Source organism: Castor canadensis, chromosome 12, assembly GCF_047511655.1.
Source record: "Castor canadensis chromosome 12, mCasCan1.hap1v2, whole genome shotgun sequence".
Taxonomy (NCBI): Eukaryota; Metazoa; Chordata; class Mammalia; order Rodentia; family Castoridae; genus Castor; species Castor canadensis.
The window spans coordinates 115,652,357-115,724,445 of NC_133397.1; the positions used below are offsets into that span (position 1 = coordinate 115,652,357).

Consider the following 72,089-nt stretch of genomic DNA (forward strand, 5'->3'; position numbering starts at 1 on the left):
TCCCATTTGAAATACTGCATTGTATTTAGTTGTCCTATTTCCTTAGGTTCCTGTTGGCTGTGACAGGAACCTATGTCTAATCCTATTTTCCCTATGTCTAATCATCTCAACGGTTTCAAGGACTCTAGTGAGGTATTCTGCAGAATGCCCTTCTGCTGGAATTCATGCCATATTATTCTTTCTTATGCTGAACGATTATATGTAATTCTCTCACATTTTCCTGTAATTTCTTGAAGGAAGAGACTATTTCTAAGTCACCTGCTTATCTCTAGCACTAAGCATTCAATGTCTGTTGAATGAATGAATAAATGAGTAAGTGAATAAAGCTGACTCAATAATATCCTTACATTATTTGGCTCTTGTAACATTATTTTTATCTCTGACCCTCTTTTTCCTATTTATATCTTTCTAATCACCTTAAAATAATCTTGTACTTACTATGTTAAACACTCATTTTTACTATGGAAAAATCAGGATTTATTAACTGAACCAGTTTAAATTTAAAAAGCACATTGGAAGTTCTCCTTCATGTCTGACTAAAAGGTGGAATTAAGTAATGCTTTTTTGAGTTACATTTTCTAAATGGTAACTGTGTAAAACAGAGTTCATCCTGCCAACAAAACATTTAGTAGATTTGTTGTTCCAGCGTAGACAAACTAAGGGGGAGAACGTATACTCCCACAACAAGCACTCATGAAACTGGACGCAACATCGGGAACAACTGCTTTCAGGCACTGGTCTGTGATCAGGACAGGGCTGTGACAGTCACACAAGAGGCACGTGTGTGTTGAGCTCTCCATTCACTCTGGTCTCTGCCTGAGGACACTGTCCAAACTGCATCACAGAGAAGCAGAAGCCTAAACAGAGAGCAAGTGGGTGTAATAAAAGAGAGAATGGAGTTCAGGGCTCCTAAGTTACTGGAAGAATATAGAATCTACAAGGAAATTACAGAAATATGATCCATACAAAATATGAGTAATAATACTGAGAGTATATGTAATATACATCATTCATGTATATTATAGGTTATATACATCATAGATATTACATAAAGTGTATGCTATATATATTCCACTTATATAAAATATATTCTGTGCATAATACTCCTGTATATTTCACATATGCATCCCTTTGGATCACTGGCCAAATACTGAGCTACGTATGACTCCATCAGCCTCATAAAAAGAGCTACTGGAGGGCTATGAGTCTAAGGGAAATTCTCTTGCTGAGCAATGTTACAGTTTCAAAAAGGAAGGAAAGAGGGAGGGAAGAGGGAGGGAGGGAGTCATTACCTATAGGAGGAAATGAAAACACTGACTTACTAAACAAATACATACTACCGGATAACTTTAATGTTAATTTTGAAATGTTGAAAGGCGTGTCTGAATTATCTAACTTTCCTAAAACCAGTATTCACAATCAGCAAGAAAATAATGTCATTTTAAAATTCCATTATACTTCCAGTTCATATACTGAAAAAAAAGTGGAAGGCTACTCACTGAAATCAAGAAGTTTCAAATTCCAATGGCACAACCGTCTATAAAAATTTTTTTATTAAAAAGATAACCATATGGGAATACAATACTTATTTCGTTTTTGTAGTATTCCTAGGAATTTAAAAATTACTGCTAGATATCTTGTAGAAATAATTGAAACTTTGATCATAGGAATAATTTAAGAATAGTAAAAGTACCCTTTATTACTCACATTTATTTTCATTAGGCTACCTGCATATGAAACACACATACCATCACCATTTTTGCCCAGACTATTAAATGCCAGTTTCATCTTTTTCTCGTGGTCTTGAGGGTGTTCCACAAATTCTTCAAAGTCCAATGTTGAGTTAGAATTGGCAGCTCCAGCCTTAAGAATTTACTACAAAAGAGAAGAAACTCATCTCAGAGTCATATTATAACAAAAGCCACTAGAGCATGCTAACATTTGCAGACTTCATTCATACGAATTACAATTGCCATAAGTATCCATTAGCTAGTTTTCAGTCATTAGTACAAGATTAAGTGCACTAAGTGCTTTTTAAAATTGTGCAATACTAGAGTCAAAAACTACCATGCCATCCCAACCAATTATGAACCTTATTAGTAAATAAGTATTTAATTGAAGAAAACAATGAATTCCAAGGTATCAAAAGCCTAAAGATACTAAGGCATGCATAGCCTTTGCCAAAAGGGATAGCATCTGTTAACTAAATGGGATAAAGTATGTGAAATTCTAGTATATCCCCAGCTAAATAGTTTGAGACATAGGCTTGTAAACAGAGAGTAATGTTCAAAACTTAGTGGACGGTTAAGGGTTTTTTAAATTAAAAATTAATTGTAATTTTTAAAAATGCATACCATGTATATTTCCTACAGATGCCTATGGCATTGGCCATGTTTTATTATCTTTGTCCATTAATGCTTAGCATTAATTATTCCTCCACAGGCCCTTAATAAATAAATTAGATAATGCATATTTAATAGATATCTATTGAGTTGAAAAATAAATAGTGTGAACTGAGAACTGAACCAAGTGCTAGGAATTAAAAGACAAGATGCAGTCTCTGTCCTGAAGGAAGTTACAGAGTAGGAGTGACAACTCACATAATCAAAGACAATATTTAGGTGACATGATGGGAATGCACTCAAGATACAGTAAGGTTTGGGGAGATTTCAGAAAGTCTTCACAGAAGAAGAGTGCTTGAGCTGACATACACATAGTAAAACAGGTATCAGCTACACAGATAAATGGGAGTCAGTAGTCTAATATTGATCATATTTTCATGTAGACTGAACAGGTATTAATCAGGAAAATATCATCCATCATTATTATAGTGGTAACAGCTAACATTTATTGCGCACTTACTTCTAAGCATTTTTTCTGTATAAGTTCATTTAATCTTCATGACAACACTAAAGACTTCCAATTTGCTAAGGACAGAATGCATGGGAAAAAAGGGAGGAGTTCAGGTGAGGAGAAATCATGAGAGAACTTATATCCCCCAAAAAAGGATTTCAAATTAATAATTCAAGGTAGTGTTTCCCAATATGCAAGGGACATGTGACATACACAGGAAAACAGCACTAAGTGACATTAAATCCCAATGTGAGAAAATTATTCCTCTATCAATTATCTCTCAATCCTTCTGACTAACTCTGGAGAATACCTCTGTTTTGTTGTAATATGCCTCAAAACTTGCCAACATTTTACAGAAAAAATCAGAGACGCCTCAACTTCATCAGATAATATAATACTCGGACACAATTTATAAGTATTAGTTTGGTTTTTATTTATTTTATGCTGAATTTTAATCTACTAGTTTTCCATTTGTGGCAGCGACATAAAGTTTTGTTTTAAAATACATACTGGAAAGTGATGTCAGCAAGATGATGAAAAAAACTCAGCTCCACTCCTCCCTCTCCACCAGCAAGTTCAACTAGGAGCTATCCACAGACCAGAACATCTTTTTGAAATTCCTAATACTCAGAAGCAAACCTGAGACACGTGTCTGGTTAGTGTTAGTGAAACTGATTGAGAAAAGTAAGAGGAACACTCTCATTTCAACTACAACTGCCTCTCCCATCACTCCAGTAGGCACATTGCCAGACAGACAGAATTTCCCGAGGCCCACAGTGTCACCCAGCTTTCCTAGCATTCCAACATGCTTCCAAGAAGCACAATTCAAGTCTCACTTACAGAACACCAGCAGTAACAGCTAGATCACCTATGGTCAGACAGAAACCAGAAAAGGAGGGAAAGTCATGGTGACCACCAATGTGTGAACCTTGATGTCATCTTTGTGTTCCTGCCAGCTCTGGCATCCAGTCAAAGACACCAGCCAACATTGCAGCCCACTTGTCAAACAGAGCTGGGCTCCTTTAGACACACAATGTGAAGATCAACCTGGCTTGAGTCTGCAGAAGGCACCCAGTTTCAGAATCCACTCCAACAATTCCATCCAGGCAGGGAGATCCTTGCCTCCACCCATTTCAAAGAGCAAAGAGGCTGGACCTGCTGAACCCAAGAAGTCAAGTAATGGCTCCACTCAGCCAAAACACCTGCCCAAAAACATGCTTAAGGAGGGAGGCTCCACCTCCATGCCTTTCACAGAAGGACAGAGGCTAGACTTGCCTGACTAAAGAGATCAAACAGACACTAAGAGCTCAAAGGTCCAACCAGAGCTTCACCCTGACAAGGAGTAAATACTCAATTGTGTATTTCTAGGAACCATAGTCTCTGATCTCATTTGTCCCAAGCAGTGAGTCCTCCAAAATTTGAAGCCCAGCCTATAGCTCTGCCCAACTACAGATCTCATATAGTGGAATTTCCCTGCCAGGGAATACATGCTCTGACCGGTCTGACCAGAAGCCACTGCAGTACTCAGTCAGTAGGACCACCCAGCATCAAAAGAAAGGCAGCAGCTCAACCAACTAGAGAACAAACAAAAAGCTCTGCCTGTGTGGGGTAATCACTAGTTGACATTTCCAGAATTACAGTCTGAAGTAAATGTCAAATGCCTATTTCTGACAAAGAATACCTGTATAGGTCAGAAAAGGGGGCTGTCCCTTTAAATGCATGAGGATTATGAAGAATCAAGGAATCATGACATCTCCAAAAGAAACAAGCCTCTAATAGGAGAGAACTATGAAATGACTGTTATAGTCAGCTTTGAATTACTACAGCAAAATACCTAAGACAGCTAACTTATAAAGGGAAGGGTTTATTTAGCTCACAGTTTGAGAAGTTGAAAGTCCAAGATTGGGCATCCCCATTGATCTGTCCTCTGATGATGGTGTTACATGTTGGCAAATCATGGTAGAAATGTAAGAACAAATGGTCCAATCTTGAGCCAGGCCACATTAAAAGTAAAGGAATTTGCACAATTCCTTTTGAGGGCATTCCCACAATGACCTAAGGATCTCCTAAAGAGCCTCAAACCTTAAGTCTATAGCAACTCCCAATTCTACACCTCCCACAGGAATCAAGTCTTTAACTTACGGACTCTTGGGGTGACACTCAAGCCACATTCAATCCCAGCAATAATTGACAAAAACTCAGAATAATCCTCTTAAAGAAGTTCATTAAGAGCTGGAGACATGGCTCAAGGTAGGGCATGTCCTTTTCAAGAAGAAAAGTAGGAGGAAGAGAAGGAAAAGAAGTAGCTTAGTTGTAGTAGTAGTGGTAGTAACAGTTGTTCAGTGAACTACCAGATTATATGGATACAACTTTGAATTAAATTTAGAAGTCAATACACAAAGTAAATAATTTGACAAAGAAATAGAAGCAAGGAGAAAAGAACCATATAGAAAGCCTAAAGATGAAGAATATAATGACAGAAATGAAAAATCCAGTAGAGAATGTAAACATAAAACTCACACAAGAAGGAGAAAGAAACAGTGAGCTGTAAAACAGGATATTTAAAATCACCCAGTAGAACAAAGAGAGGAAAGTCTACAGGAATTATAGGGTACCATCAAGAGATCAAATCTTCAAATAATAGGTGCTGCACAAGAAGGGAGCCAGGTGCAGAAGACATATTTAAAGAAATAATGAATGAATACTTCTCTAAGATGGAGGTAGATTACAATCCATGTCGAGGAAGGTCAAGATCTTCAATCAAATTGAACCCAAACAGGAGTTCACCTAGACACATAATAATCAGACTCAAAAACCACAAGAAAGAAAAAATTCTGAGACCAGCAAAAGATAAGAGACATACTGCATTCTTAATGAGAGCTATTCTGCCTGGGGTGAGGCAGTTTTGATTTGCATTTCCCTCATGGCTAATGATGTTGGACATTTTCCCATGTATTTATTGAACATTTGTATTCATTTGAACAGTGTCTGCTCAGTTGCATTCCTCATTTATTGATGGGGATGTTTGCTTTTCATTTGATCACTTGTTATTTTTTTATATATATTCTGGATATGAATTCCATATCAGACAAATATGAGGCAAAATGTTCTTTCATTCTCTAGGCTGTCTCTTTACTCTGTTGATTAATTCTTTGCTGGTGAGGATGCAGGGGAAAAATTTTTATTCATTGCCATTAGCAATGTAAATATATGCAGCCATTATGAAAATCAGTATGAAGCTTCTTTACAAACTAAAAATAGGACTTCCATATAATCCCCCTATACCATTTGGGCATATACTGAAAAGAATCAACATCAGCTTACTATAGAGATATCTATGTACCCATTATTGTTTCACTAGTATTCACAATAGCACAATTATGGAATCAGTTTAGGGGCCCATCAACAGAAAAACGGATAAAGAAAATGTTCATTGAAGTTTTATTCATTTATTGAGGAAAACAAATTTATTTGTTTGCTAGGAAATGGATGAAATTGGAGATCGTCTGTCAAGGTAAATGAGCCATTTCCACAAGACAAACATCACATTTTCTCTCATCTGTAAAAGCTGGAGGAGGGGGAAGACTAAGATCATGACAGTAAAAAGGGGACAACTGGGGGGGAGGAGGGGAAGGGATGAGGAGGAGAGAGGAGGTGGGATAAGAAAGAGCAGTAAAGGGCTGGAGAATGGCTCAAGGGGTAAGTATGCCTGCCTATCAAATGTGAAGCCCCAAGTTCAAGCCCCAGTGACACAAATGAAAGCAAGCAAGGAAGTAAGCAGGCAAGCAAGAAATCAAGCAAGCCAGGCACCACTGGCTCACACCTGTAATCCTAGCTACTCACGAGGTAGAGATCAAGAGGTCCACAGTTCCAAGTGAATACAGGAAAATAGTTTCTGAGACACTATCTCAAAAAAAACCCAACAAAAACTTCATATAAGAAGGCTTGAGGAATGGCTCAAGGTGTAGGCCCTGAGTTCAAACCCCAGCACTTCAAGAAAACAACAACAAAAAAAACAGTAATAGAAGGAAAGAATATGATCAAAGTATATTATGTGCATGAAAGGAAGTATCATATTCAAGCCCTTTCTTTGTATAATTTAATATACATTAATAAAATGAAACATATCACAGACAAAGGAGGTCCAAAACATCTTTTAGCACAATTTTTAGTAGAAACCCTGCCTGCCCAAAGACAGTGGTGTATTGTTTCCATGTGCAGAAGGGAAAAAAACTACCAACCAAGAATACTTTACCCAGCAAAATTGTCTTTAAGAAATGGGGAAGAAGGCAAGCATGGTGGAAAAATGCCTGTAATTTCAGCACTTGGGAGGCTAAGGGAGAATGATCAGGAGTTCAACACCAGCCTGGGATTCACAGAGACAGGGTCAAGGAAGGAAGCAAGAGAAAGAGAGAGGGAGGGAGGAAGGAAGGAAGAAATGAGGGAGACATTTTAGTAACTGTCCCAATTGAAAGCCATGGTGTTCAATACTAGACCTGCCTCACAATTGCTAAAGGAAGTTCTTTAAGCTGAAAAGCCAAGGCTGCTAACTAATAAAATGAAACATAAGAAAGAACAAATCTCAACAGTATAAATATTCATAATACTCTACAACTATAGATGTATAATGTGTCAAGAAATATTATCCCTAGTACAAGTGCTAAAAGAAAAACAGTTAATAGCTATAGCTAAAGTAAACTTTTAAAGAACACATTATGACATGAATTCTAACACTAAAAACATAAATGTAGAAAGTGAATTGAAAGAACAGTTGTTGTATGCAATACTATACTCTTACTTAGAAAAAACTCAAAGCATACCCATTAAGGTAAGACATAAAACCACAAAGGATGCAGCAAGAGGAAGAAATAAAATATCTACAGAATGACCAGAAAATAATTAACAAAATGGCATTAGTAAACCTTACTTATTACTAATTACCTGGAATATAAATTGATTAACATCTCTAATAAAAAGATGCAGAATGACTAAATGGATTTTTTTAAGTTTCAACTATTTGCTGCTTACAAGACACTTACCTCACTTTTAAGGATACCCATAAGAATAAAAGTGAAATGAAAAAGATAGTCCATGCAAATGGAAACCAAAAAAGAACAAAGCTATCCATACTTATTTCTGATGAAATATTCTTGAAGCAAAAAATGTAAAAAATAGAAAAAAAAGAAGAGAAGGATAGTATGTATGGATAAAGGGTACAATCCATCAAGACAACTTAATGATTATAAATATATATGTACCACCACTGGAGAACCTAAATATATCAAACAAAATTCAAAGAATTGAAGGAAGTGATAGTTTGCAATACACAGGAAATAACACAATGGACAGATTATTGAGGCAGAAAATTAACATGGAAAACACTGGGTTTGAACAACACTTTCAACCAAATGGACCTAACATATATATAGAACATTCCATCCAATAGCAACACAATGCATTTACTTCTCAAGTACACATGGAACACTGTCACATGTTAAGGGACAAAAAAAATCTTAACAAGTTTAATATTCAAACATTGTCAAATGTTTTTTTCAAAAACAATGGTATAAAATTTAAGATCAAGAAGGAATTTCTGGAATTCAGGAACACATGGAAAGTTAAACAAAATCAATAAATCTTTAAGTTGACTAAGAAAAGAAGATGCAAATCAGAAACAAAAAAGACATTACAATTAATACCACAGAAATACAAATGGTCATAAGAAAATACTATGCACAATTATATGCCAATGAGTTGAAAAGAATACAAGAAATTGATAAACTGTTATACAAAAAAATCTACCAAGGCTGAATCATGAAGAAACATGAAGTCCAAACAAACCAAAATGAGTAAGGAGATTTAATAAGTATTACAAAGTCCTCAAAGCAAGAACATGATGGCTTCAGAAGAAGAACTGTTACTGGTTCTCTTCAAAATCTTCTAAAAACTAGTATTTCCAAAATGTTTTCAATATACCAGTATTATGTTGATACCAAAAGCAGAGAAGGCAGTAAAGGCCAATATCCGTGATGAATATAGAACACAAAAGGCTCCACCAAATCATGGTTTTTGTGATGGTACCAAGGCCTACAAGTAAGCTATGTGGTTTTTTTATGGTTTGGGTTATTTTTTGGAGGGGGGGGAACTGGCATTATTTGTTGCTGCTCTATTGCTTGATTCATGGGACACTGCAAGAAATTGATGCAGAATCTGCATATTCCATTTGCCTTCCATTAAGCCAGACATTAAAGAGATTTGCAAAACTTAAAAAGTATACCATTTCTCCATTACTGGAAGTTTTCAAAAATATAGTTATTTTTCATGAGAAATTGTAAACCTGTAATAAATTTGTCTTGAAGTGTTGAGGAGCACTCTACACTACACTTCCAGTCACAGTTTATTTATTTATTTATTTATTTATTTTTAAATTAATATTGTCAGGTATCATAGCAGATTAACAACACTGATTCCCAAAAGATAAATACCAACATGAACCAGGCATAGTGAGTGGTGCATTCCTATAATCCCAGCACTAGGGAGACTGAGGCAGGAGGGGCCAGTTCAAGGGCAGAATGAGCTGTTACACAGCAAGTTCCAAGACACCTTGGGCTACAAGATTCAAGACACTGTCTCAATCAGCCCTCTCTACAAAAAAACCAAAAAGTATATAAAACAATATGTAATGTTTACAAAATTCTCAGAGAACATTCTACTTGTTTTCTATTTTAAGCTTTCTATTAAGGAGTAAGGAAGGACTTGATCAATGAACCTGATTCAAATATGATTTCAAAGATAAGAGCAGATGTTCTGATGCCCTCACCTGTTTTACTTGGAAAACCTAGCTCTAAATTGAAGGCAAATCTACCTTTTTGTGTCTTGCCCCTAAATAAATAGGGGTACAAATGGTTTGAATTTCTAACCACAACAAAACAAAACAAAAAACAAAACCTCACTACGTCACTCAAACATACAGAGCTGAAACGGAACAGAGTAGTATCTGAAGACTGAGTAGCATCGATGGAGAGGAAATAAAATATTTTTTCTCATGAGATCCTGAAATTTGTAACTCATTAGTTTTAAAATACTCAAGACCAGCATAGATAAGAGACACCCCTAATTTAGACAAGATACTAATCTTTAGTGGAAACTCATGGATGAAGCTCCGAGTCCCCATAGACCTCTGGTGTACATCTGTCACAGAGAAAGCAACCCTGGGCCACCCATGTGTGTCCGTCATTTGGGGAACACCCTGAAGGACCTTTCCCTGGGCTGAAAACCTACGAGTCCATCCCTTACTTCTCTATTCACAAAGACCAAGACGTTCCATTGGGTAAGTGTTGGAGGAGTCGCCAGAAACCCAATCACCAGCTCCCCAAAGCCCAGGTGGTCTTTGTCACCGGAAAGGGCCCATTTTGAGAAGGCTGGGAACATGGTTACCACGTTTAGAAGGTCACAGAGGAAATCCCACCCTTCCTCCATGGAGAGGGAGGCAAGTCGGGCCCAAGGTCTCTCCAGGATCCGGTGCCACATTGTCCTGGTCGCTCACTTCTATGAGCTCATGCCAAACGAGGAGCTCCAGTTTCTCAGCTGCTCACTGAGCTCGATGACGTCCACCACACCCGCCACTGTGATCCAGGCCTTCAAAGAGGCTCTGGACGCCAAAGGAGTCCTCTTCCATCTGGCAGGCCGCGTTGGGCAGCGCGAACCTGGATCCAGCACGCCATGGCCCGACAGGTGCGGACAGTGGTGGCGGGCCGACTCTCAGCCTCGCCAGGAAACCGCCCCAGGGCGCCCAGTCTCCTCCAGGACGCCCGCGCCACACAGGACGGTGGGTGGACATCGAGGGAGCGCCTGGGGCAACCGCATAATGGCCTGAGGCCGGGCAGGTGGCCGTCTCACCAGAACCTTTGAGCACCACCCCGTGGGAGCCCGGGCGGAAGTGGCTCCGCAGAGAACTTCCTGCCCGGAAAGCGGAAGTCGAGGCGCCCGGGGTGTGATTACCGGTGCCCAGGACCATCGGGATGGAGTGTCGGTGAAGGAGAGGGAGATGCGGGGAAGGTGGGCGCACCTCCCAAAGGGCGTCCCAAGAGCTGTGTAGATTCTCTAGAGTCTCATGGGCCAAACTCAGTGCTTCAGCGAAATGACGCTTGCCAGCCTCGAGGTGAGAAGTGTGTGACTACCTGAAAGCCAGCGTCCAGGGGTGCCCCGCCCCAGGGAAGACCAGCACTTAGGGAGCCAACCAGGCTGAACAACTTTCCCCATCCCAGGTCTGAAGAGGGCAGGGAGTCTCTACTCTCTGTCCTTGTGCCTGTCCCCTGCAGGTGTCTCCAAAAACTCATTTCCTTGTCCTCATCTCCCACTTCTTTTTTTTAAAAACATTTTTATTGGAACATAATAGCGGTAAAGGGGAGTTCCTTGTGACTTTTCCATGTATGTGTACAATGTAACCCGATTTGGACCATCCCCTTCATTGTCTCCCACTTCTTTGTGAATAAACTGCAGACTCATCTCAGCCATCACTAGTCTGCCTTACTGAACTTCCAAATCACAGAATCCAAAGGACACTTGAAAAGCCTTGATTTATTTAACTAACCCTGGTCTTGTGTAGACACTGTAGACCACAACCTCCACCCTGAAGCACCTCTTCTTTGTCATCTAAGAACTGCACACGCTTCCCACGGCTTCACCCCACTTAGCCCTTTCTGTGGCTCTTTTAGGGACCCAATCTTCTAAAGGTAAGAGGTTGGAAAATGCAGTAGTACATTGATGGTTAATGTATAGAAAACTAGCTTTGTAATTTGTTGCTTTGAAGCACTGTGTCTTGTAGTCACATCCTATAACAACAGGCCCAGATCTGTGTTTTTAATGAATTATTTTTCCTTTGAAAAACTCAAATCTTAGACAAAAACCATTTATTTCTTAAAATAACACTGTTACATATGTTTCATGATGTTACTTATTTCATGTCTATCTCTTTATACCGGATCTTTTGCTAAATTAGGAGATGTGCGTATAACTTTGAGCCTGCTCTTATAGATCACCGTCTAGGGTGTTCTAAGTTTGAAAACAAATGAAATGCAACTCAAGTTCTATAATAGAAATATGACCATAGATGGTGATGTCACTCAACTGGTAGAGTGCCTGCCTAGGAAGCTCAAGGCCCTGAGTTCAAACCCCAATACTGTCAAAAAATGACCAAATATCATAAAATACATATTTCATTGAATAAGTTTAGGAATGACAATAAAACAGAAAGCTATTAATGAAACTTTTAGAAAATGTAATTACTGGGGATTTATAATTATGAGACCTTTTAAAAAATGTAATTGTCAAAAGCAGATCTATATTTTGGAGTCATAACTGGTAGAAGTAAAATATATGAGAATAATAAAAAGAATGGGAAGGGGAACCTGGAAGCATATTGTTAAAAGAGCTTTCGAGTATATGTAAGGTAGTGTACATTTTAAAAACACATCAAAGCTGAGTGTGATGGTAATTGCCTTGTAATCCCAGTACTCTGGAAGGTGAAGCAGGAAGATTGAGAGTTGAAAGCTGTCTGGTGCTACATTGCAAGATCCTGTGTCTAAAAAGAACAGAAAGAACCAGAAAGTAAGAAGTAAGTGAAACTTCACTCACAAGACCAATGAAGTGACATTTGTAGAACACTTCAGGCAGAAATAGCAGAACATTTAGTTTGTTTTTGGTTGCATATGTAAAAATCACTGACACCATATACTGACCCATAAAATAAGTCAATAAATTTTAATGATTTAATTTATCACATTTTTTCCTGTGAGCATAATGAAATTAAATTAGAAATGAATGAGAAAAAGATACTGAGAAATAGCCACATATGGGGAAACTAAGTAACATAAGTTTTGCCTGTGTGGTACTGAGATTGAGCCCAGGGCCTCCTGCCTGCTAGACAACAATCCTGAAAAGTAGAACTGCTGGGATAATAGTGACCAGTATAGCCAAGACACTTCCTTCATTTTCAAATGGAGAAACTGAATTATAGAGAAGTTGGGAAGTTTATCCTGCATCACTCAGTGTATGCCTAAGCCAAGACTGAAACTTGAATTTATTTGTCGTGTCATGTTACCTCATTAAAATTCCATAGTTGTCAACTTATACCATAGTTGTCAACTTATACCATAGTATCAATTGTTTCCATCTCAGTGGTTTTCATTCGCATTAAATGAATTCTTAATCTACACTTACTGGATAGTTGCTATACTCCAGGTATGATTGTAGGCAGTGGTATAAGGTGAAGTCTCTACTGTTAAGGTTGATAACTCCTGTGTAATGTGCATGGTTATATTTAGATACTGGCCAGTGGACACTTTAGTGTTTCACTATAAATTAGCAAAGTAAGTTCTGTGCCCTGAGACTTCTGACTCCAAAATACTTTTGAACTTTCACATAGTATGAAGTTGTTTCTTGCTAGGAAGGAGTCAAATTAGGAGCTTTTGCAAAACTCACTTCTGGCTCTTTGATGGTGTTACTTCACTATCTTGTATTTATACTCAGAGGTAAGTAGTACTGAAGAAAATATTAGATTCTGTCTCTGATGAAAATTGTGGCCAAATCATTTTATGACTGCAATCATTTTATTGTTAATAGTAATTAAGTGAGTAGGGAAAATCTGTTGCTTAGAGCTGTATCATCTAAGCTGTGATTCTGTCACTGTTTTTGGTTTTCACATTTTCCTTCCATTTGACTTTGAAATTGGCTTGCCATGCTTCTTAAGGAACAAACTCTGGTTGAAATTTTGACTCGAATTATACTAAATGAATTTAGGGAAGAAATCTCAATATTGAATCTTTTCACCTAAGAAAGGGCTACATGTTTCTCTCTTTCTCTCTCTCTCCTTTTATATCTTTGAATGAATTTTTGTAACTGTCTCATACAAATGTTGCACATTTTGAAGTTTTATATGCTTGACACTGGGCCAGCAGAATAGGTCAAGTGGTAAAGTGCCTGCCTAGCAAGCATGAGGTCCTGAGTTCATACCCCAGTACCATTAAAAAATTTACTAAAGCATGTACTAGATACTTTGTATGAATTGTTTCTGTTTTATTCTAATGTTTAATGCTGGTTTATATGACAACTCTTGGGTTATCATGTTGAACCACTCTATCACTCTTATTAGTTCTAACAATGTGGAAGTTCTAATGATTCTTCTTAACTATCTTATCAATTATTTTTGTAGTTCTGCAGATAGAAAGCAGGCCTCATGGTTGCTAATCAAGTGCTCTACTGTTTGATCCATGCTTTCAGTCTTTTTCATTTCTTGTTTGCTGTGCTAACTGCTCAGATTGACCACATACCATGATAATCTTACCTCTGCTTCCCAAATAGTGGGAACCACAGGCATGTGCCATCACATCTGGCTTGTTTTTGAGGGCCTCACTCTCTTTTTCCCTAGGATTGTCTTTCACCAAGATCCTCGTGTCTCTGCCTTCCAAATAGCCAGTTATTTGTTGCAGTTGTGCAACACTCTGTTCAGTGAGGTTAGGAATTTTCTGCCCCTGTCTAATTTAGTTAATTTTGGATATTTTCATGAAAATGTACAGTTTGTCCAGCTCTGTTATGTGTTCAGCAAAGAAAAGAAAAGAAACAGAAATTGGTGTCCTAGGGAAACAGCTTTTTTGTTGGGAGACAGAAAAGAAACAACTAAGACAATGTGTTAGTTACAGAGGTTACAGAGAAAATCAAAGCAGGGAAGGAGAGCAGGCAGGACTACGGACTGAAATTTTATAAAGGATGATTGAGGAACTTCTTCCTGAGGAGGTGACATTCGAATAAAGGCTTGAAGGGAGTGAGGAGTGAGACATGGATTTATCTACAGAGAGAACACTTAGAGTGATGGGAGCACGTGCAGCTGGAATGGAGTGAGCCAGAAATGATTACAGGACATAGAGTCAGAGATCAAGCAGAGGGTTTGACAGGGCCATGTCAGATGTAGAAAGGACTTTGAAATGACAAACTGGTGGAGGATTTTAAGCAGAGGAGTGCCATATCTAACAAGCTTTTCTTTTTGACTTCCTTCTTCTTTCCCTTCCTTCCTCCCCCACCTCCTCCTCTCTTCCTTTGTTCCTTTCTTTCTTTTGAGACAGAGTCTCACTATGTAGCTCCAGCTGGCCTGGAAGTCACTCTGTAGCTCAGGTTGACCTTGAAATCACAATCTTCCTGCCTCAGGCTCCCAAGTGTTGGGATTACAGCCATGGGTTAGCACTCCTAGTTTACCCTTTCCTTAAGGTAGCAAGTTTATTGAGTTATAATTTATATACTATAACTCACTATTTTAAAGTGTGTAGTTCAGTAGTTCTTAGTACATTTGTAATGGTAGTTGTGCAACCATTAGTACCATCCAGTTTTGAGAATATATTTTCTTCACTCCAAAAAGAACCACTGTTCATGTCAGCAGTCACTGTCCATTCTCATCTGTCCTCATCCCCTGGCAATCACTATTCTACATTGTCTTTATAAATTTTTCTGCTCAGGATATGTCATAGCAATGAAATCTTTCAATATATGGTTGTCTATGCCTGGCTTCACTCAGCATAATTTCAAGGTTCACCCTTGTCAGTGCCTATGTTAATATTTTAATTCTTAGTGATAGTTTAATATATGTAAGTGCCACATAGACTAGCTATGTGATGTTGTAGTGAATTACTTTTAATTTATGAGATGTGATTATGGTGTTGTGATTGTATAGGCTAATATATTTAGGAGATGTTGGGTTATTTAAGGATGAACAGTCACGGCTCTGTAACTTATCTTTCAGCGACTCAGGCACACACATTTATTTATTTATTTACAGATAGTAGAAAAAAATAACATAGGCAAGGTAAAATGCCAATCCAGCAGAATTGAACAAGCAGAAGACAGAATCTCAGAACTCAAAGATGAAATGGTAATTAAAGGAAAAACCAAAGAACTATTAGTTCAACAGCTGAAGACCTGTGAAAAAAAATGCAAGAACTTTCTGACAACATTGAAAGACAAAATCTGAGAATTGTGGGCATTGAAGAAGGAGAAGTGCCAGAAAAAGGAATGTGTAACATACTCAACAATATAATTACAGAAAATTTCCCAAATCTAGAGAAAACTATGTCCATCCAGCTACAGGAAGAGGGAAATTTCAAAAATGCCTTTTAGATTTTCATTTGTGAGAATTCCAAGATGGCGGCTACAGGTAGGAAGCAGAAAGCGACCCTCCTTTAGTGAAATCTTGGAGAGACACTAGAGACACACTTTGCAGGCGTAATCACCGAGAAAAGGCATAACTTTGACCCCTCCACATCTCCAGCCGGTGCAGAGAATCTCCACTTCACAATAAATGGAGAAACGAGGAGGGCCCCCGGGGCTGCCAGTGGCCGGCGCCCATACGGCTTGGGAAGACGCGGACCAGGTGAGCTTTGTGGTACCGCAGTAGCCCCACAGACAAGCCTGGGCCAGAGCAGCATAGCCCCCTGGACAGACTGACCTCCACCCAGGAAAAAAAAAAGAGAAACTGAGTAATAAGCAATAAGAACAGTTAAGACATGCTGGAAAGAGGGTGGGGCACCCTGAGCGCTGAAGATTGAGGGATGGGAATCCTTCCTGGGACTGTAAATAAACAACCCGGGCAGGCCGGAGAGGCTCTGGCGGGAGCAGGGGCTCGCGCCCAGCAACCAGGAGCGGGGAAGCTTGTGAGAGGAGGGAAGACCCACTTCCAACGTGAACTGTAAACAAACATGGCGGCCGGCAGGAGCAGCAGCACTGCCCAGTAAGCAGGAGCAGGAAAGCTTGTGAAAGTGGCAGTGGGAGGAAAACTTCAGAGGAAAGGGGGAAAGACCCACCTCCCACATGAACTGTAAATAAACATGCAGGCCTGACAACGCAGGGGCAGTGGCACCTTTCCCAGTGCTTGGAAAGGGGAAAGCCTGTAGCACAGGCTCCCGCACAAGAGAACTCTGAGCAAACAAAGCCTGTTACTGTACAGGGACAGTAACATCACCAAGGACAATGACGGGAAGACAGAAAAAACAGGGAAACCAGTTTCCCCACAGCAAAAAATTAGTACAGGAACCAGAGGGGAATGAAGAGAACAGAAACTCAGATCCAGACTCCAACAAAATGAAGATAAACTATGCCAAAGGACCCAATGAAGCCCACAAGAATAATTTAAAAGAAGACATACTACAAGTACTCAATGAGAATTTTATAGAGATGATACTGGATAGGGTCAACCAAAATGTACAGGAGACACTCAAGAAATTCCAAGACAATAAAAATAGAGAATTTGAAAAAGCAAAAGAAGAAATAAAGGAAACCATAGAAGCACTGTATAAACACCAAAGTGAAAGAGAGAACACAATGAATAAACGGATAAATGAACTCAGGACAAAAATAGACAACATTAAAGAAGAAAACTGCCAGGATATGGAAAACCTCAGAAAAAAGAACGAAACAGAACTGCAAAACAAAACGGAAGGCCAATCCAGCAGAATAGAACAAACAGAAGACAGAATCTCAGAACTTGAAGATGAAATGGTAATTAAAGGAAAAACCGAAGAACTATTAATTAAACAACTCAAGACCTGTGAAAAGAAAATGCAAGAACTCACCATCTTCATCAAAAGACCAAACTTGAGAATCATGGGCATCGAAGAAGGAGAAGAGGTGCAAGCGAAGGGAATGCATAATCTATTCAACAAAATAATAACGGAAAATTTCCCAAATCTAGAGAAAGATATTCCCATACAAATGCAAGAGGCCTCCAGGACACCAAACAGACCAGATCAAAATAGAACTACTCCACGACATATCACCATTAAAACAACAAGTTCAGAAACTAAGGAAAGAATATTGAAGGCTGTAAGAGAGAAAAAACAAGTAACATACAAAGGTAAACCCATCAAAATCACAGCAGACTTCTCAACAGAAACATTAAAAGCAAGAAGAGGGTGGGGTGAGATCTTCCGGGCACTGAATGAAAATAACTTCAACCCCGGGATACTCTACCCAGCAAAGCTATCATTCAAAATAGATGGAGCAATAAAAGTCTTCCATGATAAGCAGAAACTAAAACAATATGTGACCACAAAGCCACCATTACAAAAGATTCTGCAAGGGATCCTGCACACAGAAAGTGACACCCAACTTAACCATGAAAAGGCAGGCAGCACCAAACCACAGGATAAGAAAAAGCAAGACAGTAGAGAGTAACATCAAGTTAGGTACACACAATCAAACCTTCAAACAACTAAGACAACTAAATGGCAGGAATCACCACATACCTATCAGTACTAACGCTTAATGTTAATGGATTAATTCACCCATCAAAAGACACCGTTTGACAAAATGGATTAAAAAAGAAGATCCAACAATTTGTTGCTAAAGGAGACTCATCTCACCGACAGAAATAAGCATATGCTTAGGATGAAAGGCTGGAAGAAGATTTACCAAGCCAATGGCCCCCGAAAACAAGCAGGAGTAGCAATACTTATCTCTGACAAAGTAGACTTCAAACCTACATTGATCAAATGAGATAAAGAAGGACATTCCATACTAATAAAAGGGGAAATAGACCAAAAGGAAATAATAATCATCAATCTGTACGCACCCAATGTCAACGCACCCAATTTCATCAAACATACCCTGAAAGACCTAAAAGCATATATAAACGCCAACACAGTGGTTGTGGGAGACTTTAACACTCCATTATCATCAATAGATAGGTCATCCAAACAAAAACTCAATAAAGAAATCCAAGATCTAAAATATGCAATAGATCAAGTGGACCTAGTAGATGTCTACAGAACATTTCATCCAACCTCTACACAATATACATTCTTCTCAGCAGCCCATGGAACCTTCTCCAAAATAGATCATATCCTAGGACACAAAGCAAGCCTCAGCAAATATAAGAAAATAGAAATAATACCGTGCATACTATCTGACCACAATGCAGTAAAAGTAGAACTCAACAACAAAAGTAAAGACAAAAAACATGCATACAGCTGGAAACTAAATAACTCATTACTTAATGAAGAATGGATCATCGACGCAATAAAAGAGGAAATTAAAAAGTTCCTGAAAGTCAATGAAAATGAAAACGCAACCTACCGGAACCTATGGGACACAGCTAAGGCAGTCTTGAGAGGAAAGTTTGTAGCCATGAGTGCATATATTAAAAAGATTGAAAGATCCCAAATCAATGACCTAATGATACATCTCAAACTCCTAGAAAAACAAGAACAAGCAAATCCCAAAACAAATAGGAGAGAAATAATAAAAATAAGAGCTGAAGTCAACGAAATAGAAACCACAAAAACCATACAAAGAATTAATGAAACAAAAAGTTGGTTCTTTGAAAAAATAAACAAGATCGATAGACCCCTGGCAAACCTGACTAAAATGAGGAGAGAAAAAACCCAAATTAGTAGAATTAGGAATGCAAAAGGGAAGATAACAACAAACACCATGGAAGTCCAGGAAATCATCAGAGACTACTTTGAGAACCTATATTCAAATAAATTTGAAAATCTAAAAGAAAGGGACAGATTTCTAGATACATATGATCATCCAAAACTGAACCAAGAGGAAATTAATCACCTGAATAGACCTATAACACAAAATGAAATTGAAGCAGCAATCAAGAGTCTCCCCAAAAAGAAAAGTCCAGGACCTGATGGATTCTCTGCTGAATTCTATCAGACCTTTAAAGAAGAACTAATACCAACCCTCCTTAAACTGTTCCACAAAATAGAAAGGGAAGGAAAACTGCCAAACACATTTTATGAAGCCAGTATTACACTTATCCCAAAACCAGGCAAAGACACCTCCAAAAAGGAGAACTATAGGCCAATCTCCATAATGAACATTGATGCACAAATCCTCAACAAAATAATGGCAAACCGAATTTAGCTACACATCAAAAAGATTATTCACCACGACCAAGTAGGCTTCATCCCAGGGATGCAGGGGTGGTTCAACATACGAAAATCAATCAACATAATAAACCACATTAACAGGAGCAAAGACAAAAACCACTTGATCATCTCAATAGATGCAGAAAAAGCCTTTGATAAGATCCAACATCATTTCATGATCAAAGCTCTAAGAAAACTAGGAATAGAAGGAAAGTTCCTCAACATTATAAAAGCTATATATGACAAACCTACAGCCAGCATTATACTTAACAGAGAAAAACTAAAACCATTCCCTCTAAAATCAGGAACCAGACAAAGATGCCCACTATCTCCACTCCTATTCAACATAGTACTGGAATTCCTAGCCAGAGCAATTAGGCAAGAAGAAGGAATAAAAGGAATACAAATAGGCAAAGAAACTGTCAAAATATCCCTATTTGCAGATGACATGATCCTATACCTTAAAGACCCAAAAAACTCTACTCAGAAGCTTCTAGACATCATCAATAGCTATAGCAAGGTAGCAGGATACAAAATCAACATAGAAAAATCATTAGCATTTCTATACACTAACAATGAGCAAATGGAAAAAGAATGTATGAAAACAATTCCATTTACAATAGCCTCAAACAAAATCAAATACCTAGGTGTAAACCTAACAAAAGATGTGAAAGACCTCTACAAGGAAAACTATACACTTCTGAAGAAAGAGATTGAGGAAGACTATAGAAAGTGGAGAGATCTCCCATGCTCATGGATTGGTAGAATCAACATAGTAAAAATGTCGATACTCCCCAAAGTAATCTACATGTTTAATGCAATTCCCATCAAAATTCCAATGACATTCATTAAAGACATTGAAAAATCTACTGTTAAATTTATATGGAAATACAAGAGGCCACGAATAGCCAGGCAATACTCAGTCAAAAGAACAATGCAGGAGGTATCACAATACCTGACTTCAAACTATATTACAAAGCAATAACAATAAAAACAGCATGGTACTGACACAAAAACAGACATGAAGACCAGTGGAACAGAATAGAGGATCCAGATATGAAGCCACACAACTATAAGCAACTTATCTTTGACAAAGGAGCTAAAAATATACGATGGAGAAATAGCAGCCTCTTCAACAAAAACTGCTGGGAAAACTGGCTAGCAGTCTGCAAAAAACTGAAACTAGATTCATGTATATCACCCTATACCAAGATTAACTCAAAATGGATCAAGGATCTTAATATTAGACCCCAAACTCTTAAGTTGATACAAGAAAGAGTAGGAAATACTCTGGAGTTAGTAGGTATAGGTAAGAACTTTCTCAATGAAACCCCAGCAGCACAGCAACTAAGAGATAGCATAGATAAATGGGACCTCATAAAACTAAAAAGCTTCTGTTCATCAAAAGAAATGGTCTCTAAACTGAAGAGAACACCCACATAGTGGGAGAAAATATTTGCCAACTATACATCAGACAAAGGACTGATAACCAGAATATACAGGGAACTTAAAAAACTAAATTCTCCCAAAACTAATGAACCAATAAAGAAATGGGCATGTGAACTAAACAGAACTTTCTCAAAAGAAGACATTCAAATGGCCAGAAAACACGTGAAAAAATGCTCCCCATCTCTAGCAATAAAGGAAATGCAAATTAAAACCACACTAAGATTCCACCTCACCCCTGTTAGAATAGCCATCATCAGCAACACCACCACCAACAGGTGTTGGCGAGCATGCGGGGAAAAAGGAACCCTCTTACACTGTTGGTGGGAATGTAGACTAGTACAACCACTCTGGAAAAAAATTTGGAGGCTACTTAAAAAGCTGGACATCGATCTACCATTTGATCCAGCAATACCACTCTTGGGGTATACCCAAAAGACTGTTACTCCAGAGGCACCTGCACATCCATGTGTATTGTGGCACTATTCACAATAGCCAAGTTATGGAAACAGCCAAGATGCCCCAGCACTGACGAATGGATTAAGAAAATGTGGTATCTATACACAATGGAATTTTATGCCGCCATGAAGAAGAACGAAATGTTATCATTCGCTGGTAAATGGATGGAATTGGAGAACATCATTCTGAGTGAGGTTAGCCTGGCTCAAAAAACCAAAAATCGTATGTTCTCCTTCATATGTGGACATTAGATCAAGGGCAAGCACAACAATGGGATTGGACTATGAGCACATGATAAAAGCGAGAGCACACAAGGAAGGGGTGAGGATAGGTAAGACACCTAAAAAACTAGCTAGCATTTGTTGCCCTTAACGCAGAGAAACTAAAGCAGATACCTTAAAGCAACTGAGGCCAATAGGAAAAGGGGACCAGGAACTAGAGAAAAGGGTAGATCAAAAAGAATTAACCTAGAAGGTAACACCCACGCACAGGAAATCAATGTGAGTCAATGCCCTGTATAGCCATCCTTATCTCAACCAGCAAAAACCCTTGTTCCTTCCTATTGTTGCTTATACTGTCTGTACAACAAAATTAGAAATAAGGGCAAAATAGTTTCTGCTGGGTATTGAGGGTGGGAGAGGGAGGGGGTGGAGTGGGTGGTAAGGGAGGGGGTGGGGGCAGGGGGGAGAAATGAACTAAGCCTTGTATGCACATATGAATAATAAAAGAAAAATGAAAAAAAAAGGTTTTCATTTGTGAAAACTAGAATGATGGAGCCATTACCTCCATTATTCAATTTTCAATTTTTAAAATTATTTTCACACGTTATCTAGCAGTATCTATAGAAGTATTGTAATTCCCATGCTTTTATTATCTTTTTAATAAAACAATTTTTATAGAGGATTGTGCCATTTGAGATTGAAGCTGCTTCCTTTTAATGAGTAGCCTTCCACTTTTTGCAATATATGAACGGGAAGGACCATGACAAATGACATTGTTTTCTTGCTGATTATGAATATTGGTTTTAGGAAAGTTAGATAATACTGACAAGCCCCTGAGAGAAAGTCAAAATTACTCATATCCCTGCTGTTTAGAGGTCAATTTCAATATTTCAATATGCTTTTTATTTCCTTCTAGACTTGTTTTTCTAGCTAGCTTACTATTTCTGTTTCTCTCCTTCTAAAGGAAACTGCAGTCACCCTGTATACATAATTTTGTGTCTTACATTTTTTGTGGTACTTTGATTTGAACTCGTGGCCTCACATTGCTTGCTAGGCCCTCTACCACTTGAATATCCCTTCAGCCCTTTTTCTTCACTTATTTTTTGGAGAAGGTCTTTGATTTGTGCTCTGAGCCAGCCTCAGATTGCAGTCCTCCCATCTATAACTCTAGTAACTGGGTCACTGGTACATACCACCATGCTTGGGTCACTACCTTATGGTCTGGCTGGCCTCAAACCATGACTTCCCAAATCTCTGCCTCCCAGGTAGCTGAGATTGCAGGTATCATTCACCATGCCTGGCTCCTTTTTGTTTGAATGTTATAGCATATGTATTTTCACTTCATTGAGTATCCTTTGCAAACATCGCTTTTAGGGCTGTGAAATATTCCATTTGTAAGTATGGGTTATCTAATTATTCCCATAATTCTAGACATTCAGAAGGTTTCCAATCTCTTATAAGAAATAGGGCAGTTGGTACCCGTACCAATGTGCAGCTGTTACCTGCTGGGCTATGACTGATAGATCTACTCTCATACTGTTCTACAATTTTATTCTGTTATTGGTACTACCATGATCATCACCTGTGAAGCTGAAAATTCTTTATGAGATAACCAGTGAGATTAGAATACCATTAGACAAATACAATGCTACTATTGTCCCTGGCAAAACTTCATGTCACTGCTTGTAGATCTTGGTTGTAGAGAATACTCTTTATGAAGCAAATAAGATTCACAGCAAAGAGACTATTCAAAGTGTATAGTAACATAACTCTGTACGTGTGGACAAGTCAGGCCTGGAACATCACAGTAGCCCGAGAAGAACTGGAGAGGTAGCATTCCGGAAGCATTACCCTTTCTAGCCCACTGACACCTGAGCTGTGTTAGTAGGTCAGAGTGGAACTGCCACTCTTGCCCCCAGGTCTGATGCCTACTGAACTGCAGAGCTCCAGCTGCAGCAGCCCTGCTGAGGTGACAATCCGATTGAGCTGGCTGCTCTCTGTGTTGCTGTTATTGCTGATGTCTTAGACACCTCCTTTGTGTAGAGTTCACCGTATTTATCTTGGCTAGAATGCTTATTGAGGGTGAGATGGAGAATACATTTGTTACTGACTGAATTGTGTCCTTTCCAAAAGATACATTGCAGTCTTTGCTTCTAGTATATCAGCATCTGACCTAATTCAGAAATAGAGCCTAGTCTATTTTGACTTCTAAAGAGCAAATTTAGACAGAAGACACACAGATGATGGTGATGATGTAAAGGCCACCATGTGGTGATAGAGTCGTGATTGGAATGATGCATCTTCATCTACGTGGCAAGGAACATCTGAGGCTACCAGAAGCTAGGAGAGATACATAAGTTTGTCCCAAGCACCTTTAGAGGGAGCATGGACCCACCTACACCTTAAGTTTTCTGCAGCTGTGAACTAAGCCATCCAGCTTGTGGTACTTTGTTACAGTAGCCTTAAACAACTAATATACCACCCCCTGTGTTTTGTGCTTAATTCTGAAGGCAGGATAGTTGTTGCCCATAAAGTGCAGCTTTTTCAATTCATACATCTATGTGGCCACTTTCCCTCAGTGTATGCAAGTGCTTCCAGCGCGGCTGGGCGAGAGGGTAATTTGTGGTGATCGGAGATCTCTGAGATGTCCTAAATTAAGGCCTAAATTAAGATCAGAGAGATAAGAGATCATTTTATTTTACAGATTCAAGCTAAATCAACAAACAAAAGGAAAAGGTTCCATATTCCTTTCGTATATGCTGAAGATTGCCTATCAGGGCACATCACATCTGCTTTTAGATCCAGCCAACCAACCAACCATCCAACCAATCAACAAAAGCTTCTCTTCATGGACTCACCTACCACAGGACATTGTCTGCTTCATGTTCTCTTGCTCCTCTTATCTATAGCCAATGTAGTGTCAGTGTAAAGGATTTATATTTCTTTCCCCCAAAATTTCATTTTAAAACAGTCTTGTCCCTTAGGTCCAAGTGCTATCTTGCCATGCTGGTAGCCAAGGGAATTTGTGCCATGACTGGTCCTTTCACCTTTTGGCTAGCATCTGTTACAGCTCTTTAAATCCTTCTTCTATTTTACTTGATAGTATTAATGGTATAAACAAAATTTTAAATTTTGTCTTAATTTTCCTTCAGTTTTTCTATGCTCTTGTATCAGTTTTCTGTCACTGTACAAAATACCTGAGAGAATCAACTTTTAAAAGGAAAGATTCTTTTTTAATTCATGGTTTTGGAGGTGTCAGTCCATGCTCACTTGGCCCTATTGCTTTGGGCCTGTAGTGGCACAGTACTTTATGGTAGGAGTACATGGTGGAGCAGACCTGTTCACCTCATGATGTCCAGGAGGCAATAAGAAAGACAGGAGGAAGGGAAAGGCTCCCAGTATCCCCTTCAAGGCCATGAACCCAGTGGCATAACTTCTTTCCACTAGGTTCTACCTCCTAAAGGTTCCACAACCTCCCAGCAGCACCAGAGGCTAGAGATAAAGGTTTCAGTTCATGGGCCTTTGAAGGGTATTCAAGACTCAGATTGTAGTGGCCCCTAGGTTTGAGTAAGAGCTTACATCTAGATTTTATTTTTTATTCAGCTTGACATTCTGTTTTTTGACTGATGACTCTCTCTGTCCTAATGTATGTATTTGTAAATGTTTATGTATAATGTCCATATTGGTATTAGTACTTGTTTCTGTTAATATATTTTTGTTTCCTATTTTTCTTGTTCCTTGGATGCTTCTCTTTTGCCTGTCTTGTTTTTTCATGTTTTTCTCATCTTTTCTCCTAATCCATATTTTTACTAGTTTGAGATTTATATGCTGTTTTTCCTGTAAGCAGTTAGTCTTAAATTTTTCTATAAAAATTTAAAGACAGCCCATGTGTTGTGGCTCACACATGTAATCCTACCCACTTGGGAGGCAGAGAATGGATAGATTTTGGTTTGAGACCAACATAAGCAAAAAGTTCATGTGACTCCCCCATCTCTGATGGGTCATAAAAGAAATGTAAAATTTTAAATTATGTTATAATTATCACATTATCATTCTCCTTCATCCTCTTTCCCCATTCTTAGAATAGTATTTGGAGAAATAAAAATGTTAATATATCAACATTTTCTGGAAAGAAAACTAAATTGGTGTTCAAAGTCATGATTATATATATATAATTTTTTTCATTAACAAAGAAATAATTTCATATCGCCAGCAAAGTAATTGAAAAATAAGTTTGTTCATTTCTAGGTTCATAATTTAAAGAAAAGGAGACCGAAGTTGATTCCTTCATTTGACTAGATGGTGAAAGAAGGGGGAATTCTTTCTGTTTGGTGAGCAAATGGTGTAAATGTTTTTACAATTGCACCAGAGACTCACGGCCTGTGAACAGGTAAAAAGTTACTGGCTGTGGAATTTTAAATGGAGGTCAGATTTTAAATTTAATTTAAAAGTGTTAGAATTTTAACAAACAGAAAATGAGCATACTCAAGCAATCTAACTGTCCATATAAACAATATTAAGTGTTTCTTTCTATTTGATTACTTTTGGGTGTTCATATTGCTATAAGACAGGGTTCCATGGGTTACTTTGTATTATCATAACTGCTGTTTATTGCTGATTGTTTTAATTTCAGTGTCACAATGTCGGAGGCTCTTAAAAAAAGTTGTATAATTGCTTTTTCCTTTGAATATTTTGAATGTTCTATAGAGATTTCAGTGCATTTGTTAATTAAGAGACTGTTGATATCTTAATATAGTGAAGTAACATACAGATGAGAAATGTGCACTAAAGTATGAAATTTGTTAGTCCATGTTAGAATTTTACTTGTGTTTTAAACAATTTACTTTGAGGTGATATATATATCTATTTTCAAAAATAGTAAGTTATTTGTGTCACATAAAAGTCCAAGAATGGGTTGGTAGAGTGGTAGAGAGCATTTCTAGCAAGTACAAAAGCCTTGAACTCTACCCACAGTACTGCCAAAAAACAAAAACGTCCAAAAAATGATCTGTTTGTTAGACGAAATAATAAACAAATAACATATGTGGTCTGTCAGGTGGTGACAGTGGTAATGAGGAAATAGAGGACAGACACTGACAACTCTTTCAAGAAGGGTTACTGTGAGAAGAGAAGGGAAATGAAATGGAATTCTTACAAGTAGAGGGGAAATGGGACCAAGAGTGTTTTCCTAGAAATGGCAGATGGTTCAGGACAGAGGGGACTATTGATAGTACAAGAAGGAGAGGAGAAGGAGAACATTGCTAAGAGATTGTCCTTGAACAGGTGGGTGGAAATGTGGGTGAGAGGAGATAGGGGCTAGTGCTCAGGGAACAGTTTGGCGGTGGCAAGACATTCATCCAGAGTCACAGGAGAAACACCACTAAGTGCACTGTGAACGTTCGGCAAAGCTTTCTTCCTAGTGCTTTGGTTTCTTTGGTGAAGGGGGAAGCAAGGCTGCCTGGAGGTTTGAGAAAAGAGGAGAAGGTTTGAAATAGTCTTCTAAACGAGTCAAAATGCAGTTAAATTGAGAACTGAAATTAGATCGCTGGTAGTAAAGATTGAGTTAATAGTCATGAATATAAAGTTGCATCAGGAAGCATGTTAATGCATAAAATCTTATCTTTAATAGGTTTTGAATTTTGACAGTTTCCTGGATTCAGGTATTTTCCATGTGCCTGTCATGATCTAGGTCTCTGTAGACAGGAGTTATAAAATATGAAAAAGCAACACAGACACTGAATCTCTGCCCTTCTAGGCCTATTTTCTGTCAAAAGTCATTGTTGAAATACAAGAAGTGCTCAGTTTAATGAAAATATGAATTTAGGGGACAAAAGTATAAAAGAAGTAGGGAAGTTTGTGTACTCCTGATTGTTACTGGGAATATATATGTTGTTACTTATGATAAAGAGGGAAAAGAACATGGCCTGGATTCTAAATGATCAATATGTCATCCTTATCCCTCATGGTGACATGCAGCAACAGAGAGGACACTCCAGGTAATGCACTTTGTTACTAACTGGGATTTTGGCTTCGTATTTCTTCCTAATCTGTGGCCTTGTTGAGCAGGAATGGATCCCAAATAAGCAACAAAGGACATCATTTTCCCAATTTAGTAAAAGTCTTGACTAGAGACAAGCTGCAGCCTGTTTCATACAATCTCTCCTTAGGCCCCATCCTGGTTCCTGATATCTATTTCATAGTCACATGGCCTTATAGAGGTCAGAACAAATGAAAGGAATGCTACAGAAGGTGAGAAAACAGAAGTTATTCCTGCATAGCTTTATTTATAATCTCACTTGTTTTCTCACTGTCTAGAAGCTCTGACTTCTTCCCTATTTATCCCTCCTTCTACCCCAGATCTTTCTGAGGACTCATCATTTTCCTTAACTCATAGCAGAGAGCCTTACCAGAGGAGAGAAGTCATGTGGGGCTAGGCAAAATTAGTTGCAATATTAAGGTTTCCCAGAGATTGTATTTATTTATTTTTTTTACCGTATGGAGGTTTGAATTCAGGGCTTCATGCTTACTAGGCAGGTCACTCTGCCAGTCCCCAGAGATTGGATTTAATTTTTGAACTTTATATAAAGTCCTTATCCCAACATTAAATCCTTCCATGTTTTCTCCCTATTGAAGAAGTCTAATACTCTTATAACACACTACTTCAGTTAAGAGAGTCTTCTTATTACACCTCAACAATTTATGCTTTTGTTGACTTTGCTCACATTTTCACCTTTTCTTCATCTCACATATGTAAATGTAAATTCTTTCAAAATCTCAGCCTTTTTTTTTTCTGTCTCTGAGAAGAAACCCAACTTGGTGTGGACTCTTTCTGTCCTAGTATATTGATTACTTGTAGCACTTCTTATTAAACTAGCATTAGATTCAGATGCATGTGGCAGAACTCCAAACAAAGAGAAGTCTTAGGACAGGCAGTTTAGGGCTGGTATGGTTGTCCCTTTAAGGTGAAGAGAATTTCAGTCTGTTTTACCTCACTGCCTACCATTGGTAGTTGTGATCCATGTCTACATGCATCTGAGATGGAGCTCCAGCAATTACGTGTAGTTTTCAGACAACAATCAGGGAGAGAACCAAAGAAGGATACATCCCTTCCATGCAGGACACTCCCCCAAAGTGACGTGTAATACTTATGCTTACATAGCCAAAACTTAGATACATGAGCACATACAGTTGGAAAGGGATTTAAGAATATAGCTTTTAGCTGGGAACCAGCATGAATACTAAAAGTGAACCTATTTCTTAGGACAAAGTGTAGAATGTATATTAGGACATTATTAGCAATTGCTGCTACTTAATCAGGTTTTGTCCTCTTTTTTAAGATCTCTTTTGAAGTATATCTTCCAGAAAAATAATGTACTTCTTTAGGATAGAGACTGTAGCATCATTCCCAGAATAGTGCCAGTGTATTGTTGAATGATACTGAGTGAATAGGCTGGGGCCGTCACTTTACGGATGTAACCTGAGGTAAGGGACGATACGTTACTCACTGAAGTGACATTTATTTGTTGATAGAGTCAGAGTTAGAATCCAAGGATCAATCTTGCAGTTCTTTTATTTTGGAGCAGTGCTTCTGTGCTATGTTAGAAGTTCTCGAAGTGTTATGACATATTAGTGTGGCTTAAAGGGGTTAGCTAAGGTCCATTTCAAGTAACCTACATAAGATTTTTTTGCCATCATGAACCTTGGTAGGGTGTAGCAACCATTTTCACTCAGGCCAGATTGGCAGCACTTCCTCTGGTGTCCCAGTAGAAGGCCTGTGATCGTTGCAAACACAATCCATCATTCATAGGAAGGACTGTGCCATGATTGCTGGAATGCCTTTGCCATATGCCCCTCTTGGCTATCTGAGTTTTCAAGTCAGCCGGGAGACATCCTACAGTGCTGCGCCCTGGTGTTGTCAAATTAGGCCCAGTAAAAGTCTTCTCCTGAATGGTCTTTTCTTCACCTACTGTTGATTTTCATCTTAAGTAGAGCTGGCTGAGCTGGTAACCTCAACAGGAGACAGCAGAGTAGGAACAGCAGCAGCAGTGGCAGCAAGAGAGCACCAGAATGGCTGGTGAAGTGGCTGCAGAAGTAGAGCACCTGCCTAGCAAGCATGAAGCTTTGAGTTCAAAGTCCTAGTCCCAGCCAAAAATAAAAAGTGCCAAAAGAGTTTCAGGTATGCAGTAGGGAGCAAAAGCAGTGGATACAGCCAAGGACTATGGAAGTACAGAGATGGCTGTGGAGAGCCAAAGAGCAGGGACTGCAGGCCCTGATTGCTGGAAGTGTTACAGGGACCTGCCAAGCCTTAAGTGCTGACGCTCCTGACACCCAGGCCCAAAAGGTGGACACTATGGCCAAGGGTTCTAACACCTAAGGTTGGAGAGCTTGACAGTAGCTGCTGTTAGAAGCCATGGGTCCTGACACCTGAGGCTTAGAAGCTACAACACTAGCTGATGTTGACTGCTGCTACTTATAACTGCCTTAAGAGCTGAGGATTATATTGGCTGCCCAGTAGCCAGGCCAGCGGCAATGAAAGCCCAGAGCAATCAGCCTCCAGCCTGGGAACCTAGACCTGTGTCTGGCCTCTTGGGCTTGGGGCCATAAGCCTGTAATTCTGAAGGCTTGGAGTTATAAGCCTCCCTGACTGTCAGCTCAGCCCATTTGAGTAATATTCCATATTTATTGAACATCTGTCTGCTAGCACTCTTTGAAGAACTTCACTTATGTTAACCTGTTTAGTCTTCACAAGACTTTAGAGATACAGTCCTCATTTCACAGATGAAAAAAATGTTGACTAGTGAGACTGTCTTGCCAAAGGTAATAATACGTTGCCCAAATGTTAACCTATTGATATCACTTAGTGCATGTATTTGTTCCTTTTTGTAAAGATAGTATGCTTTTCTATTATTAGACAATCAATCAAATAGTTAAGTCAGTTGGTTGGTCCTTCTTGTCAGGCATATAGTAGCTTGTGCCTGCCCTTACATTTCTCATAGTCCAATATGTGTGTGTGTGCTTATTTGTGTGTGTGTGTGCAAACTGTGAGAAGGCAAATTGCAATGTGGCAAGGGTTGTGATAGGAATATACAGAAGAACAATACAGAAGGTTAATGTCAGGAAGGAGTGCAGAAGTTTATTTAAATATGCTCCTTTTGTCATTATGACTATTCATGTAATGAGTTCTAGTAGCAGATTTTCTGATGTTACTTATTCCTGGAATATACCCTTGCTGGGTGTATGACTCAGTAGTAAAGTATTTTCCTAGTGTGACGAGGCCCTAGGTTTAATCCCTAACATCACAAAAGCAAACAAAAAAAAATCCTGGAATAAAGTTAACTTGGTTTTAAACAGGAACCTGTTGAGAACCATGACAAACAACCATTTTTTATATTAAATGTTTTACCATATTCAGTTCAGACTCTTAAAAATAAAGTATTACATACATTTAACATTCTTTTTTTTTTTTCAGGGGGTGGGTTGGTACTGGGGTTTCAACTTAGGCTGCTACTTGCTAGGCAGGCACCCTACCACTTGAGCCACAGCCTCAGCTCCCTAACATTTTCAGTGTATTCTTCCCTAAACCCATTTCCTTCCCTCCTGCTAGAAGTAACTGCTAGCCTGAACTTATTACCATATTGGAAAATATTTTACTATGTTTGCACTTAACATATACAGTATTTCTTAAGTTGTGAGATTAAGTTGTGATATAATGTATTTTCTCTTATTCCTGTTTTTATTCCTTCCATTTTGGAGATTTATCATGCCGGTGCATATAGCCTGAGTTCGGTTGTTTAACCACTGTATGGGTTCCATTTAAGAAATACAACTCAGTTTACTTAGAAGTACTCCTGAGGTCCTAAGAATGGTCATCTTGGCTTTGAAAGAATTTTATTTTGTTGCCAATACAGAATAATGCTGTAATTAGTATTCTTTCATGCATCTTCTTATATATTACTTATATTGGAGTTGCTTGATTTTAGACATTTAGATTTCATTAAATATTGCTCTGAAAAATAGGTGTTTAGCTTTAGATTAAGCAATTTATGTTCCTACCAGCAGTGTATCTACATTTCAACACTTGATCCTGTAGTCTTTTAATATTTTTCAAAACTCTGTGGGTCAGAAATATTTTCAGATTTTAATTGCAGTACATGTAATTAATTGTGCTTATTACTACTAGACTCGTATTTTTTATTTATCTGATGGTCACCTGGATATTCCTTTTCTGTGAATTACCTGTTGATGCCTTTGTGTGTTTTCCAGCTGGGTTGTTTGTCTTCTTTTTAATGCTTATAGATATTTTTGTAAAGTTTGGGTACCAATCCTGTGTTGGCATGATGCATTGTAAATATATTTTCTCAGCTTCTTGCTTATGTTAAAATTCTTTAGATTATTTTTGTGATGTATACATTTAAAAATTTTAAATATTGCTATAGTCAGATTTGCCCATCTTTTTCTTTCTTTAAGAAATTTTTTGTGGTTCTGGGGTTTCAGTTCAGGGACTCATGCTTACTAGGTAGGCATTCCACCACGTGAGCCACTCATCAGCTTCATGTTTTTCTCTTATTGTGATTTTACATCTTGAAAAATTCTTCCTTACCCTGGGACATAAAGCTATTCATTTATATCTCATCTAATTTTTTTGTATTTTACATTTACTTATTTAATTCACTTGGGATTGATGTTTCTGGATGGTGTGAAAAAAGGATGCAATTTCAAGGTCTGGGATGTGGCTCAGTGGTAGAGCGCTTGCCTAGCACGCATGAGGTCATGAGTTTGATCCCAGCACCAAAAAGAAAAGGCAAAAAAAAAAAAAGATGCAATTTCATTTTTGTCCATATTGTCAGTTGTTCCAGCACCATTTATTGACTGGCCCCATCTTTTCCCCACCTATTTGAAATGCTTACCGGTGCATTAAATTTCCATCAACATACGGGTGTTTCTAGTCTCTATATTCTATTACTTTAGTTATCAATTATGCATTAATATCACATGGCTTATTTACCAACTTTTTCTTTGCAGTACTGGTTTTGAACTCAGAACTTCATGGCACTACTGCTTGAGCCATGGTTATAGCACTATAGTTTTGATCTTGCATGTCCCCCAAAGGCCCATGTGTTGAAGGCTTTTTCCCCACCATGGTGTGATTGGGACGTGGTGGAATCTTTAGGAGGTATTGGCCTAGGAGAAGATAGTTAGCGATTGAGGATGTACCCTTGAAGAGGATATTGGAACCCCATGCCCTTCTCTCCCTCTTTGTCTCCCACTCTTTAGCAACATGTGCTCAAAGGAGGCACATGTTGGAGATATTGTAGAGAGAGGTTGAGAGAGAACTGATTTGGAGGGGGTGGCACCAATGGCTAGAGAATGAGTCCTTCATTAGAGTCACCATTTCATCTTGTTGGTTGGGGCACAGGACCTGAGGTTGAAAGTGGACAGAGATGCATTTATTCATTCCCTCAGCAGATATGTGTTGAGTATCTGATATGTACCTGACCATCCCTACTTCGTGAGGGGTGCAGTCTTGAAGACAATAGGCAAAAATCCTTGCTCCCATGGAACCAACAATGAACAAGAGGAGGATATATAAACTAGATCAATAATTTTAAACCACATAAGATGGTGATATGTGCTTAGGGGAATAATAAAACAAGGGAGGGAAAACTGTGTGTGTGTGTGTGTGTGTGTGTGTGTGTGTGTGTGTGTGTACCACAGTTTAGACAGGTGAGAAGCACAGAGTTGAAAGCAACACTTGAGTAGAGAGCTGAGGTAGGTGAGCTAGGGAGCCATGATGATTTTGTGGGAGATGTGTCTTCCAGCCAAAAAACCAGGAAGAGCCAAAGGCCATAGAGGGCAGTTAGGGTTAGGATATGGAGAGGAGGCCAATGTTTATGGAACACAGTGAACGAAGGACATGATGGTATGAGATTAGATCGAAGAGGTAACAGGACAGATGACATATGGTCCTACAGGAAATCGTATGGACTTTGGTTTTTAAGCTGACATATTGCTTGATGACTTTAAACAGAAATGTGCCATGATCTAACTTAATTTTTTTTTAATCTTTTTTTTTATTTTGCAGACTGGGGTTTGAATGCAGAGCCTCACAGTTGCTAGGCAGGCACTCTACTGGTTGAGCCACCTCAGCAGCCCCTAACTAAGTTTTAAGAAAGTCACTCTGGCTGGAATATTAAGAACAGTTTGTAGGGGCAAAGGTGAAAGTTGGGAGACCAATTAGGATAGTTTTAGAAGAACACAGACAAAATTTGAGGGTGGCTTATACCACCAGGATGAAGAAAGTAGTGTTTGGACTCTAGATGCATTTTGAAAGGCTGAGAGAGCTTATTTCTGGATGAGATGTGGATATTATGAAAGGAAGTAGTCAAAGGTAATGCCAAGGTTTTAGGGCTGAGCATCTGGGAGGCTATGACTGCCATGCATTAAGATGAGTAAGACTCATCTTTGGAGTTTAAGATAGAGTATATACAGTGGCGGTTTAAGATAGAGTACATACAGTGAATATCTGACTAGGGTTTTGTTTTGTCTTGGTGCAACTGGGGTTTGAATTTGGGGTCTTTCCTTTGAAAAGCAAGTGCTGTATCACTTGAGTCACACCTCCAGGTCTTTTTGCTCTGTTTATTTTGAAGATGGAGTCTTGGAAGTATTTGCCTGGGCTAGCCTCAAATCATAGTCTTCTGACCTTAGCCTCCCAAGTAGCAAGGATTACAGAGTGAGTCACTGGCACCTGCCTTTTTTTTTTTTTAATTTCAGATGTTATTTAGACATCTAAGCAGAGATGTCAAGTGGGCAGCTTGAAATAGGAGTGTGGAGCTCAGAGGAATGAAGCTTGAGATTTCAGATTTATACTCTCGTAGATGGTATTTAAAGCCATAAGACTGGAAGAGATGACCAGGAGGAGAGCGCAGAACACTGAGTCTAGTGTTCTCAAATGTGAAGAGGCAAGGGAGAAGCTAAAAGAATGAGAAGGAGCAGCCAGAGAGAAAGGAGGAAACCAGGAGAATACTCTGTTCTGGAAGCCAGATAAAACATTTTAAGAAGAAGACAGTCCTCTCATCAGTGCTTCTGAGTGCTGTGATTACAGAAGTGTACCACCATGTCTGCCTGTAACAATGCTTCTGAGACTAAGATGAGGACAGTGAAAAGACCATTGGATTTAGCTGTATAGAAGCCACTGGTGGAGGGAGGGTGGTGAGAGCCTGATTGGAGTCAATTCAAGAGTGTTGGTGGCTGACACCTGTAATTCTAGCTATTCGGGATGCTGAGATTCAGATAATAGTGGTTCATTTGAAGCCAACCTACGCAGATAACTCATGAGGCTCCATCTCAAAAACTAGCTGGACACATGACGTGCACCTGCCATCCTAAGCTATGTGAGAGGCTGTGATAGGCAGATTGCATTTCCAGTCCAACATTCGCAGAAAAAATTCGCAGAAACCCCATCTCATTGGAAAAAAGCTGGGTGTGCTGGCACACCTCTGTCTACTGAGGGATAGTGAGCAACTTAATATAGGAGGTTTGAAGTCCAGGCCAGCCTGGGCAAAAAGTGAGACCGTATCTCCAAAATAACCAGAGTGAAAAGGGTTGGAGGTATGCCTAAAGTGGCAGAGCACCTGCCTTGTAAGTGCAAAACCCTGAGTTCAAACATCAGTACTGCTCAAAGAAAGGTCTCAGATGGGAATTTAGAAGATTCGTACAATGGCCTGAACACAGTTGTCCCTTAATAGAACTTATATTTCCATGGCTATTTGGGCTTCTTTTGGCATTTTGGATATGGATATTTTATATCCACAAAAATGGAACTGTAACATGAACGAAAGGAGAAATGTTGAAGAATAAATAGTAAAAGCCCAGCTATGGTGGCACACGCCTGTTATCTTAGCTATTTGGGATGCTGAGTGGAAGAATCATGGTCCAGGCTGGCTGGGGCAATAAGCAAGACCCTGTCTCTAAAATACCAGAGCAAATATGGATGGAGGTGTGGCTTAAGTGGAGAGCACCTGCTTAGCAGCCATGAAACCCTGAGTTCAAATCCCAGTACTCTAGAAGATTGGGATGTAGTAATACAGACATGTATTTCTGTAGTTCTTTATAATTTATATGGCCACTGTGCCTATAATCTCATTTAATACTGTAATAGCCCTGTGTTGTAGGAACTCCTACAACATAAATCCTACAATAAACTCTTACAATATAAATCTGAACTCCCACATAAAGTGAAGTTCAGATATGTTAGGTGGACTCTGTATTACAAAAGCAACAATGAACAAAGCTCTACTATTATTCAGGGTTTTAAGAATATGAGATGTCACTTGATGTTTTTGTAAATTTATGTATCATACATTCTACTTAAGCATATTCATTTTTCAATATACAACATGGACATTGATGGGTCAGTGGCAGTAATCTGCAGTGAATGGAGAAGGTATTTTTTATTAAACCTGATAGAAATGTTGGGGATATTGCCTGTTACTGGCACTACTTTCCTGTGAATGGTGTCTTTTTACTATTTGCACATTTTATGCCATAAGTTGTGAGTGTACAAGTATAATGCAGCATGTACAACTACAGTCCAATAACCAATGAAAAATACAAAAACGTAATGACTTACAAACCATTAGAAAATATGGGCCTACAAAATTCATAAGATCTTGCTGATTAGGTGATGCAATATAGAATGTTGTGTTTTCACAGATTTGTATAATGCAAAAGAATTTGCATGTAATCTCTGTTTCAACCACCATGTCAATTTGCAGAAGGCACCATTTGAGAATCACTACATGCTTAAGAGTTGATTAGTGCTATGCAACTCCATCATTCTCTATTATGGTTCCAGGTTCACTTGTTTGAAACTAGGGACTGGAGGTTGCTGACTAGTGTGTCATGCAGTACTTTCCCAATTAGCATTTGGAGGATGAATGGATAAACCATACTGGAGTTCTCTTGAAAGGGTGGCAAGGTTCATGTTCATGTATGTATCATAGTCTTCATCATTTGTGTCTCCAATACACTTAGAGATCTATGCCTCATATTTCTTAAAATTCAGAAAAGCTCCTTAAGTGTCATAATTTTTTTCTTCCATGTTTTAATCCACACCGTTCTTCTATGTCCCAGGATATCTCCTATCTCTGTCTCTCTGTCTCTTTCTCTCCCTGTCTCTCTCTCTCTCTCTCTCTGTCTCTCTCTCATCTCTTTCTATCTTGACAACACTTTAAGGTAGACATTATTATTCCTATTTTGTGGATGAGGAAAGAAAGTCAGAGGTTAAATAGTAATTGGTCTGCTTAAAGATAAGGAGCCCAATGTAACATGTAAGATTGTGAACTCTATACTTATATTTCTAGAATGTGCTTCATAGGGCCACTACATATTAGTCTTGTGACCTTGAGGACATCATTTAATCCTTCTGATCCTAAATTTTACAGCTATAATGTAGAGATGATGATAATAATATTATCTACTGTCTCAGGTTGATGTGAGGGTTCATGTGAATCCCCATAAAACACTGAACTTGTTCTCTGATTTACCCACTCTAGAAACTGTACACATCACTTTGAAGGAATACATAGTTATTTTTAAGAGTCCCAGGGGAACCCTGCAGAGTGACTTCCATCATACAACTGTAGAACCCAGTCTTCTAGGAAAGAAAAAGAGGCCCAGGCTGACAAAGGTGGGAAGTTGGAACTGGCTATCATCAGCACCATCTGTCCTCATGGTCAGAACATGGTCAAGAGTGTCACACTGGGCTTCTGTTACAAGATGAGGTCTGTATGTGCTCACTTTCCCATCAGTGTTGTTCAGGAGAAAGTGTCTGTTGTTGAAGTCTGAAATTTCTTGGGTGAAAAATTTATCCACAAGGGTTAGATGAGGCCAGATGTTGCTTGTTCAGTATCTCAAGCCTAAAACTGAGTTGATTCTTGAATAAAACAATATTAAACATGTTTCAGATCAGCTCCTTTATTCCATCAGTCCACACAGGTCAAAACAAGGATATGAGAAAAGTTTTGGATGGTTCTGTGTCTCTGAAAAAAAGACAGCAGTCAGGCTGATGACTACGATCTAAGAGTTGCCTAGCTACAGAAATAAGATCTCAGATCATCAAGCCAATTTGTGCTGTTTTCATGATTCCATAAAGGCCTTTGTTGATTGGGAAACACTAAAGATAAAACAAAATACTGAGCCCAATCCCCGGCAAATAGGAAGTCACTATGAATGTTGGTAGGGGAAAAACAAGGACTCTGGAGTTAGTCTGCTTAGTTCAAACCTTTGTGTAACCCTTGCATTCTATGTGACCTGTCTCTGTTTCCTAGTATTTGTGAACTGAGACTAAGAATGGGCGCTACTCCTTAGGTCGTGGTGAGGTTTGAAACAGGTGATATAGGTAAAGCCCTTAGACCAGCAGTTGACCATGTTAAGCACTTACGTTTTAGCTGTTACTGTTTGTAGGAAATAAAGGACTTTGAACTTAAACTTGTATTTCCAAGATTGTGATGTCTGTTTCTTCATAAAATCTGTTTCTTTCATTTTTTAAAGTTTAGTTTTTCTTTTTTTTGTATCTACAAAATAAGTGTTTAATATAAACTGACTTTTACAATTATTCTTTTTCCCCAAAAAACATGTGCCAAGGTTTTTAGATTTTTTAAAAAGTAAACATTTTAGGAAAATTAAAAAGAAAAGAATGGTTGAAGAATTATAGAAAGTAAGAAAAATAAGGAAATATTTATAGTTTGGTTGTTTAACATTCCTAGATTCCACTGAAGTTTTGCAATAGTGAATCTTAAGTTTAACATGCTGTCTAGGTATAAAATTTCCATAATTATGCACATGAAAAGGTGACTTACAAGTATCTAGTACATCTAGTACATATTAATGTTTAGCAGCTATCCCTTTTTTCTAGACACTATTTTCAGGTGCTTCAGAAATACTGTCTCATTTAATCTTCAATTCTCAAGACAAATTAGTACAAAAAAAAGCAAATAAATCCAGCTTCACATTCCTAACAAATATGATTACATGCAATTTATATCTGAAAATGCATATACATAAGCCGTGGATTCACCATCATTCATTCAAGCATGAAAACACAGTAGTAATCTACTTATGATAGAGCAGTGACAACAATCTTTTCAAATATGCAGAGATTATATCACCTTTTTTGTTCTTTGCAAGCCCTCCTGTGACTTCTCCTACAACTCAAATCCTGTACCCGAATAGACCTTGCAAGGCCCTTATATGATGTGGCATCCTGTCAAATCCCTGATCTCACACCACTTTGCTTTCATTCACAGTTCCACCCATACAAGTTTTCCTATACTTTGAATGCTACAAGGATATGCACCAAACTTGGAGGCAGATCTTTGAAGTGTTTGAAAAATTTTAATTTAATTTAAAGGATGAGTGAACTAAATGGAAATTAATGAAAAGAAATAGAGAAGTTATTAGAATAAGTTAAATTATTCTTCGCAGTACTTAAAAGTGTTCCTTCATTACTTTTCTGCAGTTCCCACTGACAGAAATGGGAATTATGTTACTTCTGCTTCTCCATGCTTGCAGCTTTCTTCAACATCTTAAGGAGGCTATCAGAAAGCATACCATGATGGACCCAGAGTCACAGGTGAGAGAATTTCTCCTCAAAGATAAATTTCTAACAGTCAGCCCCAGATATTCATAAAAAACTCAGACTGTGGCTTTTTCTCCTGGTCGCTGGTCCAGTGACAAAAGTTATCATTCAGGGCAATTCTGGCCAGCCCCTAGAGTGCTAGTTTACCCAGCCTCTGGCCTGCTCTTTGGGAGACCTCCTTTTCTGTCACCCTTTCCTCATAGTACCTAAAACTCCAGTGTCCCTTAGTTTTTCATTTATGTTATTTTTTATATACCAAAGGAAATTTTAATGGAATTTAAAGGCTTCACTACCAAAAGTTAACTGAACACAAACCAAGACATGATACAGAATTAAGGGACAACAAATAGCAACATGGCAGAAGTAATTTCTTTTTTTTCCCTATATCTATCAGCATTTTTAATATTTTTCTATTTTATTAGGATATATTTGTTGTACAGAGGAATTCATCATAACAATTCTGAATAGCCTTACATCATTTGTGGGTTAGGTCACGCATCATCCCTTCTCAGTCCTCCCCACCCGACCCCACTTAAAGCAATTGCAAGAAGTTTCATTGTTGTATTTTGTATATGTATATGAAGCCCATCCACCCTTTCCTTTTCCTTTAACACTCAGACTTTCTTTTCCCAGTCTATGTGTTCAGGAAGAAGTTGCAGAAAATAGTATCCTGCCCCATCCTCTTTCCCCAAACTCTCCACGTCCCCAGACGCCACAATCAGACTGAAGTGCTTCTGACTGCCTCGTAAGGAAGTTCAACCAAGTGAATAGACTTTTGTACTCTAGCCTTTGCCTCAATAGTGTGTTGTCTCTTACCAAGATGCTTACAGCACTGTTCAGTTCCCAACATGCATTCAGCAAGAAAAAGTCACCAAGAGAAGATTTGATAGTTTTGATAGTTTTTACTCTGTACTCTTCCTTTTCAAGGTGATTAAAGGAAATTCAAGCCAGTTAAAAAGATTTTATTGCATGCCTACTATAGGATAGGACGTTTCTTTTTATGATGAACATAAAAGCATGGAGAACAGCGGTTTTGAAGATTAAATGACACAGTGTCTATGCTAACCTAATGTAGTAATATAAATTGAACTCAAGAAGCTGCCTTTGTGGGGCACTGCTAACAATAAATACTTCAGTTGTTCCAGGGGCATGCTCACTGCTTGGCTTAGAGTAATTTCAGAAGAAATGAGTATTTTTGGTGGTATATTCATGCAGCACGGAGATGGAAAACAGCCAGTTTTGCAGGGTGCAAGAGGCAGGGTGGATTCAGGGTGCTTTGGTTTAAATCTCAGCTCTGCCACACACTATCTGCGTGAGCTGGAATGAGCTATTTAATCTCTGAGCTTAGATTTCTTAACTGTAAAATGAGATAACAGTACTTATTTCTTTTAGGGGTATTATAAAAATTAAAAGTGACACTTATAACTAATACCGTGCTTGCTAGCTCTGAAGGTGTTAGTTTTTTGTTTATTTAGCAGAATGAGCTATTTCCTACTCCCATTGCTAATGAGTGTGGGCATTGTATGCACTTGGGTTTCCAAAGTACACCACACACTCTGTGTTTTACAAGTAATAATATCAGTAACGAACATTCAGTACATGTTTTTTAGTGGAAAGAACCACAGTAGCTTTCTATACTTTTGTTTCATTTATCTTAACAGCCCTTCAAAGTAGGGCTTAGTATTGTCTCCAGTTTGCATTTCAGGAAAGGAGAACCAGAGAGGTCAGTCAGTTAGGCATTAGAGAGGTCAAAATTTGAATTTCACCTGGCCAACCTACTGGACCGTTAAAAATTCCCAGATATGCTGGGTGCCAGTGGGTTATGCCTGTAATCCTATCTACTAAGGAGGCAGAGCTCAGGAGGATCACAGTAGAGAGCCACCCAGGTGAATAGTTCCCTGAGACCCTATCTCAAAAAACTCATCACAAAAACAGGCTGGCAGAGTGGCTTCAGGTATAAGCCCTGGGTTCAAACGCCAGTACCTCAAGAAAAGAAATTCGTACATATATGCACATGAGAATTTATTATCTGCTTTGAGCACTATTACTTCCACTGTAGGTAAAGATGTAAATGGAAGCTGCATTTAAATGTGTGCTATGTATTTCATACTTGTCCTGTTCAACTTAGAGTTTGACTGAAGATAACATATTATCCACTAGATCTTGCACAACCAAAGACAATTTTTCATTATTGCCACTGTATAGCTACTATCTCACTTATAGTAGTATAGCCTGTGTATCACTGTAGCTAAAAATAGTTATTAGAATTTGGAAGATTGTCCTTTTTTGTATTGAATTTTAAATCATTTTCAATTAAATATGTGACAAGTTTAATGAGCAATGGAAATGTTATCCTACACATGATACAAATGATAAAATAATTATTATTAGGTTACAGTTGACAGTATTTCAAGTTGATTTATGAGTCATTTAAAACTGTTAGCAGTTAGTAAAACACAATATTTGAGAATAGTCAGTTCTTTCCTGTGAAGCTGAGATACATAAGACATTGCTTACAACTCAGAAGGAGGTAAAACTTTCATTTCAGATTATCTGATTATTATTTCTTTTGTTTTGATGGGGAATCGATATGGGAGGTAGATGGAATTTCCATTACCTCATTGATGAGGACCGAAATCCGGCCTGTTGTGGAAATACCTGTTGGCTAGTACTTGTGCTTGAACATGCAGCACACCATTGAATCATCTACAAATCCTACTGCTGATGTGTTGCATGGTTTGTGTGTCTCATTTTGAATGTGCAAAATATTTGATATTTCCAAAGGGAGGATTTCAATTGTGTCAATACTTTATGTCACATATGTTAGTATTTTTTGATATTCTCATGTGCAAACTGCTTCATTGCTAGTGATTTCCTAGCAAGCTGCTGGGCCCTGAACTCATCTTGAGAGTACAAATACCAAATGATACAGCACTTTCATCTACATACATTTTGTAGTTGAGTGATGGAGACAGAGATGCTCCAAACATTAAATACAGCTTAATCATCTAGCACTATAGTGTCCCTGGAAAGGCCACATTAGGGAAGTCTCCTTTTTTTCCTGGTAAGTACATTTACAATCATTACATTTTCTTGACAGATTGTTCCCTTTATCAACATGAAGTGACCTTCTTTGTATCTTTTGACTAATTTGGACATCTTCTTTGTCATATATGAGTATAGGTATTCCTACTTGCTTTGGGCTTCATTTGCTTGGAAAATCTTATTCCCTCCTGTCACTGTAACTTGTGTTTGTCTTTGCCGTTGAGGTTCATTTCTTGTAGGCAGCTAATGACTGGGACTTGTTTTTGAATGCAGTGCTCCAGTCCATGTCTTTTGATTGGACAATTGAACACTACCTTTTACAGTTAATAAAATGTGTGTAGTATCCTGCCATTTTTGTTGTTTTTGTAGTGTTTGATTTTTTTCCTAGTTCTTAGTTGCTTATATCTAGTTGTGTAGTGACTGACATTTCTTCTTCCCCATATTTTATGGTTGCATTTCTCTTCCTCTTCTGTGTGTGTATCATCTGAAGTGCTGTGCTAGTGGTTGTGAATTCCTTTATGTTTAGCATGGAAGGTTTTCTTTCAGCTTCACTTGTGAAAGATCGTTTTGCTGGATATAGTAATGTAGGTTGGCAGCCATTTATGTCGGGCTTGAAATAAATCATTCCATGATCTCCTTGCCTTTTTAGAAATCTGTGTTACTCTGATGAATTTGATGTTATAGGTGACTTGGTGTCTCTCTCTTGTGGCTTTCAATGTTCTTTCTTTGTTTCATATACCAAAAGTTTTAGCTAAAATATCCCTTGGAAAGGATCTTTTCTGGTCTTTCTATTTGGATTCTTAAATCCTCCTGTACCTGGATGACCATCTCTTTCTCAAGGTTTGGGAAGTTTTTGTGTATGACTTTATTAATATGTTGTCTTTGCTTTTAGCTTGCATCTCTTCTTCTTCTGTGATCATGATTGATAAGTTTGCTTTTTTAATGGTATCCCACAGGTTTTACTTGACACATTTATACTTCGGTTTTTTCTTTATCTTCATGTGAAGATTGTTGTAATACACCTACTTTGTTTTCAAGCCCTGATAGTCCGTCCTCAATTTGATCCAGTCTACTGGGGAAGTTTTTATTTGAGTTTTTAAATTTAATTTATTGAGCTTTTCATTTTCACAATTTCAATTTGAGTTTTTTCAGGTTTTCAATATCTTTATTGAATTCCTCTTTCATGTCCTGCACATGTCCACCTTTTTATTTATGTTCTCTTGGTATTTATTCAAGCATTTATTTGTGTGCTCTTTAATTTCTTTGATCATTCTTATAATCATTTAAAAAATTTTTGACATCCTCTACTTCCTTATTGTTAGTGTTTGTTATTTTGAAGTTGTTGAGTTTTGGAGGAGTCATGGTGCCTAATTTTTCATTGTCTTGTATTTTTGTGTTGGGATTTTCACATCTTAGGCCCAGTGTGTGGCTGGAAGTGTTAATTACCTATGGTCTTTTGGTTGAAGTATTCTCAGTGTTCAGGCAGGACAGTGTAGTGACTGGATTGAAGTGATGTTTCTCACCACTGGGTTGGGGGTTTGGTTCTGTAGTGAAGCATTTGCCCTCATGCTTAGTACACTGGACCTGATAGGCAGGCCTGCTCAGTCTGATGTAAACTAACTAGAATCTCTTGTAGAAGAGTTGGTTGTCAGCTTTTGGGCTGCGTTCCTTATAGAAGCTTCCCTTCTAGGTGTACTGGGCCCTGCTGTTGGTTGCAAAGAGCTTTTTTCCTGTGGACTGGGCAGGTTCCCACTTGCTCCAAATTCCCTAATTTATGTCCCCAGGAACAGCAAACATGCAAGCATAGGGTGCCCCCCAAGTGTGTTGGAGAATGTGAGGTGGCAAACAGAGCACTGAGTTCTACACTGACGGGAGGAAAACTGAGGGACCATGGCTCTCTGCCTGCTCATCTCAGTGCTTTCAGACCTCTCTCTACAGTCCACGTTCCTGTAGTGGGGAGGAGCCAGTGGAAACCACATGGAGTTCAGAGGACCTAGGTTCAGGGTTATTAGTTTTGCCCGGCCACAAGCCCTCAGTGAGATGCAGTTCCTGAAGACAGGTCACAAGCACTTTCAGACTCCACATTTCTGCAGGAAGTTGCAGGCCAGGATCACTAGGCTTGAGGAGGCAGGTCCTGCAGGCTGAGTACTACTCCAGTCATGGATCTGGTACTTTATTTCTGCGCTGAGTCTCAGATGAATGGATTCACTCCTCAGCAAGGATGGCAGGGCCTCTGCCAACTCTGCCCTTCACTGCAGAGCTCCCTGCTGCTTGAACTGAGCAGCACCATATCAGAATCTCTTCTTCATGACCTCCTTGTGGCCATCTTCTACCTAGGCACTATGTCAGGTGTCCCAAAGTTCTCTGAGCCTTGCGTGGGCCTGGTTTTCAAGCCCACAGAGTAGTTGATTCAAAATAGGCCTGCCCAAAGTCTCCAGGGTAAAGGGAGCAATAAAATTGCTCTCTCTCTCTCTCTCTCTTTTTTTTTCTGAAACTAGACTTCTGTACCAGAGCAGTCACAATATCACCATATCCAACACTGGGTTTAAGGTTTGTGGGGAAATGTGAGCTCATCATGCAGATAGAATTGCCAGTGTTTTTACTAAGGACATCTGACTTTGTGTTTGTGTCTTCAGCAACCTGTCCATATGCTCAGGGATCTGAGGGTGGAGCTTGGGACTGTTTTTGCTTTTCTCCTTCACTTTTCTGTTTAATGTGGTTTTCAACAGTCCTGTCACCTCTTACCTGATTCCTGATACTCTTCCTTTCTTCATAATACAGTCTCTCCTTTGTTACATGACTCTTCTGATTTGCAGAGTCGCCATGGAGAATACATCTAATTTCCTCTCCTGTCCTCATCATTCTTAAACTACTTTTGCATCTTCTTTTTCTGGAGTATATTTTTTGGGTCTGTTTTTTTCTTTTTCAGTTGAGTTCACTCACATGCTGAATCACATGTTTATTCTGTGCTTAATTTTTCTTCTGTTATATTCAGTATGCTCAACGTATAGGACACCTTCTCAGATACTCTCTCAAACTAAACCGTCTCTTTCCAGTTTGCACATGAATCTCTTGGCCACAGTATGAGTTGGAATGAACTCTTTTTCCTTTGCTCACATGGACCACACAGATCATATTTATTAAAGGACTCCCAGTCACTTGTTAAGGTTTTTTCTAATCCCGTTGAAGGATAGGACACAAAGCAGCCAAGTCTATGGTACATCTGTCAGTATCGCATATCTAAGATGTTCCCCAAAAGCTACAGATAGGACAAAATAAGCATGTTTCCTGATGTCTCTGATTTTTACTACAAAATCATGCTGCTTTCTCAGTAGGAGATACTTGCTACATGTTCAGACCTTTAACACTTATGTTCAGACCTTTAACACTTTCTTGTCTACCATATAAAAATTACAATATGTGATTTTCAAAGTTCTTCAAATCAAATTGATTTTTCAGAGTTCTTCTTTTGCTTTTGAAGTCTCAGAGTTTAGAAACAAAGAATGTGAAGAAGGTGAGCTGTTTAATGGAGATGGTGAAAGAGGGTGGAGTGATTTGTCTGTGGAGAGGAAATGGTGTGATTATTCCCAAGATTCCTCCTGAAATGGCTGCTATAGTCTGGTTATATGAACAGGTAAAACCATATTCCTGTAACATTTATTAACAAGAAAAAGTCATCACATTTTTTAAAAACTCACCTCTGATATAACACAACAAAGGTAAAGAATTGTAGATATTTATATTGAGACATTATAATGTTATATCATTATATTATATGATTAAAATGCTGTTATTTTCTAATACTACTTTAAAAAGAAATTCCTTCTTTTTGGTCTCAACATTTCCTCAATAAAAATTATTTTAGTCTGGTTACTGGTGGCTCATGGCTGTAATCCTAGGAGACTTACATTAAGAGGATCATGATTCGTTGCCAGCCTGGGCCAAAAAGACATATTTCCAGAGACCCGCATCTCCAAAATTACCAAGAGAAATTGAACTAGAGGCATTGCTCATGTGGTAGAGTGCCTCTTTGCAAGTGCAAAGTCCTGAGTTCAAACCTCGGTTCCATCCAAAAAAAAAATCCAGTTATTTTAGGTAATTTGGACATTCAAGGAAACTTCAGAACTTCACAGAAGTATACTAAGCATACTGTATTCTAACAGGAATATGGTTGACTCCAGGGGGACAAAGTGAAGCCCTGGGCAGGGCATGGCTATAGAAACAGACTTGTAGCCCTATCACATTCCAGCTGTATGAACCTAGAAACATTTTCCTGATGCCTCTGAACCTCAGTTGTCTCATTCAGAAGATATGAACAATATCTCCACGATGAGTGGCCTGACACATAGTGAGTGCTCAGTGAACAGTGGTCACAAGTGTTATCTACAGCATAATACAGGATTCTGTAGGAAAAGGATACAGGAGGACTCAAAGTAGATTAAGGGAAATTCTCTTTGAGGGTATATTTACAGTGAAACCTATAGGATTGTAGAACTTTTCTAGTCAAAATCCAAGAAAAGATTGTTCTAGCCAGAAGGAGCAACCTGTTCAAAGCTCTGGAAGTAAAAGAGTAAGGTGTGTTTGACATACCAAGAAAAGCACAGTGTGGCTAGAATGGAGCACCAGGTAGGAAAAAAGTGAGGCTGATCAAGTAGGCTGCCAAAGCCAGGAAGGGGCAAACATGTATGCATGGAGTCTGCAAGGATGAGAGGTAGTGACCCAGGTGCAGGATGAACAAAGTATCAGTGGAGACGAACAAGTGGAAAGACCCAAAGGTATTTAGGAAATAGTGTATGAAAAATGTTGCTGGAATTTTCTGTGGAGCCTAATAGAGGAAGGCATTAAGGACAATGTGAAAGTTTTCAGTTTGTTCATCTGTGGCCATTTATTCTTATGAATGACCTGGACAGTACTGCCATGTCACACATCTAGTTTTTGGGGTGTCTTCTCTACCCTCATACCTTCCTTGTGTGTTCTCTGTTTATCATGTGATCAAAGTCCAATCCCCTTGTTGTGTTTGCCCTTGATCTAATGTTCGCATATGAGGGAGAACATACAATTTTTTGTCTTTTGGGCCAGGCTAACCTCACTCAGAATGTGTTCTCCAATTCCATCCATTTACCAGTGATTGATAAGTATTCATTCTTCTTCATGGCTGCATAAAAACCACACTTTCTTAATCCATTTAAGAAATCCATTTTCGTCAGTAGTGGGGCATCTTGGCTATTTCCATAACTTGGCTATTGTGAATAGTGCTGGAATAAACATGGGTGTGCAGGTGCCTCTGGAGTAAACTGTGTCACAGTCTTTTGGGTATATCCCCAAGAGTGGCATTGCTGGATCATATGGTAGATCAATGTTTAGATTTTTAAGTAGCCTCCAAATTTTTTTCCAGAGTGGTTGTACTAGTTTACATTCCCACCAGCAGTGTAAGAGGGTTCCTTTTTCCCCGCATCCTTGCCAACACCTGTTGTTAGTGGTGTTTCTAATGATGGCTATTCTAACAGGGGTGAGGTGGAATCACAGTTTGCTTTTAATTTGCATTTCCTTTATTGCTAGAGATGGTGAGCATTTTTTCATATGTTTTTTGGCCATTTGAATTTCTTCTTTTGAGAAAGTTCTGTTTAGTTCTCTTGCCCATTTCTTTATTGGTTCATTAATTTTGGGAGAATTGAGTTTTTTAAGTTCCCTATATATTCTGGTTATCAGTCCTTCATCTGATGTGTAGGTGGCAAATATTTTCTCCCACTCTGTGGATGGTTTCTACAGTTTAGGTACCATTTCTTTTGTTGAACAGAAGCTTTTTAGTTTTATGAAGTCCCATTTATCTATGCTATCTCTTAGGTGCTGAGCTGCTGGGGTTCCATTGAGAAACTTCTTGCCTATACATATTAATTCCAAGGTATTTCATACTTTTTTCTGTATCAATATTAGATATTAAATTCCTTGATCCATTTTGAGTAAATATTGGTATAGGGTGATAAATGTGGATCTAGTTTCACTTTTTTGTAGACTCCTAACCAGTTTTCCCAGCAGTTTTTGTTGAAGAGGCTGTCTTTTCTCCATTGTATATTTTTAGCACCTTTGTCAAAGAGAAGTTGGTTATAGTTGTGTGGCTTCATATCTGGGTCCTCTATTCTGTTCCAGTGGTCTTCATGTCTGTTTTTATGCCAGTATCATGCTGTTTTTATTGTTATTGCTTTGTAATACTGTTTGAAGTCGGGTATTGTGATATGTCCAGCATTGTTCTTTTTACTGAGTATTGCCTTGGCTATTCGTGGCCTCTCGTGTTTCCTTATAAATTTAATGGTAGATCTTTCAATCTCTTTGATGAATGTCATTGGGATTTTGATGGGAATTCCATTAAACATGTAGATGACTTTTGGGAGTATAGAAATGTCTACTATGTTCATTCTACCAATCCATGAGTATGGGAGATCTCTCCACTTTCTATAGTCTTCCTCAATCTCTTTCTTCAGAAGTTTATAGTTTTCCTTATAGAGGTCATTCACATCCTTTGTTAGGTTTACACCTAGGTATTTCATTGTTTTGAGGATATGGTAAATGGAATTATTTTCATACATTCGTTTTCAGTTTGTTCATTATTAGTGTATAGAAATGCTAATGATTTTTCTATGTTGATTTTATATCCAGCTACCTTGCTATAGCTATTGATGATGTCTAGGAGCTTTTGAGTAGAGTTTTTTGGGTCTTTAAAGTATAGGATCATGTCGTCTGCAAATAGTGATATTTTGGCAGTTTCTTTACCTATTTGTATTCCTTTTATTCCTTGTTCTTGCCTAATCGCTCTGGCAAGGAATTCCAGTACTATGTTGAATAGGAGTGGAGATAGTGGGCATCCTTGTCTGGTTCCTGATTTTAGAGGGAATGGTTTCAGTTTTTCACCATTAAGTATAACGCTGGCTGTAGGTTTGTCATATATAGCTTTTATGATGTTGAGGTACTTTCCTTCTATTCCTAGTTTTCTTAGAGCTTTTATCATGAAATGGTGTTGGATCTTATCAAAGGCTTTTTCTGCATCTATTGAGATGATCAAGTTGTTTTTGTCTTTGCTTCTGTTAATGTGGTTTATTACGTTTATTGATTTTCGTATGTTGAACCACCCCTGCATTCCTGGGATGAAGCCTACTAGGTCGTGGTGAATGGTCTTTTTGATGTGTTGCTGAATTCAGTTCACCATTATTTTATTGAGGATTTTCGCATCAATGTTCATTAAGGAGATTTGCCTATAGTTCTCCTTTTTGGAGGTGTCTTTGCCTGGTTTTGGGATAAGTGTGATACTGGCTTCATAAAATGTGTTTGGCAGTTTTCTTTCCCTTTCTATTTCATGGAACAGTTTAAGATGGGTTGGTATCAGTTCTTTTTTAACAGTCTGATAGAATTAAGCAGAAAAATCCATCAGGTCCTAGACTTTTCTTTTGAGGGAGACTCTTGGTTGCTGCTTCAATTTCATTTTGTGTTATAGATCTATTCAGGTGATTAATATCCTCTTGTTCAGTTTGTATGATCATGTTTCTAGAAATCTGTCCATTTCTTTAAGATTTTCGAATTTATTTGAATATAGGTTCTCAAAGTAGTCTCTGATGATTTCCTGGACTTCCATGGTATTTGTTGTTAACTCCCCTTTTGCATTCCTGATTTTACTAATTTGGATTTTTTCTCTCCTCATTTTAGTCAGGTTTGCCAGGGGTCTGTCGATCTTGTTTATTTTTTCAAAGAACCAACTTTTTGTTCCATTAATTCTTTGTATTTTTTTTTGGTTTTTATTTTATTGATTTGAGCTGTTATTTTTAGTATTTCTCTCCTTCTGTTTGTTTTGGAATTTGCTTGTTCTTATTTTTCTAGGAGTTTGCAATGTATCATTAGGTCATTGATTTTAGATCTTTAAGTCTTTTTAGTATATGCAGTCATGGCTATAAACTTTCCTCTCAGGGCTGCCTTTGCTGTGTCCCATAGGGTCTGGTAGGTTGTGTTTTCCTTTTCATTGACTTCCAGGAACTTTTTAATTTCCTCTTTTATTTCACCAGTGACCCATTGTTCATTAAGCAGTGAGTTATTCAGTTTCTAGCTGTTTGTGTGTTTTTTGTCTTTATTTTTGTTGTTGAGTTGTTTTATTGCATTGTTATCAGATAGAATGCATGGTATAATTCCTATTTTCTTAAATTTGCTGAGGCATGCTTTGTGCCCTAGGATATGATCTATTTTGGAGAAGGTTCTGTGGACTGAGAGAATGTATATTGTGTAGAAGTTGGATGAAATGTTCTGTAGACATCAACTAGGTCTACTTGATCTATGTTATATTGTAGATATAGGATTTCTTTATTGATTTTTTGTTTGGATGACCTGTGTCTTTATGATCATGGGGTTTTAAAGTCTCCCACGCTCACTGTGTTGGAGTTAATATATGCTTTTATGTCTTTCAGGGTATGTTTGATGAAATTGTGTGTGTTGACATTGTTTGCGTATAGGTTGATAATTGTTATTTCCTTTTGGTCTATTTCCCTTTGTATTAGTATGGAATGTCCTTCTTTATCTCATGTGATCAATGTATGTTTGAAGGCTACTTTGTTAGAGATAAATATTGCTACTCTTGCTTGTTTTCGGGGATCATTAGCTTGGTAAATCTTCTTCTAGCCTTTCATTCTAAGCCTGCACTTACTTCTGTCGGTGAGATGGGTCCCTTGTAAGAAACAAATTGTTGGATTTCCTTTTTAATCCAGTTCATTGAATGGTGCTTTTTAATGGGGGAATTAAGTCCATTAACATGAAGTGTTAGTACTGATAGGTATGTGGTGATTCCTATCATTTAGTTGTCTTAGTTGTTTGAAGGTTTGATTGTGTGTACCTTGATCGAGGTTACTCTCTACTTTCTTGCTTTTTCTTTTCCTGTAGTTTGGTGCTGCCTGCCCTTTCATGGTTATGTTGGGTTTCACTTTCTGTGTGCATAATCCCTTGAAGAATCTTTTATAGTGGTGGCTTTGTGGTCACATATTGTTTTAGTTTCTGCTTATCATGGAAGACTTTTATTGCTCCATCTATTTTGAATGATAGTTTTGCTGGGTAGAGTATCCTAGGGTAGAAGATATTTTCATTCAGTGCCCGGGAGATCTCACCCTAAGCTCTTCTTACCTTTAATGTTTCTGTTGAGATGTCTGCTGTGATTTTGATGGGTTTACCTTTGTATGTTATTTGTTTTTTGTTTCTTATAGCCTTCAATATTCTTTCTTGGGGGTCTCTGTATTTGTTGTTTTAATGATAATGTACTATGGGGTAGTTCAATTTTGGTTTGTTCTGTTTGGTGTTCTGGAGGCCTCTTATGTCTGCACAGGAATAGACTTCTCTAGATTTGGGAAACTTTCTGTAATTATTTTGTTGAATATATTATGTTTTCTCTTTGCTTGCACCTATTCTCCTTCTTCAATGGTCATAAATCTCAGGTTTGGTCTTTTGATGGAGTCAGTGAGTTCTTGCATTTTCTTTTCACAGATCTTGAGTTGTTTAACTAATAGTTCTTTGGTTTTTCCTTTTCAAGCACACTGGGGAAGGTGACACTACACCCGCTTTCTAAGGCCGGCATGTTTATGTACAGTTCATGTGGGAAGTGGGCCATCCCCCCTCTCCTGTGGAGGTTTCCTCACATTGCCAATTTTACAAGCTTTCCCGCTTCTGTTTGCTAGGCGGGTGCTGCTGCTCCTGCCTTCTACTGATGGCTTGTTTATTTACAATTCCATGAGGGATTGCCCTTCTCTGCCTCTTTGGCACTCAGGGTGCCCCGCCCTCTTGGCTATATGTCTTTTTTTGTTGTTGTTGCTTATTATTCAGTTTTTTTTTCTTTTTTCCCTGGATGGGGGTGTTGGTCTGTCCAGGGGGCTATGCTGATCTGGCCCAGTGTTGTCTGTGGGAGTACCACATGCCACTTAGCTCACCTGGTGGTCAGTGTCTTCCAAGTGGTCTAGGAGCTGGCGTCTGGTGCACGTTTATGTTATATGTAAGTATAAGGAAGTCAAAGCAGGCAAATATTTTTTACTTTTTTTTTTATTTTGTATTATATTCATATGTGCATACAATGTTTGGGTCATTTCTCCCCTCTTCCCCCAACCCACTTCCTTACCCCCCCACTTTTTCCCTCACGCCCCAACCCCTCACTTCCAGGCAGAAACTATTCTGCCCTTATCTGTAGCTTTGTTGAAGAGAGAGTATAAGCAATACTAGGAAGTACCAAGGGTTTTTGCTAGTTGAGATAAGGATAGCTATACAGGGAGTTGACTCGCATTGCTTTCCTGTACATGTGTGTTACCTTCTAAGTTAATTCTTCTCACACTAACCATTCCTCTAGTTCCCTGTCCCCTTCTCTTATTGGCCTCAGTTGGTTTAAAGTATCAAAGCAGGCAAATACTCATGCTTCAAGGCAGGTCAGCATTAAAGGTTATCCACAGGTCATCAGATTGAGGCATGTCAGGAGGTCTCACAAGGAGGTCACAGGTTGTTTATCTTCTTGCCCTGGAGAACAAGTATGAAGATGTGGTTAGCTATTTTCTAGGGCTGAAGGTCAGTATAGAGCTCTGGAAGTTTTGCAAGAGAGCTGTGCAAACTCTTGCTATAGGAGAGCTGTGCAAAACTCCCGTGGTTCTGAGCTGGGAAACTAGGGCTGTGCCAGATGAGCTCATTTCCCAAAGCATGGCTGGCCCTGTGCCAAGGGACTGACTGTTTGCCTGGCTTGTAGTCCCCTCCAACTCCCTCTTTTATTTCTTAAATGTTCCCGGTACATTCCGACATTAAATCTGAGGAGATGTCTCTGAACTGCTCGATATCTGACTAAAAACATACAAAACTAAACAATTACTAGTACTATTATACCAGCAAAACGCCAAAAGAAATGTTTAAGAAAATTTAACAGAGTAAATCCTTGTAATTAGTCTAAAGTCAGTTTTGCCAATATCTGCAGGGGATATAACTTGATTGTGTGCTCTTTGCATGTGCAAAATCTATTGTCTCAATAACTGCAGGTTTTAGGTATCATTGTTATTTTCCCATGCTCCCATAACATGGGCCTTGATGCTGGACCAGGGAAACTGAGATTTATTGTAAGGTGCAGCAATAACACAAATGTGTTGAAAGCCTGCATGTGTTAATAACTCCTGTCTAAATTTTAAAGTTTGTACTTCATCACCCATTACTAACAATGCAGCTTCCATGGTATTTAGATGAATATTGGTCTTTTTGTCTATAGCCACTCATTGAAAAGTCCTTCCCCCCATTTTAAACAATTTTAATAGGTTTCATTATGTACATGGCTTCTTGTATGTAAAAATTTAAAAAGGAAATATTTTTATGTCTTTACTTTTTGGCGGCCCTGGGGCTTAGCTCAGGGCATCATACTTGCTAGGAAGGCACACTATCACTGGAGTCAATCCACCAGCCCTAGGAAACATTTCCATTTTTAGCTTTTTTTTCAGCACACATAATTAGTTTCATTATGCCTTCAGCATTGGACATTGTGTTTTCATAGCAAATGTTCGGGAATATCCTGTGGAAAAATGCCAGCCAAGGGCAGCTTTTCCCACATCCAGGGCTGATTCCCACAGCCTTCAAGGGCAGCTGAAGGTCATGCACCAAGTCAGTCAATTTGTCAGCTGAAGGATGGAACCTGCCCTATTACAGAGGAGGCAGAGTGACATTGGGAATCTGGAAGCAGCCACTCATGCCCTGCCTTCTCCTGGCTTTCAGAAGGCCCAGAAACTCAGTCTGTCCCTGAGCCCCCTCAGGACATTTTATACTGCTGTCAGCTTTCTCAGCTTTCTCACCTCCATTTAAACATTGATTTTTTTTTCTTTTTTGCCCCTGTGGCCTTTGGAGCTGTGTGGGGGTTCCTTTGGAGCTGGTCCTGACACTCGCTTCAGGAAGAAGAGGTTTCTGATACAAACACGAGACCCTAAGATCCCACACTTCACTGAAATTGAAAGCGCAGCTGAGAACTGCCCCTGGGCCTTGCTGGCTAGCATCCTCCCTGCCTACTAGCCAGTCCAGGCAGAGGGGGCCTGTTGCAGAGGGGGCGCTGCAGTGCCAAGCAGTGACAGCAACTGCAGGGCATGGGAGTGGTGCTGCCCTGTGGAGACCCCACAAATACAAGCTACTTGTCCAATTTCAAATGGTGACAGTTGACAAAGTGAGCAAAAGCAGAAAGTGAAGCTAGCTGGCCCCCTAGATACCTAAGCCCAGCCCAGCCCAGTCAGGAACATGGCACTTTGTATCCTTTAAGCCCCACAGAGACAAGCTGAAGGCACAGGGGACCCCAGGTCCCCAAGCTATGTTATGGCATGTGTTTTTTGTCAACTGTGGGCTCCCAAACAAAAAGCACCCTTCCCTGATTTGTGCCAAGCTGAGGCTGCAGATACCATTGGACATTGGGGAATATGGAAATCCAGTGAGGATGCCACCAGTAGTCTACCCAGCAGAGACGAACAGGGACGTGGCCATGTGGTCACTCTGAAGTTTCTCCCCTTTAGTATTTGAGGGGCTGTGGCACAGGCCAGTCTTTCTGGAACCTTCTTAAGGCAACTTTTTCTTTTGTTTTCTAAATGTTTCTTGCTTTGTTTAGTTAATGGGTCCATGTGCCTCCTTCCCCGCCCTGCATGTGGCTGTGTGCCACTGCTCTGCTGCTCTCCCTAGGCTGGGGCAGGGGGTAGGGTGCAGGTGCTGGTGACACTGAATCAACAAGGTGTGTGCACTGGCAGATTGCACTGACAGGTCACCTTACTGGCCACTGGGTGCAGTGAAGGGGAGACACATCGTCATGTGGAAGGGAGGGAACATTAGTTTCTGAATCTGGCAGAAAAAAGGACTGATGCCAGCAGTCATGGCAGACAAGGGCAGCAAGGAGGGCCAAAGGGGTATTAATGGGGCACTGGGCAGAAAGAGTTGTCCCCTGTAGGAGAGCAGGTATTGTCAGTGGCCTGGAGACCAACCATTACGGTTGTTCTCCTGCACCTCCTGGACGCATGACCTGGGCCTCACCAGTACCCACAGCAGCCTCATAAGAGAGTTGTCATTTCCAGGTACCCCTTTGGGACCTTAGTAAAAGACCTTAATATAAGGCCTGAAACTTTGAAACAATGCTAGGAAGCAGTAGGAAATACCCTGAAACAAATATGTATAAGGAAGGACTTCCTAAACAAAACTCTCATGCTCAGCATCAAAGAGAAACAATGAACAAATGGGACTTTATCAAGCTAAAGAGCTTCTGCACAGCAAGAGAAACAGTTACCAGACTCAAGAGAGCCCAAGGAATGGGAGAAAATCTTTGGTAGCAACTCATCTGATATGGACTAGTATCCAGAATCTATAAGGAAATCAAAAAATTGCTCCAGGCTTTAGACTTCTGTTTTGGAGAGGGAGGACAGGGCTCCTCTCCTGTCTGGCACTAGAATGGGAGAGGAGTGTTCTCTTAGTTGGCAGAGAGCCTGTGGAGCAGGGAGAGAGCGTGTTAGAGGAGCGTCAGCATTGGATATCAAGGCTTCCAGGAGGAAGAGGCTCTCAGCAACAGGGCTTCTTCCAGCCGCACCTCATGTTGGGATAGAACGGGTCCCGCTTAGTAGAGGCTTTCTTGTTTCTAGCAAAACACTAGGCAGCATTTTTATCACATTCCCACAGCCATCTCCTGCTGTAGTTCTGCTTGGCAGCACAGAAGCCTGTCATAGCAACAGTAGTGGCGGCCTAGCACAAAGGCCATGATCACGGAGAGCAGCAGGAGAGTCGTCATGCCCAAGGCTCTCTCAGATGTGCCCGTGTTGATACCTCTAGTGGCTCTTTCAAAAGCTTTTAATTTCATGTAGTCAGTTTACCTACTCTTTGTTTTGTCAGGTGGGCTTTGGGTGTCCTGTCTAAGAAACTGGTCACAAAGATTGGCTTTGTGTTCCTTTGTACACATTTTTAGTTGTAGCTCTTAATTTAGGTCTATGATACATTTTGAGTTAATTGTTTTTGAAAATATTATGAGTTAAGATCCAGGTTTATTCCTTTGAATGTGGATGCCCGTATTTCTCAGGACTATTTGTTGAAAAGATTATTTTTTCTATTAAGTTCTTTTGCCCTGCCCCACACTGTAGAAACAGCCATAAATAAAACAATTTCCTTCTGAACTCTCAGCTATCTTCTATTTACTTGTGTGTCTATCCTTAGGAAAGTACCACTGAAGATTTCTTGCAAAGTTTTCTTTTTTGCAGGGTATCACCGAGGTTTGAACTCAGGGCCTCCCACTTCCTAGGCAGGCACTCTACCCTTTGAGCCACTCCACTAGTTCCTTTTCATTATGGATTTTTTTCAAGATAGGGTCGCCTGTACTATCTGCCTCAGGCTAGTTTCCAACAGTTATCCTCCTGATCCCTGCCTCCTAGAAGTGAGGATTCCAGAGGAGAGCCACCCAAATGGCACCCAGCTGTAGTAAATTTTGAAATCAGAACTTTTTCTTCTTTTTCATCTTGCTGTGCCGCTTCTGGGTTTCTTGAATTCCCACATGAATTTTAGGATCAGTATGTTCCTTATTGCAACAATGAAAGATTGTTGAGAGTTTTGTTTTTCTTGTTTTATTTTTATTTTTTGAGACAGTGTCTCTTTATGCAGCCCAGGCTGTCCTCAAACTTGTGATCCTCCTCACTCACCCTCCCCAGTGCTGGGATTACAGGTATGTACAATCATGCCAATGTAGTTGAAATTTTGATAGGAATTGAATTGCATCTGTGGATCAAGTTGAAAAATATTGTCATCTTCAAATTTTGTCTTCTGATCCAGGTACACTTGGATCTTTAATTTCTATCAATAATATTTTATAGTTTTTATTTCATAGTTCTGATAATTTTTGGTCCCATTATAAATAACAGCATTTACCTTATTTTAATTTTCAGATTCTTCACACCAATTTTACAGAAATACACTTTTTTTTCCTGTATGTGGAATCTTATTCCCACAGCCATTCTGAGCTTGTTCATTAATTCTAGTGTTTTCTTTATGGGGTTCCTTAAAATTATCTCTGTACAAGATCCTGTCATCTGCAAAACATCTTTCTTTCCAATCTGGTTGCCTTTTACTTCATTCCCCTGCATATTTGCTCTGGCTGGAACTTCCCGTACAGTGTAGAATCGATGTCCTTAGTACAGGCCCTCCAGCCTTCCCTGTCTTTGCTGTGATCTTAGGAGGAAAGCATTTTTTTTAACCATAAAGGATCAGGTAGACTGTGTTTTATACAATACTTAAGTGAGGCCAAGGCAGTTCCCTTCTGTTCCTGGTTTGGCAAGTGTTCTTACTATGAAAGGCTGTTGAATTTTGAATTTTGTTAAATGCCTTTTTTTTTTTTGAAGCAATTGAGATGATCGTGGTTTGTTTTGGTTTTGGTGGAACTGAGATTTGAATTCAGGGCCTTGCACTTTCTAGGTAGGTGCTCTAGCACGTGAGCCTCACCACCAGCCCCTTTTACTTTAGTTATTTTTTAACTAGCGTCTCATATCTTTTCCAGCTGTCTTGGTATACAGTACTCCTATTTACACAGCTTTTATATAACTGAGAAGACATGTGTGTACGACCATGTTCTGCTTCTTTGTTGAAATGAGTGTCACTGACATTTTGCCTGAGCTGGACTCAAACTGCTACTCTCCTGTGAGCCACTGTGCTTGGCCATGACCCTGGTTTTTGGTCTCTGTTCTACTCATATGGTATGTTATATTGATTTCAATAAAGAAAAAAAGCTGAAGTATCTTGTAGTTTTGGGATAAATCCCTTTTGATATATAATCTCATATGTTCCAGTTCGGCCATAAGTGAGAGCTAATGGCCTGTTGGATCTTTTTAGAGCCTGTGTACAGCTTTATACTTAATGTGTGATTTTATGGTAGTGCTTTTCAATGCCAGTAGGAGAACTCTCATTTCCCAGATTTGCTGCCTTTCTATTTGTTTCATCTTTTATTAACAAATACACAGGGTGAAAGTAGAGGGTGGATAGGCACTGATGTTAGATTCAAAAAGAGTGTGTGAGATGGGCACTGGTGGCTTATGCCTGTAATCCTAGTTACCTGGGAGGCTGAGAATCTGGGATCATGGTCTGAGACCAGCATATGCAAATAGTTCATTAGACCCCTACCTCCAAAATCAGCAGAGGAAAACGAACTGGAGGTATGACTCAAGCAGTAGAGAGTGCCTGTGTTCTAAGCAAGAAACCCTGATTTCAAATTTTAGTCTCCTCCCCCAACACCCTCCCCCCCAAAAGCAATGTGTGTGAGGGGTTTTCTAGTGACTTTTAGACAGGACAGGTTCTGACAGTTAATCAATTTTTTTTTTAATTTTTGTGGTACTGGGGTTTGAACTCAGGGCCTCATGATTGCCAGGCAGGTACTTTAGCACTTGAGCCATGCCTCCAGACTCAGAATAGATCTTTATAGGAGAAATCAAAGATTTATTGAGACACCATTTGAAAGAGAAGTAAATTGGTGTGGGCAGCAAGGCAAAGGAGTACAGCACTACTGCTGTGTCTATTGCTGCTGGAGTGGGCCTGTAAGAGCGCCACCCCATTTTGTCAGTCTATTACCCTGGAAGATTAATTTAACACAGTACATAGAATACACTGAAAAGAAAAATCAGGAAACAGATTAGAGGTTCTTACCTAAATTTCAGTTCGACATAATCGCCCAGAGATTGGTCAGTGGCATTGTAAATAGAGAGGAACTTTCTGACCTTATAGCATTAAGATGGAATGTATAAGAATGCTTACAAAGTAGTTATTAAGTATAACATTTATATTATATGGCATGTATCGCTTGTATGGAGTAATGGATTTCATCATGATATTTTCATACATGTATGTAATGTACATTGATCGTATTCACACCCAGGACCTCATTCTCCCCATCCCCCTTCCTCTTCTCAAATAGTTCCCTCTACTGTCACGTCTTTTTAAAAGAGATTATTGTATTGGAATTTTACGCAGCCATGAAGAAGAATGAAATCTTATCATTTGCAAGTGAATGGATGGAACTGAAGAACATCATTCTGAGTGACGTTAGCTTGGCCCAAAAGACCAAAAATCATATGTTCTCCCTCATATGTGACATTAGATAAAGGGCAAACACAACACGGGAATTGGACTTTGATTACATGGTAAAGTGAGAACACACAGGGGAGGTATGAGGATAGGTAAGACACTCAAAAAACTAGATAGCATTTGTTGCCCTCAACACAGAGACACTAATACGCATATTTTAAAGGGACAGAAGACAATAGGAGATGAGGACCAGGAAATAGTGAAAAGGTGAGTTCGAGAAGATTTAATTTAGAAGGTAACACACATGTAGAGAAAAGCAATGCAAGTCATCTCCCTGTATAGCTATCCTTATCTCAACTAGGAAAATCTCTTGGTCCTTCCTATTACTGCTTATAATCTCTCTTCAACAAAATTAGAGATAAGGGCAAAATAGTTTCTGCCTGGTAGTGAGAAGGTGGGGGGGAGAGCGAGGAGTGGTAGGGTGTGTAAGGGAGGGAGCTGGGGGAAGGGGGGAGAAATGACCCAAACATTGTATGCACATAGGTATAAAATAAAGAATAGAAAATAACAAAAAAAGATATTATTATTTTTTATTATTATATTACCATTGTACTGGGAGTGCATTGTGATATTAACAAAGGTTTTTATAATGATTATCATCGATTTCATCCTCTCCATCATTGTCCTTTATCCCTCCTGCCCCATTCCTGGAATAATTTCAACAGGTCTCATTTTTCCATTTACACACATGAGTACATAGTCTGTCCATCATATTCACCCTCTCCTCTCACGCCACTGGTAACTACCCCCAGACAGGTCCTGTTTTCCCTTCCTGTTCTCCATTTTTGAAAAAAAGACATTTTTGTTTGTTTAATAGCTCTGCAGGGAGTTTCATTTGTGCCATTTCCGTAATGTACCTATTATAACGTGAATTGGTTCATCCCCTCTCTTTTTCTCCCTTTCTTATAATGATTTCAACATGTTTAAAATTTCTGCATTTATTCTTGTATAGAAAGTATATCAACCATATTCTCTTCTTCCTTCTCTTACCTTCTCTTTTGGATTAGCGCCCTCCCATTAGTGTGACCTCTTTATCACAACATTGCTTGAATCTGTATGGACCTATATTCCACATATGAGAAAAAACAATCCACCTTTGGCTTTCTGAACCTGGCCAAATTCACGTAAGATGATGTTTTCCAGTTCCATCCAGTTACCAGTAAACAAGAAAATGTCATACTTCTTTATGGCTGAATAAAATGCCATAGTATATAAACACCGTATTTTCTTAATCTCTTTATCAATTGTGGAACAACTGATTGTTGTTGTTGACAGTTTCCACAGTTTAGCTATTGTAAATAAAGCAGAAGTTACCATGGATGTGCAGGTTTCTTTATTATAACCTGACTTACATTCCTTCAGGTATATATCTAGGAGTGATAAAGTTGGGTCATTTGGCAATTCTGTTTTTAGTATTTGGGGAGCCTCCATAGCATTTTTTATAGTAGTTGTACTAATTTACATTCCCATCAACAGTGTATGAGGGATCCCTTTTACCCACATCCTCGCCAACGTTTGTTGTTGTTTGCATTCTTGATGATAGTCATTCTAACTGGAGTGAGTTAAAATCTAAACGTGAGTTTGATTTGCCTTTCATGTATGGCCTAGGATGTTGAGCATTTCTTCATGTGTTTTTTGGCCATTTGGACTTCTTCATTTGAAAATACACTGTTCAGTTCATTTGCCCGTTTCTTCACTGGGACATTGATGTTTTGGAGAGTTTAGTTTTTTGAGTTCCCTGTATATTCTGGTTATCAGTCCCTTGTTAGATGTATAGCTGGCAAAGATTTTCTCCCATCTGTGGCAGTCTCTTCAGTTTAGAGACCATTTCTTTTGTTGTGGAGAAGCTATTTAGATTCATGTGGTTCCATTTGTCAATCCTTTCTCTGAGTAGCCCAGCCATTTGATTCTATTTAGGAAGTCATTTCTTATGCCTACAAGTTCCAGTGTATTCACTGTTCTTTCCTACAGTAGCTTCAGAGTTTCAGGTCTTAGATTAAGGTCCTTAATCCACTTTGAGTTGATATTTGTAGAGTGAAAGACATGGATCTCATTTCAGTTTTCTGCATACAGATAACCAGTTTTCCCAGCACCATTTGTGGAAGAGGCTATCTTTTTTCCCTCATATGTTTCAGGCAGGTTTGTTAGAAATCAGGTGGGTGTAGCTGCAAGGAATCTTATCCGAGTCTTCTTTTAATCTAGCTTCTGCAGATAAGAAACATCACGTATTGTCTTTCCAAGTGTGGCTTATTTCACTTACCATCATAATCTCCATCCAGTTCCATTCATTTTCCTGCAAATGACATAATTTTTTCTGTTTTATGGTTGACTAATACTTCATTGTGTAGCTATACCACATTTTCTTTAAACGTTCATCCAGTTATGGGAATCTAGACTGATTGTATAACTTGTTTATTGTAATTATTCTGAATTGTGGGTGTATAGGTACGTCCTTTTATGCTAAATATATACTCAGGAATGGTTTAGCATGATCTATATTTGGCCATTCTCTCTGTATATATATCTATTTTGCAGTACTGGGGCTTGAACTCAGGGCCATCACCTGGAGCCACTCCACCAGCCCTATTTTTTGAAGAGTTTTTTGCAGTAGGGTTTCACAAACTGTTTGCCTAGGCTGATACCTGTGTTTATATAAAAATATGCTGGGGGGATCAATGAGTTTCTGTTAAAAGATGTTCCTGTGTGTTACATGTAACTGACTTGGTAAATACTTGTTTACAGTCTTTGTTTAGTAAATAATGCATTTAAATCAACAAAGAGGAAACAGGTGTGTGGATTTATGGATATGAGATTCAAGTTAGTCTTAACATGAAAATACAATGTGGAATGTGTGGTGCCATTTGTATTATATTGATATACTCCACCTACCGCAACCTTGCAAGTACCAAAAATTAAAATTTTTGTAGCTTTTCATTGAAACACGCCCTTTGTCTTGTATCCTGGTTTATAATCTTCTGATTGGAATTTGCAGTTTTCAATTAAGAAATAACGTAATTTATTTTCTTCTTTGCACAGAGGAATCCCAGTTATTACATTTCTAATTAGATTTCACAGAAATAATAATTACAAAAAGGGCTTTGGGCTGGGGTCTTTCCTCAGGAGGTAGAAGAGAACACTTTCCTAGCAATGTGAGGCTCTGAGTTAAATCCCCAGACAGGGGAAAAAGATATTTGAATTCTAGCAGTTTTTATAGAATTTGATTGCAAATTATTCACAAGTGTACATTACTTCGTTTCCTATCTTTGTTTAGTTATTTTTCTTCGATGTTTTTGGTTAATAGGTGGAATTAATAGAGACATTTTCTCCTCAAGTTAATGCTTTTAAGACTAATGGAGGGTTAATTTTATTTACTTTGGAGGTGTGGGAGGAGTGGCAGCTGCAGAGTAGGAGAGCAGGACTGAATCCAGCTGCGTGGAGGGTCATATACCGTACTGATATCAGGGACCCTCAGGAAGGCGGGGAGGTAGTGAAAAGGCGACTCTGTGGAGGACTGGATGGTGGATACCCTGCATATGATTTCTAAAACATGGAAGTATAGGACACGGCTGAGGAGTCAGGAAAGGGACTGTAAAGTGATGCACTGTCACCTGCTGACCACCTCCTGAGGACTGAGGTCCGAGGCCCCCTGGTCATGGGTCTACATTGTAGGAGGACAAAGGCAGTGGCCAGACAGCAGCCTCTTAGGTGCTGCAGATAACTAGAACTCTGGGAAGGACGCCATGAGCCATTGCCTTGAAAGCTGTGCACAGGCACCCAGGGAGACCTGCCCCACCCCCACCCTCAGTGGGTGGGTGAGGTTGGGGCAGGGGCTGCACCTGTTCTCATTGTGACCCTGCCCATCCCTCACAAACCCTTTCTCCTGCATCTTACTCACCCACCAATGGCGTGCGAGGATTCAGGCCACGCCCACATTCTACATTCCATGCTGCCTAGCATCCCCTGCATCTGCCTCTTCTGGCTCACACCACTGCGAGCTGTTGGAGTAGGAGGATGCGGTGCTGGCTAGAGGCGGAGGAATGTGATGCGCTGAGTGTTTCTAGTGATTGTGGTGTGTGTGGATAAGATTGTTTCTGTGTGGGAGTAAGACTGTGTGTGTGTGTAAGATTGGGGTGTGTGGGAGTAAGATTGGGTTGTGTGCGAGTAAGTTGGGATGTGTGTGGGAGTAGGAGTGGGGTGTGTGGGAGGAAGATTGGGGTGCGTGTGGAATATTGGGGTGTGTGTGAAAGATTGTGGTTTCGTTTTGGAGACGGAGATCGTGTTGTGTGAACGTGTTGTGTATTGGTGGAAGATTGGTGTGAGAATTGAGAAAGATCGTGGGAAGTGGTGGAAAAAGACTGTGGAGAGTTGTGGATAAACATCGTGATAAGTGGAGGAAGATTGAGGAGAGTTGTGGTTAAACATCGTGATAAGTGGTAGAGGAAGATTGTCGCGAGTGGTAGAGATATATCGTGATAACTGGTGGAGAAAGATTGTGGTGTGTGGTGGACAAAGATCTTGAGTGTTTGAGAAAGACCTCATTAGATTTTGCGGTCATGTGGACCCACCACCTTCCTCTTCCGAGGCCAGCTATTTGTGAAGAAATTAGACTTCAGAAATTTGGCTGAATGCCTTTCAGCTCAAAAATAGCCCTCATGTTCCTGTAGGGACAAAGAAAAAGCAGAAGACAAAAAATGGTATCCCTGAGCTACCCACTATTTGTGAGGATGTGCCCCCAAACCGCAGTGCTCCTGCACCAGCAGCTTGTGAGGATGCATTACCTGCCAGTGTCCCTTCACCAGACACTTGCATCAAGAGTTACAAAAAGCTTGCCTATGAGGCTTTTCCCGTCATAAACTGGGAGACCGTTGTAAAATCAAGGAAGAATGATCTGGAGTGAGATGCCCTCAACATGTGCAACAAAACCAAAGACTTCAAGGAGAAGAAGTTGCAGCTGGAGAAGAAGCTTTAAATCCTCTTGGCAGAAAAAGAAGCCATGCAGCTGAGCAGGGAGGAGCTTCAAAAGAAGCTGGAGCTGTCTGAGGCCAGGCTGCTGCAGTCCTCCAGCAAGCTGCACCAGACCTTAGCAGCAGTGCATATCCTGCAGGAAGAGAAGGAGTGCAGCGCCCAAGAGATTCTCACCCTGAAGACCACCTTGGAGGAACTGAGGGGCCAGCTGGATGAGCCGTTGCCCCCACAGCCCCCAGCCGGGCCCACTGCAGCAGAACAGCAACTGGAGGAGGAGACCCGGCTGCTGAGAAAAGCGCTAGAGTGCCTGGAGGGTCAGCTAGGCCCAAGTGAGGGAGAATGACAGGCTGAGTCGCCTCAAAGAGGACCAGGAGGAGCGGCTCCTGGCGCTGGAGCAGGCAGCCAGAATCCCAGGCGAGCAGGCAGAAGATGGAGAGGAGAAAATGAAGAGCATGGTGAACCAGGAGACCTTGACTGACCCGAACCTGGTGCTCAAGGAGCAGCTGGCCCAGCTTCAGCAGGAGAACATGAAGTTGACCTCCGCCCTGCTGGCAGGGCAGAATGTGAAGAAGCAGCTTGCCCAGAAGCTGGGCCAGCTGCAGGAAAACCTAGACGACCTCAAGGTTATCATGGAGGTGAATAGCCAGGAGGCTCCCAGCTGGCAGGAGAAGGGAGAGCATGGGTCTGCTGACCTGAACCCAACTGGCGAGACAGAGGCTCCAAAAGACACAGAGGCACTGAAAGACTGCCTCCTGGAGGTGATGGCAGAAGAGCTGGAGCCTCAAGGGGTACCAGTGGGTGCCATTGGAGAATGCATTGCTCTCAATGCACTGTTGAAGGAGATTGAAGACAAGAAGGTGGAGACCATCAGCACACTGGCCAGAGACAACATGGAATTGACCTGGGAGCTTCAGGATTTGAAGTTCCAGCTTGAAGACCAGTGCAAAATGTGGTATGGCAAGTTCTGGCAGTCACCCACAGCTGTGGTGCTGAGCCCACCTCAGCCCTAGAGTCCCCAGGGGGAATGTTTTTTTCTTTTTTGAATTGTATGTTTCTTTTTAAAATCATGTTACTGGTGTACTAGGTGTTCATTGTGACATTTATGAAATTTCTACAGTGTATCATAGTTGAATACACCCCCTCCATAATTATCCTTTATCCCCCTCCCCCATTCCCAGAACAGTTTCAACACTTCTCATTTTTCCATTTTCATACAGGAGTACATAACATTTTCACCATATTCACCCTCCTACACCCTTTCCTTATGTCCTCCCCCTCCCACTGGAATCAACCCCCCAGACAGCACCTGTTTTACCTTCCACAGTTTTTTTTTAAAAAGACAATTTTTTTAATAGATACAAAGGGAGTTTTGCTGTGAAATTTCTATGTATATGTGTCTTAGGATCCAAATTGGTTCATCTCTATTTTTCTCTTTCTACCTTAGTGTCCTTCTTATAGTGTTTTCACAATGTTTAAAAATTGTATATTCATTCTTATATAGGAAATTCGTCAGTCATATTGACCTTCTTAAGTTCCTTCTATTACTCTCATGTCCCGTTAGCATGACCTGTTTTTATAATATTGCTTGTATTTGCGTTGGATCTATTTTCCACATATGAGAAAAAATATTTGGACTTTGGCTTTCTGAACCTGGCTAATTTCACTTTTGATGATGTTCTCCAGTTCCCCAGGATGAACGTAAAGTTGGTGGAGGTGGTGTAGAGTATTGTAGAATAATTTTAAACAGTATTCATCTGTTTGAGTTTGGGTGACTAGAATCACTGAGTGTTTCTAGTGATTGTGGTGTGTGTGGATTAGATTGTTTCTGTGTGGGAGTAAGACTGTGTGTGTGTGTGAGTAAGATTGGGGTGTGTGGGAGTAAGATTGGGGTGTGTGCGAGTAAGTTGGGATGTGTGTGGGAGTAGGATTGGGGTGTGTGGGAGGAAGATTGGGGTGTGTGTGAAAGATTGTGGTTTCGTTTTGGAGACGGAGATCGTGTTGTGTGAACGTGTTGTGTATTGGTGGAAGATTGGTGTGAGAATTGAGAAAGATCGTGGGAAGTGGTGGAAAAAGACTGTGGAGAGTTGTGGATAAACATCGTGATAAGTGGAGGAAGATTGAGGAGTGTTGTGGTTAAACATCGTGATAAGTGGTAGAGGAAGATTGTCGCGAGTGGTAGAGATATATCGTGATAACTGGTGGAGAAAGATTGTGGTGTGTGGTGGACAAAGATCTTGAGTGTTTGAGAAAGACCTCATTAGATTTTGCGGTCATGTGGACCCACCACCTTCCTCTTCCGAGGCCAGCTATTTGTGAAGAAATTAGACTTCAGAAATTGGCAGCGGCCAAGAAAATGCTGAATGCCTTTCAGCTCAAAAATAGCCCTCATGTTCCTGTAGGGACAAAGAAAAAGCAGAAGACAAAAAATGGTAACCCTGAGCTACCCACTATTTGTGAGGATGTGCCCCCAAACTGCAGTGCTCCTGCACCAGCAGCTTGTGAGGATGCATTACCTGCCAGTGTCCCTTCACCAGACATTGGCATCAAGAGTCACAGAAAGCTTGCCTATGAGGCTTTTCCCGTCATAAACTGGGAGACCGTTGTAAAATCAAGGAAGAATGATCTGGAGGGAGATGCCCTCAACATGTGCAACAAAACCAAAGACTTCAAGGAGAGGAAGTTGCAGCTGGAGAAGAAGGTTCAAATCCTCTTGGCAGAAAAAGAAGCCATGCAGCTGAGCAGGGAGGAGCTTGAGAAGAAGCTGGAGCTGTCTGAGGCCAGGCTGCTGCAGTCCTCCAGCCAGCTGCAGCAGACCTCAGCAGCAGTGCATATCCTGCAGGAAGAGAAGGAGCGCAGCGCCCAAGAGATTCTCACCCTGAAGACCACCTTGGAGGAACTGAGGGGCCAGCTGGATGAGCCGTTGCCCCCACAGCCCCCAGCCGGGCCCACTGCAGCAGAACAGCAACTGGAGGAGGAGACCCGGCTGCTGAGAAAAGCGCTAGAGTGCCTGGAGGGTCAGCTAGGCCCAAGTGAGGGAGAATGACAGGCTGAGTCGCCTCAAAGAGGACCAGGAGGAGCGGCTCCTGGCGCTGGAGCAGGCAGCCAGAATCCCAGGCGAGCAGGCAGAAGATGGAGAGGAGAAAATGAAGAGCATGGTGAACCAGGAGACCTTGACTGACCCGAACCTGGTGCTCAAGGAGCAGCTGGCCCAGCTTCAGCAGGAGAACATGAAGTTGACCTCCGCCCTGCTGGCAGGGCAGAATGTGAAGAAGCAGCTTGCCCAGAAGCTGGGCCAGCTGCAGGAAAACCTAGACGACCTCAAGGTTATCATGGAGGTGAATAGCCAGGAGGCTCCCAGCTGGCAGGAGAAGGGAGAGCATGGGTCTGCTGACCTGAACCCAACTGGCGAGACAGAGGCTCCAAAAGACACAGAGGCACTGAAAGACTGCCTCCTGGAGGTGATGGCAGAAGAGCTGGCCTCAAGGGGTACCAGTGGGTGCCATTGGAGAATGCATTGCTCTCAATGCACTGTTGAAGGAGATTGAAGACAAGAAGGTGGAGACCATCAGCACACTGGCCAGAGACAACATGGAATTGACCTGGGAGCTTCAGGATTTGAAGTTCCAGCTTGAAGACCAGTGCAAAATGTGGTATGGCAAGTTCTGGCAGTCACCCACAGATGTGGTGCTGAACCCACCTCAGCCCTAGGGCCCCCAGGGGGAATGTTTTTTTCTTTTTTGAATTGTATGTTTCTTTTTAAAATCATGTTACTGGTGTACTAGGTGTTCATTGTGACATTTATGAAATTTCTACAGTGTATCATAGTTGAATACACCCCCTCCATAATTATCCTTTATCCCCCTCCCCCATTCCCAGAACAGTTTCAACACTTCTCATTTTTCCATTTTCATACAGGAGTACATAACATTTTCACCATATTCACCCTCCTACACCCTTTCCTTATGTCCTCCCCCTCCCACTGGTACCAACCCCCCAGACAGCACCTGTTTTACCTTCCACAGTTTTTTTTTAAAAAGACAATTTTTTAAATAGATACAAAGGGAGTTTTGCTGTGAAATTTCTATGTATATGTGTCTTAGGATCCAAATTGGTTCATCTCTATTTTTCTCTTTCTACCTTAGTTTCCTTTTATGGTGTTTTCAAAATGTTTAAAAATTGTATATTCATTCTTGTATAGGAAGTTCGTCAGTCATATTGACCTTCTTAACTTCCTTCTATTACTCTCATGTCCCGTTAGCGTGACCTGTTTTCATAATATTGCTTGTATTTGCGTTGGATCTATTTTCCACATATGAGAAAAAATATTTGGACTTTGGCTTTCTGAACCTGGCTAATTTCACTTTTGATGACGTTCTCCAGTTCCCCAGGATGAACGTAAAGTTGCGTGTGATGAGGGGGAGTTTGAAGACGTCAGCCTCACTGATGACGTGCATTTTAAGGACCAGACATTGGACCAACTTTGCCACTGCAAATGCAGCAGAACCTGCACGTGTGGTGCAACTTCCCAAACCAGCAGGGGTGTGTAGAACTGAAGGATGACCTCTGCTTCCCCTTTTTTTACAGTGGTGATAGAAATGGTCAAGTGACTGAAATGTGTGTTTAAAGCAGGACCGGGGCTCTGCCCCACCCCTGTTCCTACCACCCTTTCCCTGCCACTCCTTCCCATCACCCTTGTATATTATGATTTGACTCATTTAAAAAGGGTCCACAAAAATTTGTAAAGACATTGATGTCTTTGTAAGTTGAGAAAATAGAACCAAATGTAATAAATACCAATATTTTATTGAAATTGAAAACTTTATTAACATTCCACCAATCATCCAAAATGCTAGAGTCCACCACCACGGTGATGAAGGGAGGTAATGAGATGTATGTGTGATGTGAATCTATCACTAAGGAAGAATATTTGTCTGCAACATAAACTTCATGAAGGATGCCTACATGGCTGATCATTCACCAAGCTTACATTTTTACATAAACTGCAAGTATTATTTGAGTAACTAATATAAGTTGAAATTTTTGCCCTATAGTATTTGAAAGGAAAGCCTAATGTGTTGAAAAGCTTTTAATAGATTTGAGTTTTAGATACATCTCACTTTCTAAGCCTGAAAGATAGCTTTGACGTGCAGTACCGAGAGTTCTTCCCCCAGTGCCACAAAACTAAAACCAGAGGGAGACAGGCCAGGACTGAGCCCTGCAGCTGGACCTGCTCTTGTGTCCCAGGCTGTCTTTGAAAAGCCCAGTGGGTGCATCTGCCAGTGAATTCTTCCCACTGCTTCCACAGTCACCTGTGTCATCCAACTTGTGGAAGTCTGAGGGGGCTGTTTCTGAGCTAAAATCCCTTAGCCTTTTGTTTTTTTCAATGTAAAATGGGAAGGACAATTTAAAAGCTATGAAATGGCTTTCAGGAATTGGGAATCAAGGCAGGCTTTTAATCTTTCTTTTTTCTACTCTACTTGATGAAAATAAATGATCCAGTTCCTCCACCCCAGCCTTAGCACCATATACATTCTCAATTATAATCATTTTTATCAGACATTTTTGGTGGAGGTGGTGTAGAGTATTGTAGAATAATTTTAAACAGTATTCATCTGTTTGAGTTTGGGTGAGTTCTGATTTAGGCAAAACAGAAATATGCAGTTGTGTCAACCATTCTCCTAGCCCTCAAATAGGTTAGGACAGACATACACAGTAATCCTTGAGTAAGCTGTACTTTGTTCCCTCCAGAATTTGTGACCAGGGTCTCACATTTAGAAGATATCTTCTAATGATGCTTTTGAGCTGGAAAGAATATAGGGTATAGGCATGTAAAATGTCACAAAATTTTATTTAAATTTAAAGATATCTTTCTCTTGATTTATATGGTTGCCATAAGCATTTATATATGTGCTATGTTCTGTAAAAGTTAGTTCTAAAAGTCGTTGCTGGATTTTTAGAGCTCCTATAGGAAAGAGGAGCTTGGAGATGTCTTTTACAACATTTCGTTGGTGTCATTGCAGAAAATATTTGGCAAACATAGGAAAGGAGGCAGTAATGGAGAAAAATAATAGACAAAATGACACAAGACATACAGAAATCAAATAGGAAGCTAACAGATGTAAATCTAATATCACTGATGCATTGTATATACTTTCTATACATGCCAATTAAAAGAAAGCCTAGCAAAAGAGATCTAAAGCTTGTCCTATTACATGATGACGAAGACAAATATTATATTCAGGAACACAAGCAGATTGTAAGTAATATGAGAGTTAAGACATAACTTCAGAAAGATAAATAAAAGAGAGTTGAATGGGCTATATTAATTTCAGAAAAAATATACTTTCCAACACAAGGAGACAGAGATAATGAAAGTCATTTTACCAAGGTCCTGATGCTAGTCCATCAAGAATACATAACAAGGACTGTCAGAGTTGCTCAAGTGGCAGAGCACCTGCTTAGCAAACATGAGGCCTTGAGTTCAAACCCCAGTACTGCTGTTAAAAAAAAAGTATACATAACAAATGTAAACATAGATTTACCCAAAAACCCAGCCCCCCAGATACATTTAAATAAAACTAATAGAGCTAAAGGGAGAAAGATTTAGCAATAGAATGTTGTGATGCAATATTTCCCTTCCAGTAGCAGAAATAATACAGAAGACCAAGGAAATAGAATCAAGAACCATGGAAAAATGAGTAGATTCATCCGTCTGTAATACAATACACAAAACATTCAACAACAACAGAATTGGCATTCTTCTCATGTTTTTGTGGAACATATCTCAGGAGAAACTTTAGGTTTAGCTATAAAATGTGTATTAATATAAATTTAATAAGAATTGAGATCAAAGTATTTTCTCTACCCGCAATGAGGTGAAATTGGAAATAAATAACTAAAAATTTGAAAATATGTGGTAATTAGTCGTGATACTTCTATATATTCAAATTGTTAAAGAATTTGACAATTTTTCAAATTGTAAAATTAGAAAACAACAGGAAGCGCTGGGATGCACAGGTGGTGGCAAGGGTCCATGGTTCCACTTGGATAGGAATTAGAGGCAGACAAGGGACAACAAAGACCTTTGTCTTTAATGGCAAGGCCTAACTGGTCTGAGGTGCCCTCTGTTACTTTGGTTAGGTCTTTTGCAGTTACATGATTGGCAATTACACCACACCTGATTGAAACTAGGGCTGCAATCAGTATTGTTATCCCTCAAACTGTTAATTTAATCTCCCTTTTATCTCCATGGGAAGTTGTTCCTGTTATAGTTAGCATTCCCCTTTCCTTCCTTATGGCTGCATGAGCATTCAGGATCAGGAAGGCATACTTACAATCTATGTAGATGTTGACTGTCTTTTTTTTTTTTTGGCAGTTTTAGGGCTTTGGTTAAGGCCACTAATTCTGCCAATTGACCACTTGTATTAGGAGGAA

At 39.6% G+C, this 72,089-nt stretch overlaps 1 pseudogene; it reads left to right on the forward strand.

Moving 5' to 3' along the window:
• Positions 1–10,993: 10,993 nt before the first annotated feature.
• LOC141414745 (large ribosomal subunit protein uL6-like) lies at positions 10,994–37,968 on the forward strand (annotated as a pseudogene).
• Positions 37,969–72,089: the final 34,121 nt, after the last annotated feature.